At 44.1% G+C, this 51,257-nt stretch overlaps 1 protein-coding gene across 3 annotated transcripts; it reads right to left on the bottom strand.

Annotated features, from left to right (window-relative positions):
- Positions 1–2,148: 2,148 nt before the first annotated feature.
- On the bottom strand, positions 2,149–42,441 carry ABHD6 (abhydrolase domain containing 6, acylglycerol lipase). 3 transcript variants are annotated; one of them, XM_056524454.1, is made up of 9 exons: positions 42,310–42,441; positions 26,570–26,710; positions 16,253–16,409; positions 15,843–15,956; positions 12,349–12,481; positions 10,296–10,453; positions 6,898–6,952; positions 4,172–4,272; positions 2,149–3,436 (listed from the first exon to the last, which is right to left on the bottom strand). In XM_056524454.1, the coding sequence occupies exons 2-9, from the start codon at positions 26,686–26,688 to the stop codon at positions 3,260–3,262; spliced, it is 1,014 nt and encodes a 337-aa protein (XP_056380429.1). In that variant the 5' UTR covers positions 26,689–26,710; positions 42,310–42,441; the 3' UTR covers positions 2,149–3,259. The 3 variants fall into 3 exon arrangements, with proteins under 3 accessions (XP_056380429.1, XP_056380431.1, XP_056380430.1); XM_056524456.1 differs by having other exon boundaries at positions 42,306–42,436; XM_056524455.1 differs by having other exon boundaries at positions 42,235–42,373.
- Positions 42,442–51,257: the final 8,816 nt, after the last annotated feature.

Here is a 51,257-nt window from a genome sequence, read left to right as displayed (position 1 = left end):
AAACCATCGCATGTTGAGGGATCCGTGCAATGTAAAGTATAGGACAGTGGTCTACAACCTGCGGACCTCCAGATGTTGCATAACTACACCACCCAGCATGCTCGGACAGCCAACGGCTGTCCGGCCAAGCTGGGTGTTGTAGTTTTGCAACATCTGGAGGTCCGCAGGTTGCAAACCACTGTTAGAGGAAGTTGTACTCACCTGTCCCCACCGCTCCGGACCGTCACCGCTGCCCGGGATGTCGCTGTCCATCGCTGTCACCGCGTCCCCGACGCTCCGGCAAGGCCTCTGCTTCCCCGGCATCCGCGCTCTCCGTCGCCGCCATCACGTTGCTACGCACGCCGCTCCTATTGGATGAGGGGACGACGTGTGCAGCGACATGATGACGTCGATGGAGAGCGCTGATGATGCAATGGATCCCGAAGAGGACGCGCCGGAACCCCTAGGACAGGTAAGTGATCGTCAGCGGACCACACGGGGCATCGTAAACGGCTATCAGTCAAAAGCTGAAGCAGTCTGTGCTGCCGGATAGCCGTTTATGCGATGGCCCCGACAAACAAAAACATTGTATGTTGATGCTGCCTTCAACATACGATGGCCTCTGAGAGGCCATCGTATGTTGAAATTATCGTATGTCGGGGCCATCGTAGGTCGGGGGGGGGGGTCACTGTATATGGGAATAAGAGTGGATACTTCCAGGCACTGACTGAGAACTCGCTATTCAAAACAACCATCACTGACATAATAAATAATATATAAATATATAAATAATAAAATATTTCTTTAAAACATATAGGATGACACATTTTAAGAAGCATATTTCCTGACTGGGATAGAACCTGGAGAAGAGGAGATATGCTGCTTGAAACGTGACGTCCTATTTTTTTCTTGATCAGTGCCTGAAATGATCCACTCTTGTCCTGATGCGTCCCACACGTGATTCCCATATACTGGATTCACTCAAATCCTCCACCTACTGTTACACTGCAGCAGTAAAGTGACCATAGTTTCCCTTAGTACTGAACCCTGACTGCTGATAGAACTGAAATATTTTAAATGAATTGCACGGAGTCCCGAACTCTATTACTTCAAGAAGTCACGTGACTTATGTCCATATCTTTACAATTAAAGGAGTAGTCCAGTGGTGACCCAGTGGTGAACAACTTATCCCCTATCCTAAGGATAGGGGATAAGTTTGAGATCGCGGGGGGTCCGACCGCTGGGGCCCCCTGTGATCTCCTGTATGGAGCCCCGACAGCCCGCGGGAAGAGGGCGTGTCGACCTCCGCACGAAGCGGCGTCCGACACGCCCCCTCAATACAACTCTATGGCAGATCCGAAGCGCTGCCTTCAGCAATCTCCGGCTCTGCCATACAGATGTATTGAGGGGGCGTGTCGGACGCCGCTTCGTGCGGAGGTCGACACCCGCTATCTGGCCGGAGAACCGGGGCCCCGTACAGAGAGATCGCAGGGGGCCCCAGCGGTCGGACCCCCCGCGATCTTAAACTTATCCCCTATCCTTAGGATAGGGGATAAGTTTTTCACCACTGGACTACCCCTTTAATCTTAAAGTCAGGACCTCTAACCTGACACACGATACTGCCAAAATATAAAACAGCAAAAAATTCTGAAAAAAAAAATAACCCCATTTTTGATGAAATTATGCCTTTATAAAGCAATGCTATTTATAATAACCAGGATCAAAATTCTACAAATCTAGTGTAAAAAAAAATGAATAAATGGAAAAGTGATAGGGTCTGAATTCTCTTCATTTTTGTCTTTTCTTAAAGTTACTGCAAAGCAATAGACTGAGCAAAAAAATACAAAACGGTAACAATGTATACATTTATTAACACAAATAAGAACTGCATACTGATTTATGGGTACAGCAATACACAAGTATAAGCCATAAACCTCAGAAATACTGCCCCCTGCGGCCAAATTACCATGGAAAATACTATATCAGCATAGTACGGTAGTGTAGATTAAAAGTACTGCAATCATTGTGATTAACATTATTAGTGCAGATGTGCTGTAACCCAAAGCAACATATAGGCCCTCATTTACTAAGAGTGGAGTGTAGGTTTCTTTGTGGCTTTTAATTCCCTACAATTTATTTTCCACGGTATTTACTAAGGTTTCCCTACACTTTGCTTTTTTTTTTTTTTTTTTACACATGCTCTGATCTGTAGGGTTTTCCTCAGCTCAAATCCACCACATTTTATGTGGAAACCTTAGTAAATATGTTGTTTTTTTTGTGAAAATGTTGGAAACACGCCCCTTTTCAGAGACTGCGCCCCCTTTTCCCAGCGGCCATGCCCCTTTTTCGTGTTTTCTCAGCAAAATGGAGAGTTAGTCTGTTTTTTTTCAATTCTGGCGCAAAATCTGGCGCAGACAGAATTTCTGGCGTAATGCGACAGAATCTGGCGCACAACCCGCCAAAACATGTCGGGTTTGCAATAGTAAATGAGGGGCATAGATTCTGCAAGATCAGCACTGAAAAGAAAGGTCCGATCTGTGAAATTTAGCAGACTGATACTTTTATCCATTAACTCCCGAATGATAATCTCAGTCTCTCGGTTCTTTGGCATTGTGTACGACTGGTGTATTAGTAGTTCTACAGGACAATGACTCAATAAATGGTCTGGAGGGATATATCCAAATATACAGCCATGCAGTCCTCATTCTGTAGCAGCAGAATCATCCATCATGGGCACAGTGTCAAAGCTGATTTGTATATAATGCTATCTGCATATAACTGCTTGGAAGGCACAATACCCAGATATTAGTGTACTCACCGCAAGTGGTGCAATGTTTTGCATGTCCCAACCATATCAAATGGCTAATACCAGCACAATAAAATGATCTTACCACAACTAGTGGGATTCCTTTACTTTTTTACTATATTATATCTTATAATAAACAAGCTAAATTCATCTAGCTTCTATCATAACATGGTTTCGGGGCAGTGGGCTCAGTGCATTAGGATCAGTGTATCAGCTGGCTTTAACTATTACAATGCCATCGGGTACCATCTACAATAGTCTTTGGAAGAACCACAGTGTGCAATACCCATTGTGTGCAATGCATTGTACTAAAGACTCTGCTGCACTGGAAGTGATCTGTAATAAGACACAGTTCTGGTCTTCTGTTCACAAGGAACTAAGCTACTTTCCTAGAAGGTCTACAAGATCCCCTGAGAGGCTCAGAGAAATACAGTATAGAAAGGACCATAAGGAGTCCTGAGCATTCCTCAATGTTTAATCATGCTTCTTATTGTTCTCTGTGGTTGGCAAGGAAGATATAAAGTCTACTATGAGTTTTGCCGATTTTCGTGGTCGCTCCATCACAACTGAATGCCCGCAGTTCTCTAGGATCTCCACTTGGCTTCCAGGTATTGCTTTAGCCAAGACTTCTGCTCCAGAAACATCAAGCACCTAAGACAAGAGAAAAATAATTTATGCAAGAGTATACTGAGGCATAGAAATAAACCATAAAGAGTTACTGGAAATATGGAGGGTTTAAAGGGGGTCACCCACCAGGGACCTCCTTCTAGAGGCCAAAGCAGAGATGCTTACAAAGATTGGTTCTTGTTGACATATTCCATGCTTAGCCAAACACCCCTGCAACAAGACCCCCCGCGATTTCGGCTGCTGCACCCCAGACATCCGCTGCATGGAATTTCGATCCGTGCTGGATGACTGGTGATGCGGGGCAGAGGCTCGTGAAGTCATGGTCACGCCCCTTTAATGCAAGTCTATGGGAGGGGGCGTGGCAGCCGCCATGCCCCCTCCCATGGACTTACATTGAGGGGGCGTGGCTGTAAAATCACGAGAGGGGTGTTGCACCCGACACTCTAAACGCATCCTTTGCCTAGGGGATAAGATGTCTAGGAGCGGAGTACCCCTTTAACACAAATAAGAACTGCATTCTGGTGCAGAGGTAAAAAATACAGAAATAGGCATACAAATCCTCATAGAAAATAGTAGACTTGTACTGTATAGCTATAGAAGGCAGCTGACAAAGAGTAGAAGACATTTATAGCATTTCCTATTACTTCAGTACATTTTTTTGGCTGAATACTCCTTAAGTGGCTTGTATAACGCATTTTTAAAGCAGTTCTCGGTACATTTTCAACATATCTATCAGGAAAGTATAAGAGAGACACGTACCTGGTCCTGTCTGCCCCATATAATTTGAGTAGGAGCAGTGATTTTGTGCATGCTCTCATGTAGAGTGTGACGTGACTTCTCTTCTACCATATCTAAAAATACTGAAAAATAAGATGGTGCCCATTATAATCTTTAGGGTGGAGCACTACATGCTGTCATCTGTTATTCATAAAAACACATTTTAAAAAAAATCTTGTAAAACTTGTGCAAGGTTAAGGGTTTGTCTCATGACTGAAGCGGCTGATCAGATGATCTCTGGGGGTCTGGCTTCAGACACCTTCAGTAACAACAGTAGTATTACATGCCAGGCCTAAATAAATGGTTGGCCATTAAGTGGCATACATAGAAGATAGACACCCCCCAGCAAAGAATATAATGGACTCTCACATTGAGTTTGGTAATGCAACTCTTAGCAAATGACAGTGGTTGGGACCTTAAGCGTTTTAGAGTCTGTAGAATGATATGCGCTGTTCCGCTGGATTTAGGGGATTTAGTTGAGGTCCAGTAGTCACGCTAGCTTTAGCGGGTATATAGTTTAGAACTCACGGTTTAGTTTAGGCTGAGGCCGGCAGGTTTTCTCGCCTAGCTTGACTTTGAAAGTTGCGCAGATCCGTCCTGCTAGTCCAGCATCCACGAGAGCAGCAACCCAAGAGAGCGATCATTGGCTACAGCTCCCTTATATGGGCAGGGGCTGGACTAAAGCTAATTGGTCCAATACTTCTGTCAATCATCTTTACATAGAGTTATGGGTAATCAGGTGACTCAAGGACCTCCAAAGGTCCTCCAACATACCATAGAGGAACCAACATAGTCACATGACCGAAGGTCCTGCAACGCTACCAAGGTAAGTACTAATATGCACTATATTAAATATATACATTATTAAATATGTACACTTAAACATCATAAAATTAGAGAAGGAAGAGGAGACTAGGGGCTGTCCCACCTGGGGGACCCTACCTGAACGTAGTAACTCTGACTTTGGGTACCACCATACAAGGTACGGTATGCAATACGGTACCGGGACGCCACACCTGCAATCTAAAGTACAAAGTCCATAGCAGCCATCATTTAGTCAAGTGAAAGTTACTACAAGTCCCAGCAAGGTGAAATGCTCCACAGGGTTACTCTGCTCTGCTCTATACTGTAGAGGACATTACCATCATTACTGCCTCAGTAAAAGATAGTTTTTCGTAACCCTGCATTGTGATCATTATTGTCCCCAGTGCTTGGCCCAGGAGAACTGTCTAAAGCTTCTGAACCATGCATCAGCCCAGCACCACACCACATAAACAGACACCTAGCACCTATACAGTGAACATGGGATAAGTCTAAATGGTGGGACAACCCTTTAAACCAAATGACAACACTTTTCTTTGCATTTTTACTGGAGAGCAAAGTCCTACACATATTCATTAACCCATAACAAAGGTTATGACCTAACTAGTGCTGGGCCCACTCTGCAAAAAGGGCCCCATAGCATCCACATTGTATGTTCCCCATTGTGAACACCTAACCCATTCTTTGTTAGTGGCTCTCTACCCTTGGCTAGTACAGTGGGTCTCAAATGAGAGAAAAACCCTTCTTTATGACATCTACCGTATTTTTCGCCCTATAGGACGCACCGGTGTATAAATAAAGATTTTGAACCTGTTGCAGCCAACAAAGCAGTTTCTACAGAACCCAATAGTGGTCTTCAACCTGCGGACCTCCAGATGTTGCAAAACTACAACTCCCAGCATGCCCGGGCATGCTGGGAGTTGTAGTTTTGCAACATCTGGAGGTCCGCAGATTGAAGACCACTGCATTGGAGGTAATACTCACATGTCCCCACCGATCCGGACCCGTCACCGCTGCCCTGGATGTCGCTCCATCGCTGTCGCCGTGTCCCTGTCGTTCCGGAACGTCTCTGCTGCCGGCCGGGTATCCTCACTCTCCGTCGCCGCCATCACGTCGTTACGCACGCCGACGCACGTACGCGACGTCGAGGAAGGTGAGCGCCGGCCATACTGGGGATCCCTGAACGGAGAAGACACTGAGGAGGCAGGTAAGGTCCCTCCCGGTGTCCTGTAAGTACTAACCCGGCTATTCAGTCGGGCTGTTCGGGACCGCCGCGGTGAAATCGCGGCGGTCCCGAACAGCCCGACTGGACAGCCGGGTTAGTGTCACTTTCCCTTCAGACGCGGCGGTCAGCTTTGGTCGCCGTGTCTGAAGGGTTAATACAGGGCATCACCGCGATCGGTGATGTCCTGTATTAGCCGTGGGTCCCGGCCGTTGATGGCCGCAGGGACCGCCGCGATAGGGGTGTATTCGCCGTATAAGACGCACCGACTTTTTCCCACCAGTTTTGGAGAAGTCTTATACGGCGAAAAATACGGTATATATCCTAGAAAAGCATATGGATAGGCTTATCTTGTAGAAACAACCCTGATAAAAAAGAAACTATTAAGATAGAGAAGCTTCTCCTAATATAGAGATCTTTCAATAATCTTTTGATGCAACATACACAAAAAAACATACTTAATATTCATGAAAAAATTGTAGAAGATATGAGATTATTTCCCTACCCTGCCAAACAGCCATGTATTATTAATAATGCTATGATCCTTATTATAGACTGTAATGAAATGCCTATTCATTGCTAGCCATGGTTATACATAAGTAATAAGCAGGTCTGTCCCCAGCAAAATGTTATATTATAATAATTTACATCTATTATAACTTACATTTTCTATAAAAGTCATTGTGAGGAATGCGAACATCCACAAGTCCTTGTAAGACCTGAAAAAAAAAAGATAGAAACTATTGGGATTAGATATAATGCATACAATGTTACTATTATATTGCAGTCTTCCCCCAACCTGTGGTCCTCCAGCTGTCGCAAAACTACCACTCCCAGCATGCGGCTTCGATATTCTGGTGGGGTTAAAGGGATACTCCTCCCCTAAACATCTTATCCCCTGCCCAAAGGAAAAGGGATAAGATGTCTGATCTGGGAGCACCGCGATCTCCCTGCTACACTTGGCCTTCGTTTAGAATGTCGGGAGCAGCTTCAGAGGCTTGTGAAATCACGGCCACGCCCCCTCAATACAAGTCTATGGGAGGGAGTGTGACGGCCCTCACACCCCCTTCCATAGACTTACATTGAGGGGACATGGCCGTGACGAACAGGGCGTGACTGTGATGTCACGAGTCAGATGTCTGGGGTTCTGCAGCAGATATCGTGGGGGTCCCCAGCGGCGGGACCCCTGCGATCAGATATTTTATCCCTATCCATTGGATAGGGGATAAGATGTCTAGGGGCAGAGTACCCCTTTAAGGATCAACTCACATGCATTCCACATGTTAAAGGGTACCTCTCATCAAATAAGCTTTTGATATATTTTAGATTAATGAATGTTGAATAACTTTCCAATAGCATGTTAATGAAAAATATGCTTCTTTCTATTGTATTTTTCCCGATCAGTCCTGTCAGCAAGCATTTCTGACTCATGCTGGAGTCCTAAACACTCAGAGCTGCCAGCCTGCTTTGTTCACAGCCAACAGGCTGTGAACAAAGCAGGCTGGCAGCTCTGAGTGTTCTCCTTTGTGAACAAAGCAGACTGGCAGCTCGTAGTGTTTAGGACTCCAGCATGAGTCTGAAATGCTTGCTGCCAGGACTGGTAGGGAGACCCCTAGTGGTCATTTCTTCAAAGTGGAAAATTAAATAGAAAGAAGCATATTTTTTAATAACATGCAATTGTAAAGTTATTCTGCATACATTAATCTATAATATATCAAAAGTTTTTTTGATGAGAGGTACCCTTTAAGGACAATTGATTTATAATTTTTCTGCATACGGGGCTATATGAGGGCTCATTTTTTGCGCTGTGGTCAGTAGTTTTAATTGGTACCATTTTTGTTTTGATGGGACTTTATATTGTTTATTATAAAAAAAAAAATGTTATGGTATACGAAGTGACCAAAAATTAGCAATTTTGAACTTTGGTATTTATTTTTTACATGTACGCCATTGACCGCACGGTTTAAATAACCTTAAATTTTAATAGATCGGACATTTACGCATGACGCAAAACCACATGTTTATGTTTATTTTTGGCGCTGGCGGCACATACAGCTGGACTGCAAACTCATAACTCTGACACGTTGGTGCTAATTTGAAGAGAGTCTATAATATACATTTCGACATATAAAGATAAGTAGTTCTCTCATAACAAGTAAAAGTAAAACTTCTTATTCAAGCCTTGTAATAAATCAAGAAAATGCAATAGGGTTAAATGCAATCCTATATAAAGAGCAAAGATCCACAATGAGATATCATGATGAGCGGAGTAAAAAAATAAATAAAAAAAAAAAACTTGTTTACAACAATGTCTATTGTTGCCCATGGGCAGAAAAATGCATTGGCAGACAGATATGGCGTTCTGTACCTAATATACGTAATTACTGGTGTGATTTTAGGTATATATGTTTGTAGTATGTGTAGAATATTTCCTTATGCACCGAAGATATGTATTACTTCACATTATTTGGACCCACTAGTCATGCTTCATATCCAAATACACAGGGGAACTGGTTAGTAGGGCAGAGAACTAACAGCCACATAGAATTCTGTGCCAAACCTACTACGAAGAGCCATCTGTGCCCAGATCTGTACCCAGCCAATTCTGCACAGTGACATATACTGTACATATGGAGCTGTAACATATAATGTAACGTGGAGACCATGCTCCGTTTTCTGACATAGAAGTAGCAATGGGACATATGTTCAAAACAATTAAACTATATTTTACTATAAATAAATATTTTTTTATAGTTACATTCAATACAAAAGGTTTCAGCTCTGACAGGATTTGACAAGTAGCTTTACTAAACTCCTGGCTGACAAATTCATAGTGTTATGCATTAATACAAGACCTCTTTAACCCTACAGGAGTTGTAATGGCAGCCATATTGGCTGTAACCAATGTAACCTTAACGGGGTGCGGCGTGGAAGATCACGGGGGTCCCCAGCGGCGGAGTACCCCATTAATGACCCCAGCGCCGGAGTACCCCATTAATGACCTCAATGTTTCTCTATGAAGGGGAAATAGCCCCATATTTCACATTTAAGCTAAAGGAAGACATGATGGATTTTTGGGAAGGTTTCATTCCAAAGATCCCCAACAAATTAACAATATTGTAGACATGAATGATGTTTTAAAGACAGGAAATGGTGTAGATTTTTTTCTTTTAATTGTATTATTTTTCGGAGGGCTTATCCAGGATTAGAAAAAAAAACATGGCTTCATTCTTCCAAAGACTGCACCACTTTCATGGTTTGTGGTACTGTGGCTCAGATCAACCCAAGTAATATCATACACATCCTAAGGACAGGCCAGGCTGTAAAGTTAGTGTAGTTCATATTATAGTGCCTGTACCTGTGTTTGATGGCTGGTCCCGCAATTGTTATGTGATCTTTCCCCTGATGTTCATTTTTATCATCATACATCACTAGTTAAGGGTTGAAAGGTAGCATGGTAGTGCTTCCATGGGTGTTGCGACCGCTGGGTGGGAGGGAGATAATTTTCCACAGGGCTGCAGCTGTACTGCAATGGGTGGGGTGACCTCAGACTTACAAACAAGGGATCCTGGGACTTGTAATTGGAGGGAAGGAACGCCGACAAAAAATAGCCAGTACACAAAAAGAAAGCAGCAGCGTTATGGTGGACTCACAACATAGTTGTTTAGCACCACGACAAGCACGGATCTTCCCAAGCATGTCCATTACTGTCTGGCAGGTAAGACTTAAATAACAGTGAATACAGTGAATACCCCATATAATGTGCTGCAAAATCTGTAATAGAAAATATCCACTATGTATTGCCATTCTCTATAAAATGAGGTTGCAAAATTAAAGATGGTCATGATGGGCTGCCATGGCCAACAAGGCCCCTTTTCTCTCAGTTTTAAAACCATGGGCTTCACCGATAAGGGATTATCAAAAGTTCCCATAGCAACCAAAGATCAGTTTGAATTTTCTTAACTGCTTGAAAAATGAAAGTTGTCCTGGACTGGTTGCTATGGGCAGAACCACTAGTTTGACCAGTAGAAAAAATAAAACTATAAATGTCTCAATACTCACCTGTGGTGGAATCTTGAAGCGGACGTATGAACAAAGCTTCAGCATTTGCTCCATTTCTTCTGTGGTGGATGGAATTAGGGGAATCTTTTCATCATTTCCAGATTCCTTTATGTCTTTCAGCTGTTTCAGGAATGTGCTGTCATTGGGATATTGCAAACCTTCATATGGAGAAATAGGGAAAAACAACTGAACAAATTCATACAATAAACGGATTCCAAAAGGATCAACCCTTACCATCCCCCCCTTATGTAAAAACGGAAGCATATCAATTAAAGATAATGTTTGTCTCAATAAACTCTTGCTTTATTCTTGCTGTTCTGTTCTCCATCTTGGTGGAAGTCCTTAATTTTTTTTATTTACTGATGTATTATTAATAAAAGTATATTTTGTATTTTCTCTTAATGGCTCCAACTGTTTTAGTGTAGTACCATATGTCTATGGGAGCTTATTATACAAGCATTTTTTACCACTTCATAGACAGGTGTAATCATATTTTAGGGGGTTATAGAGCCCCTTATAATTAGTTTATATTGTCCCACACCTGTTTTATTGAATTCTAATTAAATAAACTACAGTCATTGAACTTGGACTCCCATATTGTTGAGTGGATTAGGCAGTGGCTGAGGGACAGACAACAGAGGGTTGTAGTCAATGGAGAATATTCAGAGCAAGGTCTTCTTACCAGTGGGGACCTCAGGGATCTGTACTGGGACCAATATTGTTTAATATCTTTATCAGTGATAAGGTCTCAATGTTAAGGTGTGTATTTTTGTCGATGACACAAATATATGTAACAAGGTTGATGTTCCTGAAGGGATACCAAATGGAAAAGGATTTGGGTAAACTTGAGGAATAGTCAGAACTCTGGCAACTAAAGTTTAATGTAGTAAAGTGCAAGATCATGCACCTGAGATGTAAAAAAAAAAACCCTCGGGCACAATATAGAATATGTGATACAGTCCTAATCTCAGTATCTGAGGAAAGGGATGTAGGTGTAATTATTGGGGGTCCTAGTATGTGAGATGTCACCGTTTGAGGGTCCACAAGAACCTGCTACTTGTCTGACATAGGCATAGCCCTGAGCTTGTCCACAACGGGTGCAATGGTGGTTTGGAAGGTGGAAACAATGACAGTGTACCTGAGTGAAAACTGCATAGTGGGTCTTTGGACCTCTGGATTTGTGTCCTATCTTTAGAAGTACCGTGCAGCAAAACTAGAGTATTATGGAGATGCTGTCAGCGATTTGGTCTAAGAGAGTGGGTAGGCTGTGGGAGACATCTGCTTTGTGAGAAGCTAGTTCTCAGAAATTGTGGGGGCCATGTAGAATGTTAGGCAATGGGAGCCTAATCCAGACCTGTGTGGGCTGTGTGAGACCTCAGCTCTGTGGGGAATAACAGCTGTTTCTACATGGACCATGTGAGACTCCAGCCCTGAATAAGAGATATAGGGACCAAGAAAGGGAACTGAATGGCTGCCCAGAGGCCTGTATCATAGCATGTGTGTTCCAGTGCAGGAATATAAAAATAAGAGCGTATATAAATGATTTTTGGGTGCCAAATTAATTAAGTAATTAACCAACATGTACTACAACATTTGTTCAAGGTGAATGACCTGCCTTAAAGGGGTACTCCGCTGCCCTGCTTCCGGAGCTCCTCTCCGGAAGCAGGGCAGCGGAGTACCCCTTTAAAGCCACAAAAGTCCCAAATAGTACTTCTCATAACAGACTGTTCCCTCAGCATACAATACAATTACTAAAGCAGATTTATCACCTTTACTGCACCCAGGAAGAAATTTGAGCAAAATATTAGTGGCAGTGCCATAATGTCATCAACATAGATTTGTCTATTTACCATTGTGCCCACTGCACAGAATGACCCATAATATTGTGTTGGCAAAACAGCAGGGTTCATATCAGTTTCAGTCACATATGACGAATACATTGTTAAATTGTTTCCTAACTGTTGTGGCTTTGTGGAGGTTTTGGAAACAGTGTGAACAGAACCTAAAATGGACCTGCCAGTATAGATTTACCACATAGAATCAGTGCATTTACCTGCAGGGCAAATTAAAGTCACACTTGAGATGTCAGACGGATATTGGGAAGCATAAACCCCGGCAACACATCCACCCATGGATGTACCAACAAGATGGAAAGGCTTCTTATTCAGATTTATGCTTTCAACAAACTGGAACAAAAAAAAGGCACATGGCATGAAATCTCATATTTACTTCTTGGCTAAAAAGATTCCTGCTTAAAATAATAAATAAAATGCAAATACTTGATTAACAATACCTGACTATTTTGTGCATACTACTCCCATGTAGACCAATGTGTCTCTATAGTTACAGGCTACAAACAGACGCTGTGTAGTCTATAGTCGGGTATATTCACAGGTACTGTACTGAACTCAATGATGAAATCTGTGGCATGAAATCCACAGCATAAATCTGCAGTATATATATATATATATATAGTTAGTATGTCTGAACATATCCTAATACTAGCCCTAACAAAAGAGCAGCTGGTTAGCCTACCAGGGAAAGTGGATGCATGGCCAATAAACTTTGGCGCTTACATTCCATGTTACCTGATACTGCCAGACAGGGGTCAAGTCCTGGGGAAAAAAAGAGTGTGGGACCTCACCCAAGATTTCCACTCAAGAGCTGGTCCTGCAGGACTCCCGCTAATGGGAATGGTTATCCTGCTGTGGAAAAAGTGCAGGAACTCAGTTCCTACACGTTTCTGCAGGACCTGAGCCCTGCTGCCAGATTTAAACAAGCAGCTGCTGGCCACAGTTGCCTGTGGTTGCTGCTATGGTTCTTTACTGGCATTTTACCCTGCATAGCGTTTCTATGGTGTTCTGACCCCTGGCTTGTTTACCACATTCTACACTCACATTCTACCCCTACTATTCTACCCTTTCCTTTGTATTTAGTTAGGAAGAGACAGTCATCCAGTTGGGGGCATCACCTAGGCTTAACCATATGGAGGGGGCACGTCGGCTGTTGCTTCGTGCGGGGATTGAAACGCCCCGTTCCTGAAGAGAGCCAGGGCCCCGTACAGGAGATCGCGGGGAGTCCCAGCAGTCGGGGATATGTTTTTGGGCATGATAGATCCCCTTTAATTGTGTTTATTTATTAGATAACAGATTGTTAACAGTGTAGGCCACCAAAACATTGGTTTATTCCCCATTCATTTTACTACTGCTTTTTTTAAATTTGCTTATTGTTTTTTCTGCCTGTACGTTCTGCGGAAACGTGTTTTATAGAAATGAGGACTCTATAGTGGACAGTCCAAAGGGATTATTATATTTTTAAGTCGTCACGATTTTGTCTTAGCATTTTGATTCCTTCTATTAGGTGAAAAGATGAAGCAGATGGAATGTAATCATCTTACACGCAGCATGACAGGGGAGATTGTAATCTCTAAAGAATTACAAAGCAGCGACATATCTCCGAAAGAGAGTGTGACATGTGTTTATCCGCAAATGCAATCTATCAAAGTGCTATTAATGTGATTGTATTCAGGCTTCTCCTTTCACATTTACATTTGTAAAATAAGTTACGCAACAATTTGCATGGATGTCTGGTATCCGTCAAGGTTGAACAGAGCTTAGGGGTTCAACTCTCCTCTGAAGACACATTCCTTGTGCATTATTATAGAAGCATATAAAGTTCTAGATAATAATAAAATGGATCAAAGAAAAGGTTGGCTTGTTTCAGATACAGCATTTTGCTTTTTTTATTTTTTGCAAGTGCTGCAGTTTTTGTTCCCGGAGTTGATTCAAAAGAAATAAGTAATATAAAGGAAGGACTTTTTCTTCTGTTTTATACTAAGAAGAACTCTCCCAGTATAAATTTACATTAGGATAAAAAAAGAAACCATTAAAGTTACTGGCACTATATAATTTCCTAATTGTAATGAAATTATTATTCTATTTTAGGGGTTGTCTCGCAAGCCCAAAATTTAAAGCATACCTCAAATATTTAAAGGGTAGCTCCCACCATCCTATTTTGTTTTTTTCTGTCCCTGTCTATTGCACATCTATCCCTAACCCCCTCCCTGCTTTAATTTTTATTTTTACTATATTAAAAATGCCTTTTGTCTGCCTGGCAGTGTGCTCACTACCAGGCAGACTTCCCCAGCAGGCACCATGTCACTGATGCCTGCTGGGGGGGACTTCCGCCCTTAGTTCATCTACACAGGGTGCCTCCAGCTGTTTCATCACTACAACTCCCAGTTTGCCCTGACATCTATTGGCTGTCAGGGCATGCTGGGAGTTGTAGTGTTGAAACAGCTGGAGGCACCCTGTGTAGATAAACTATTAGTTACATGCGGCGCTAGCCCGTCCCCTCCGTCTCCCTCCCTCACCCCCCCCCCGCGCCATACCCCGTTCCCTCCATCACAACACCCCCCCCCCCATTACACTTACTGCAGAGTCCGGCAGCGGGCGTGCAGGGACAGCGGCGGCGACGAGGCGGAGGTGGCGGAGGCGATGTGCGGGACGAGTGGCCTCCCAGCCAGTGGCCGGGGAGCCAATGCGCTCGCTCCCTGCCTGTCTGATTGACAGGCAGGGAGCGAGCGCAGGCTGAATGAAAAAATACCAATGCCCGGCCGCATCGGTCCTTTTTCAGGCGTGACGTCACGCCAGGCTGCAGCCGGCCACCAGGAGGGAGACCCCTAGTAGCCGTTTTTCAAATGTAAATTAAACAATTTTAATTTAAAAAAAAATTATAAAAGTATATTAGAGATATGTTGTAGTACATAAGTACTACAACATATCAAAAAATAAAGTTGGTGACAGTGCCCATTTAATCACATTACTACCGAGCAGCACTTGTCATTTCTCTTAATCCTTTTATTTCAATTCTGAGAAAACTGCGTTTAAAATTTTTAAAATCTTTTTTTTTTTAAACGTATCTCACTGATCCCCCCACTGCTGCTGTTCCATTAGCTTCCAGGTTCCTGATGATCTTTATTTCCTCGTCCTGTTTTGGCACAAGGAAATGACTGTTCAGCCAATCAGCCTTCACTACTGCAACCAGTGATTGGCTGAGCAGCCTTTTTTGTATTTTTGTGACAAGAAAGTAAGGATCAGTGGGGATCTAAGCACTGATAGAACTGCAGCAATGTGGGCCCAATGCTTTTGTGATTTTTTTTTTATCCCAGGACACTATCTTGTCCCTGCAAATATTGCCTGTGTGTCTCAGCTGGGACAAAATACAGGAAGTGTGGGGGTACAAGTAGGGCTTTGTGCAGGCTTCTGGCTTGTCAATCAGCCTGCTGTATGAGCCTCACAGAGCCTCAGTGCACAGAGTCAAATTGTCAGCTCTGACGAGTAAGAGAGGACGCTTCCACATTAGATCTTAGTGGAAGCAAGTGAACATCCCCTCCTCCTCAGTGAACTGTATGCAGAGTGAGAAACATTAATAATGAATTAGGAATCATAAAAGGATTAAAGCCAGAATTTTACCACATGGACAGAATCAGCAACAGTTAGAATTGACAGGCAGACTTTAATACTCTGTTTTCTCTACAGTACATACCTGGTGTATTCTTTTGACCTGACCACTGAATGAGTAGTCATCTATAGCAGAGCGTGTGGTTCCCTCATGCCCGGGCATATCCACACAAATCAGGTGTAGGTTTTTAGGAAGGAACTGTAAGACAACATAATATCAAAGATAACATAAAGACGATTCAGACAAATTCAGAATTTGGAAATCTTGATTTACTGTGTCTGATGCATCAATCCTGCCACCCTGGCACCATACAATGAAGAAAAATGGCCATACACAAAACTAACTAAGCAGAATCTATTAATATCAATGACGTTGGCCAATAAGCTCTTGTGTATGGCCTGCTGAATAACCTTGGATTGGAAGTGTCAGGGGGAAGAGGAATCAACTCGTCAAAGCCTTTGTTACCAGAGGAGATCAAGTGAAGATACACTCACCTTGGCTATGGCCAGCCACATGTCTTTATGAGCAGAGAATCCATGTAACATGAGGATGGATGGCTTTGGTCCTGGTCGTCCTCGGCATGTATAACAGAATTTGTAGTTCCCATTGGTGGCGTATTTAACCTGCATTCCTAAGGCCCTTCGCCAGTACCTGTAGCATAACCACAAGGATTTTACCATCAGTTTTTATAACAAGATCCTTGTTCAGAGTTGGACGAAGGACTGAAAAGTCTATTCTTAAGGAAGAAGAAGGGAAGTGGAGTGCAAAGTCTGCTGAGATGTTAACCAAAAAAATTGGCATACGAAGCCTAAATAATAATACTGCAGAGTTCTTAAAGGGGTACTCCCGTGGATTTTTTTTTTTTTTAAATCAACTGGTGCCAGAAAATTAAACAGATTTGTAAATTACTTCCATTTAAAAATGTTTCTTTCTGAAATTCTTTTCAGTCTGACCACAGACAAACCTCTGTCCGTACCAGGAACTGTCCAGAGCAGGAGAGGTTTGCTATGGAGATTTGCTTATACTCTGGACAGTTCCTGAGACAGAGGTGTCAGCAGAGAGCACTGTGGTCAGACAGAAATTAATTCCACAAAGAAACACAACTTCCTGTGGAGCAACCAGCAGATGATCAGTACTGGAAGGATTACGATTTTTAAATAAAAGTAATTTAACTTAATGGCATCAGTTGATAAAGAGTACCCCTCTAAATAACATTGCCTTATGATATTGCCACATGATAGAGCCACACTAGGGTATGTTCACCCATACATAATCTGCTGCCGATTTTCTACATCAAAAATTCCACTGACGGATTAGCTGCAGACCCATTAATGGAAATGGGTAGCAACATAGTCTGCAGCGGATTATGAACGTGGTTGTAAAAAACTGATGTAGACCCTTCGTGTTGGTACTGGATGGTGGAACATACCTGTAGGTCACCTGTATAACTAAATAGTGACTCTGCTAGACATTACAGGATAAGGCAGTGGTAATAGCAGGGAGGTCATTGTACTATTCAGTAGAAGAGTAATTCAATCTTCTCCAAGAGCACCAAATCCCCTGCATATACAGCAATGAACAGAGACAGGCGCCCTCATAACAAAAGGCTATGATTTACCTTATTCTATATAAATTATAGTTTAAAGATAAGCTTAAAACAGTCATTAAGTTAAGGAGGCAGCTCCCTGCATGTTTCTCCCCTACCTGCTTGATTTCATCAACAGATTTTTTTACTTTTAAGAGTACCCCTCATGATCTTGTTAAATGTTAAAATTCTCCCAGTTCACTGCCCCATCATGATAAATCACTCCCTGCCTTTATTTTTATTATTTGTTAGTTTTCTACCTTGAAATTGCTCTGTATTTTCTGCTCAGTCTCAGATTAATAGACTGGCAAGGGGAATAACCCAACAGGCATGACATCACCTGAAGCCATTCAGGGGAGAACTTCCTCCCTAGCTCTGCTACACACAGCCCAGAAAAGTTCAGTGTGAACAGCGCAAGTGTGGGTCTCCTTAAGCTCTACAGACTTCCAGCCAGTGAAGAGAAGCAGGTGTTCCATCAGCCTTTCCCAGGAGTGTGGTAGCCTCCTGGGAAGGGTTTTCCTGCATGGAGCCCCGGGAGCCTTGGGGTTCTACATCTCATTCCCAGCTGGCGAGGGGGGGGGGGGGAAGAGAGAGATAGTGTCTACAGCCAAGGTCAGGGAGAGATGTTCCAGAAGGCGCCTGGGTTGGCAAACACTGCCTTAGGACCCAGAGTATTGTATTATACTCCAGAGCTGTACTCACTATTCTGGTGGTGAGATCACTGTGAAACAGAACCACTTTTTTTAGATTTATTATTTTATTATTATATAGATGTATAGAGGGTGGGGTGTAGCTCTGTATAGGTATATGCAGAGCTACACCCCCCCCCTCTTTCCCATATGTATATGCAGAGCTACACCCCCCCCCCTTCCCCATAGGTATATAGTGTAACTCTGCATATACCTATGGAAAAGAGGGGGGGGGGGGGTAGCTCTGCATATACCTATGGGAAAGAGGGGGGGGGGGGTAGCTCTGCATATACCTATGGGAAAGAGGGGGGGGGGAAGTGTAACTCTGCATATACCTATGCATATACCTATGGGAAAGAGGGGGGGTGTAACTCTGCATTTACCTATGGGAAAGAGGGGGTTTCCTGGCTACCTACCTGCCCTTTTACTTTGCAGGACACCAAGGAGGGCATTATTACAGTTTGTGGGCCTATAGATGGGAAGATTGTAGAGGAGGGGAGGGCACTGAATATATGCAGAGTCTGACATGTTTTTCCTGCAGATGTCTTATCCGGACAGAGAAGAAAAGGAAAGAGGATGCCGCTGATCAGAAAAGACGTAGTTGTGAGTCCCAAATTGTAACTGTAATCGCTTATATGGTATACACATCCTGTGTACAGCTGATATCTACCGCCATATGGTCCTGTATATAATCACTTATATGGTATACAGATCCTGTGTACAGCTGATATCTACCGCCATATGGTCCTGTATATAATCACTTATATGGTATACAGATTCCTTATAGTATACTGGTCTGTATATAGTGGTTTTATTCAGTACAGTATGGCGGTATTATCTAGTTATTGTGTGGTGGTATATATTTACTCCTTGTATACCAGTATTATTGGTCATGGAAATTTACTTACGTTAAAGTGTTTCTTACATATATAAATTTTTATGTGTGTGGGATTTGGGTGGAATAGGAGCGTGGCAGAAGATTGACGAGCTGCAGAGCCTATCAGGAGCCCTTGCCTTTTTTTTTGGTCCGGGGGCCCCGAGTGTTGTCAGTCCACCCCTGGGGGGAGGGGAGGGAGGGGGTGTAATTAAGGGGGGTGCGTGTGTGTGGTGGGCGGGGGACGGGGTGCTAAACAAAGGGTCCGCCCCAGGTGCCAAATGCTCTAGGTACGCCCCTGGGGTGTCACCTCTAGTGCATGTAACCCCTAGCCCCCCGCCCAAGAAAGCTACCCTGAGCCATATCAGGTGGTGCTACCTTCTAGTGATGATGAGGATAGCGGTGAAGAGGACCCAGCCAGTGGGGGTTTGTTGAGAGCCATAATACAGCAGGAGTCACCTACCCGCTTGGAGAATTTCATCTTTGGTGAGGAACTGGGCAAAGATGATTTGGTGAAGAAAAGGAAGAAAAAGAAGCAGAAAGTTCACGAAACTATGTCCTTTGTGTTTCGTCCTTTCTATAGTGGAAAGGGGCCAGCATGGGGGGTATAGCAAAGCTTCAAAGATGGCTGCATATGCAATAGGTGTGAAACCCACCCATCCTGTTGGTAGGGAAGGGCAGGATGAGCTTATGGTGGCCAGCTCTTGCGCTGCAGGACCGCCCCAGGGTGGCGGGGGGAGTGTCCAAGTGCCAGAGGCAAGAAATGCTGTCATGTGCCCGGGGGGCGGTTTCCCAAGTGCTGTGGGCATTACCGATGCTACAGGGCACTACCCTGTGATGGGGGGGGGGTTGGGCAACTGTGGAGGAGAGCGGTGGGTCCATCTAGTCAGGGGGCAGTTCCCCAAGTACTGTGTGTTCTGCGGGCTCTGTGGGGCACTCCTTTGTGAGGGGGGTGGGGGGAGGGAAGTGTCCGGGTGCCGGGATCAGCCACAGAACCCGTGCGGTCGGGCAATGCAAGCACTGGCATTGTGGGAGGAGCCAAGGTGTACTCAGAGGGGCAGCCCTAGACTCGAGAAAAACCATCGCCCATAGGGAGAAAGTCATCAGCATCGACCCCAGCAGCAGTTAAGCCGACACAGAAGATCATACTAAAACCGGCAGTACTACAAGTCCCAGCCAGCTCAGAATGTGTTAGGCAGGATACTAAGGGTGCAAGATGTGTGAATGATGGGTGTAATGTTGTGGATGAGGGGAGTGTATGTGGGAGTGTCAGTGGAGTGAATGTTGGTGGGAGTAGTGGTGGTATGAATGGGAAGTCTGGTATGGATGGAGAAAAAGATGATGGGAGTAGTGGTGTGAATAGTGGTTCTGGGTGTGGTCCGGCAGACCCCCCCCCCCCCCCCCGGTAGTGATTGCTCCTAGGAGCTATGCCAATGTTGCTGCCGGGATCCGGGGGGGGGGGGGGAAGGTCCCTGTCTCCATCCGGCTCTGGAGGCCATTTGCAACAGCGCCTCCTGGAAGCTTTGCGTAGGGGCAACAGGTCGATACAGGTAGAGGGGAGGGGTGAGGTCGACCTGTCTTTCTGAATAGAGAGGCATGGTTTGGGGGCTTTCCGAGAGCGGAATGGGGAGGTGGTCTGGTCCTTCCCGACAACCGGGCAGGACAATATTCGTAGGAATGTGGTCTGTCTGATTTGGAGGGGCGAGGATGTGTGCCCACCTCGCGCTAAAGTGGTTAAGCTCCTCCTTCAGATGGAATTCAGGGCGAGTGACATCTTTGTCCTGATTCACCCCTACGGTTTGTCCAAGTTTGATGTCAGTTTCTTTCGGCCACAATGTCTTGAACTCTTCTGGTCAAACTACGAAGTGGCGAAGAATGAGCCCATCTGGCGGGATTTTGCCGTAAAGGCGATTTCCCGTCAGAATTTGGTCATGAAAGTGACCATTTTGACCCGTAACAAGTCACTTTCTTGTTATGACATCATGATCATGGGGCCCGGAAGTTTTCCGTCAAACTCAAGCGTTCAGGGAGTACGGTTGACCACATTCCGTCAGGTGCATTCCTTGGACGTGATAAGATCCAGGTCTTCTACCAGGGGCAGCCTAAGGTCTGTTACAGGTGTGGCAACCCCACCCATTTTAGCGCAGCCTGTACTGTGCAGGTCTGCGCTTTGTGTGGTGGGTCATCTGGCAGCATCCTGTAGGCAGATCCGGTGCCACCTGTGTGGTGTCCTCGGGCACCCTTTTAGCCGTTGTCATAGTGCCCTTGCTTGTGCAACGGCCACCCGGGTGAGGAGAGATGTGAAGCTGCCTTGGCTGGGGAGGGTACGGGCAGGGATGGGGACGCAACAGGGCTAGTGAGGAAAAAGGGCCCGCCAAACTAAGGCAGGAGGAAAATCGTAGGAGGAGTAGGGAGGTGGAGAGTGCCCATGTGACGGGGGTAGCTCCGGCCCTTGCTCCTGAAGCTGGTCCTGTAACCGCTGAAGCCCTGGAGGAGAACGTGCTGGATGAGGAGATCAGGAGGCTTCACAGAGAGGAAGGCATTATGGCCAACCCTTCCGATTCCTCCCACTATGAAAGTGTGGAATAGGAGAGTGGGGAGATGCCCAAAAAGAAAGACAAGGGCAAAAGAAAAGGGTGAAAGAAGAGGTCTGAGTGCTCTGTTCCTTGTACTACAGGCCAGGTCCCAAACGGAAGCCTGACTGCCCCCCCCCTCTGATTGACCTGTCAAACCGGTACCTCGTCCTCGATACCATCTCCTCTCCCTCCTTGGAGGGGGAAGGTGAGGGCGGGTGCCTAGGGAGAAGGAGCCTCTGGGGGGAACTGGGCCCTGTCCTGTCAAGGCACCTTCCTCGGAGGGCAGGGCTAGACTAGGGCCAGACGGAGACTAGGATCAAATGGATCAATCTGAGTCCTGCCTTGCCAAAAAGAAAGGGAAACAAAAAAGGTAAAATGGTGTGGCCATCTAATTTAATCACCCTGTATGGCGACACTCACCCCATTAACGCTGGCATCTATTAGTTGTGCCAGTATAAAGTCAGATACGGCTAAATTTGCAGCCTTTGATTTTCTCGGCCGTGTTGAAGCAGACATTATACTTTTACAGGAGACCAGGTTGTCAGATCTGGTTAAAGCTAGAAGAGAGTGGAGCCGCGGGCCCTCCCACTGGTCTCTTGCAGCTGAGCCGTATAATGGGGGAGCGGTCCTTTTTACCGCTCCTGTTGAATGCAGACGGGTTATTGAATTAGAAATGGGGAGGTGCCTGATCTTAGATGTCTTCATGAAGGGAAAAGAGCTCCGGCTCATTAACATCTATGCCCAACAAACCAGGTGGGGCCATAAGGATCTCTTTATGAAGATTAAGCCCTTTCTTTTTATGAGTCGGCAATTGATTTTTGGATGGGACTTCAATAATGTCACAAAGTCCCAAGATAGGAGAGGTTCCAATAATCCGCTGACTTATGACTGTGTGGCCATTAATAATATAGATAGAGAAGCTCGCCTAGAGGACATCCACATCCGGAGCACCTCAGACCATGCGGGTTTCCCCTTTCACTGAGGTAGCTGCAGGTCTAGGTTAGACAGGTTTTATTTGTAGGAGGAAGCTGTCTCTTCCGCAATTTTGTTTTCCCTGAATGTTTCAGAGACCCCCCCGGATGGGTAAAGGTTATTGGAAGCTGAATTCGTCCCTCCTGGAGGAAGTGGAGGTAAGACAGTCCTTTGAGGATTTTCTTCAGAGTCAGGTACCTTTACTGGGCCTATGTAGTAGTAAGTCAGAGTGGTGGGAGATATTCAAGAAGCGGGTTGCGGGGTTCTTCCGCCAGCCCTCGAGCCTCAGATCCCTGAACAGGTATCGCCTGTATCAGGGTCTGACGAGGAAACTCGAACATCTCGACTCGACTGGAGGTAGCCGAGAGGATATCTCCAGAATGAAGTCCTTGCTGATGAGGTGTCAGTACAATAGACACGCATCTTTGGTTTTTGAGAGGGATTACGGGAGGTACCGCTTGCCTGACCCTTACAGAAACTGCAAGATGTCAGTGAGTAGTAAAGTCATTTCAGGACTGATTGATAGTACGGGATCTCTGAATCGGTCCAGATCAGGGATCTTGGAGGTCGTCAGATCCTTCTACTCACACCTCTTGGGAAGCAAGGATCTGGATCGGGATGCGATGTTGGGTTTCCTGGCTGAAACCGTTCCTGAGCCAGGGGTAGACCGCTCTCTTGGCAGAATAGATCAGGGAAGAGGAAGTGAGACTGGTGATCGAGGGGCTTGCCCCTAAGAAGTCGCCAGGTCCGTATGGCTTAACATCCGAGTGTTACCGGACCTTTAGGAAGTCTTTGGCTCCCCTCTTGACTGAGGTATTCAATGAGTGTCTCTCCTTGGGCAAAGTCAATGAGGAGATCAGCCCTGATTCTTCTCTCAAAAGGTAAAGATCCCAGCCGTATTCAGAATTGGAGACCTATGGCTCTTCTTAATACGGACAGGAAGCTTCAGGCTAAGATACTGTTTTATCGGTTGGTGAAGTTTGCACCCTGGCTCCTTTTGGGGGCCCAGTACTGCACTGTTCCAGGCCGAAGCACCTTAAGTGCTGTCCTTAGTGTCAGGGAGGCAGTGGACCGGAGTAGTGCTGGTCTCTGGAAGGGGTACTTGCTGTCTATGTATCAGGCCAAAGCATTTCATCGGGTGAACAACGAGTACCTCTGGTCCGTCCTCCTGAAATATGGCTTACCAAGTACTTTTGTTAATTGGTTTAAGAGAGTTTCCCTTGTGTGAACGGTTGGTCTGGCCGCTCTTTTGAGGTGGGGTCCAGAATCAGTCAGGGTTGTCCTTTGAGCTTGCTCTTATATGTGTTCGCGATCCATCCCTTCCTCAGGAGGGTGAGTCGCGGACCATTGGTGGGAGTCAGGATGAGTCTGATGGAGCCGGCTGTCACCCAGAGAGGGGTGGCATACGATGTCACTATTTTTGTTTCGAGAGAGAGGAGGTCGATGTGGTGATGTCGGAGGTGGACCGCTACTCGGAAACATCCGGGTCTAAGATCAACCGGGATAAGTGTGAGAGTCTCTGGCTGGGAGGGGGGATCCCATGTTTGATCTCCCGGACACCCTTCCAGGGCCCCAAGAATCAGCAAAAGTCTTAGGCATCACATTCGGCCAGGATAATTCTCCCACTTAAAACTGGGATGGTAAGCTCCAGAATGCCACTCAAAGGGTGAACCAGTGGAAGGGTTGGGCTTTGACCCTCAGGGAAAGGGAACACCTGATGATCAAATCGTACCTGTTGCCTTTGTTTATCTATCTGGGCAGCGTATGTATCTTGCCAGAGGCTTACTACACTAGGATCTACAGCCTGTTTTTCCAACTGTTATGGGGGAACAGGTTGAACCTAGTCAAGAGGAAGATTACGTACCGCACGAGGAGACTAATGGGTTTATCTATAGTAAACGCGGTGGTGTTCTTAATGAACACCTCCTTGAAAGCTAACATCGCAAACCTCTGGAAAGAGAGGGCTCCTCCATGGGTAATTTCCTGCAGGGAATGGTTTCAGCCTTTCTTCCAGGAATGGGAGAGAGGAGGGCGAGTGAAGGACCTACGTACACCCCATGGATATACTCCGGCTTACGCTACCCGAACTCTGAAGGCGATACGTCGGTGGGGTCTGGGAGTGTGGGAGATCAGGACCCAGTCAAGGCAGTTCCTTGATAAACGGGTTCTGTTGACCCACTTCCAGAAGCCTCTGGCGCTCAGGGACTGCCCAGGTCGGGATCTGAGGGTGAAGTTGTACCTTTTGAACATGAAAAGGATCCCCCTGAAGTTTGGGGACTTGGCCTGGTGCTGCTTTCAGGGGAAGCTATATGTAAGGGACAACATGAAGTACAGAAACTCTGATGACCTGGGATGTCCCCGAGAAGAGAGAAGAGTGCAGGGACACAATGGAATGCATGGACCACTTCCTGCTTAATTGCCCCTTTAATATAGGGGTTTACAGCAGGGTGGGTGCTTCCATCGTCTGGAATCAACTTGCCGGCCTTTCCTATCTGGAGTGAGCTTATGGGGCATTTAGGACCCTGGGTGGCTGAGACCGGGGCACTTTATTCTTAGTTAGTTTAGTGGTTAGGTACTACACATGGAATGCATGGTGTTTAGTGTTGACCCAACAGATAATCCTCTCTGAAATCTGTAGGAATTTCACTGGTGACCTCGAAGATCAGGTCTTTGGAGTATGGCAGTCTTGGTACCAGTAGGGCCTCTCTCCTATGGAGAGGTTTTTCTTTTGATGTGCCCTAGAGAGTTAGGGTAGAGTTAGGGAGAGAGTTCATATTTATTTATATCAGGATTGCCATCCTTTGATCCTGGTGGTGGGCTTATGCTTGGACACCCTAGCTTTTTGTTTTGTTTTTTCGAATATGAATGTTGATAAGGGGCTTACAGGCACTGAACTTGGGCCTATAAAGGGTTTATAATGTTTGTACAATTTTTATGTAATTTGTTATGTTGTTCTGTATAGGAAGGTGGAGGTTTTTAGTTAGGTTGGGTGGGGGATTTTGGGTGGAGCAAGAAAGGACTCATGTGCAGACTTCATGTTCTTTTTGGGTGGCCTGGAGTGGGTCAATTATAGGACAAGATGGTACTGTTTGGACTCTGACCCCCACGTCCAGGTGGGGTGGTGTGGGTGATGGGTATAGTTAGACTTAATTTAGTGTTTTAGGTTTGTCATTAATTATTTTTTTTGCTTATAATTTATGAATGTGTACATTGTATATATTTTATGTATAATTTTAGAGGTGTATATATTATGTTGGTAAATTATTTCATTATGGCAATCGGCATGTGCATATGTGTGTTGAAAAAAAAAGTCGGAGTTAATTTATGTTGTAGCTAGTAAGCTATATTTATTTATTTTGTTTATTCCCCAAAAAAATTCTAGTGTATATATTATTTTGTTTAGGAAAAGCTGGGCTGGCGGTTTAGGTAGGATTTTGGTGATCACCGGGGGTCCGACCGCCAGGGCCCCCCCGCGATCTCCTGTACGGGGCCCCAGCTCACTGGCCAGATAGCGGGTGTCGACCAACGCATGAAGCGGCGGCCGACGCGCCGCCTCAATACAGCACTATGGCAGAGCCGGAGATTGCAGAAGGCAGCGCTCTGGCTTTGCCATAGAGTTGTATTGAGGGGGCATGCCGGCTGCTGCTTTGTGCAGTGGTCAACACGCCCCCTTCCCGTAGGCTGCCGGGGCCCCAGCAGTTGGATCCCCCCGCGATCTGAAACATATCCCCTATCCTTAGGATAAGGGATAAGTTTTTCAGCACTGGATATCTCCTTTAAAGTATATAGGAAGAGACCTGTATGTCTAGCCCAGTGAGTCCGGGTGAAACAAGCAGAGAGCTGCCTTCTTAATTTTATGCCCCATTCCTGGCTCATCTGTAAATTACAATTTTGCATTTCAAAGTAAATGACAACACATTACCTTGATGGGGCTCATGTCCATTTCATGCTGTCCGTGGTAGGTGCAGCATCAAACAACTGAAAACTGTACTCCAACTACTCTAAAGATTTATTAGCAATGAATAAAGACAGAATACTGGACCTAAAAACAACGCGATTGTCAAATGTTCACCTTAATGAGGACGGCTGCATAGAGGATATGGTGGGACTCTTACCAGTAATAAATTTTGATCAGTGCAGCCGGCCAAAGGAAGAAAGAGGTCACGAAAGCCAATATCGGGATCAGCAAAGTACCCCCAGCAATGAGGAACATGTTCAGTACATCCAGGTCCATGTTCCTTGTGATCAGACCCTGTCTGCAAGAACAAGAGGAAAGAATTTTACGTTGTGGTCAGATACTGCAGAACGTTTTTGCAAAGAATTGGGGATAAGATGTCTGATCCCGGGGGTCCCGCTGCTGGGGACCCCCAGGATCTCTGCTGCAGCAGCCCTCTGTCATTACTGCACAGTGCAAACTCGCTCTGTGCGTAATAACGGGCGATACAGGGGCCGGAGCATCGTGACGGTCACCACGCCCTCTCCCATAGACTTGTATTGAGGGGGCGGCAGTTATGTCACGAGGGGTGGAGACGTGACGTCACAATGCTCTGGCCCATATTGCCCGTTATTACGCACAGAGCGAGTTTGCCCTGTGCAGTAATGACAAAGGGTGCTGCAGCATAGATCCTGGGGTTATCCCCTATCCTTTGCATAGGGGATAAGATGTCTAAGGGCGGAGTACCCCTTTAAGGCTTTTCTTCAGCTGAAGAGAAAATGCACATTATATATGTGTGTAAAACTCAATGTGTGTGTGTATGTTCCAGCATCACATCCAAACGGCTAAAGATATTCACATGAAACTTGGCACATGTTACTTATATGTCAACAACTATCAAATAAATGCACCAGACGTGAAAATATAAATAAAATAACAAGCTTTATTAAACATATATAATAATTGAATAAAAAACATAAATAATGAGAATCAGCAATAGCCAGAAAAATGTGCTATGATCCCTGACGAAGCGGGTAGCGAAACGGCGTAGGGGTTGTGTGTGATCTCTTCTGTGAGTATAACGTGGTGACTCCGGATGCACTGTGGCAGCTTGTTTACCTTCTCTTCCCTTCCGTGGGCTGGTGTACCTTTCTAGTGCAGTGATGTTGCTATGGATGCACCTGTTGATTCCTTCAGGTCTCATACCAATACACTTTTGTCTCTAGTTCCTTCAGGCTCCCACAGTGCACCAATAGATCACCTGTACACGTTGTCTCCCTTCTCTTATTATTATCATTCATTTTGTGTTTGCCTTTTCCATGTGTGCTCAATGTGGCAGGGTTTCTCTGCTGTATGTGTTTAACTGGTAATGGCAAACTTTTAAGAGAATAGTCTTCATTAGATCATTGCACATTTTTCTGGCTATTGCTGATTCTCATTATTTATGTTTTTTATTCAATTATTATATATGTTTAATAAAGCTTGTTATTTTATTTATATTTTCACGTCTGGTGCATTTATTTGATAGGAGGTGTACTAAAGTGTTTGGCACCAAACTAAATTTACTTTTCGAGTTGAAAAGCAACTTTGGTCACATATCTTTGGTCACTTATATGTCAACAACAAACATAGGATAGGTGATTTAACCCTTACTCACCCCCATTTGCCAGGGTCTGGGTTTTTGTTTAAAGTTCCATACAAGTCTATGGGAAATATATGTTACTGCATAACTTCCAAACAGGTGGAGATATTTCGATAATACTTGGTCACATGTTACTTATGTAACAATATAGTAAAGTAAAAATATAGGATAGTTAATTTAACCCTTTATTTGTGAAGGTCTGGGTTTTTCAATAATATTTCAATAATATCTGGTACACATTACTTATATGTCAAATAAAAATATGTAATAGTTAAATTAACCCTTCCCTACACCCTTACATAAAAGAGGAGTTTTGGTTTCAAGTCCCATGCAAGTATATGGGACTTCCAGTACCTTACTCCACTAGCTCCGCTTTGCATCTTCTGGTGAATGCATCAGAATGGCTTGCAAGCCCCAACCCATCTCACAAAGACACACCCACTGTTTAAGCCCCATCCCTTTTATTCTCTAGCCTTTTTGTGCATCGGTCTGGCTTGCAGACACGAGGACGGGCTATGGGGTCGGGAACAACTCACACGGTGGGGTCTGCAATGACAGTATTCACATAGGCAGCTGGTTTCAAATGTCCAAGAGGATGTTTATTGAACTGATTTTAGGCACAGAGCATAGTGCAAACAAAACAACAAAAACCTAAGCCTGTCCGGCTCTAACTAAACATCAGGATACCTCACTATCCTACTGTGGCCCCAAGCAAACTCACAAAAATGTCCATAGAGGAAAGTTCAGACCAGGTAGGTTGGAGCTGCAGTTCTGGCTGTGGCTGCTTCTCATCTCAGTCTCTCCAGCACTCAAACCCAAACAGCCGTCTTACTACATTGCTTTCTCTCTCGCAATCAGCACACGAAACCTCACCTGAGAAGACCTTGTTTCGGGAAACCCATAGTGGACTATGGGTGTGGACTTGAGCATGCCCACTTCCAACCTGTCCTCCAGTCCAGGAAATCCAGCCCATGTAACAAATAGCCCCAGCAGACTATGCCATGCTAAAGCAACATAACCTTCTGGATTTCCTTTATCGTGCCTGGCTGAGGAAACCAGGTGAAACATACACCCCCCATCCACCACTTTCCCGTACACTTTGCCACAATGTGTGTGTGTGTGTATATATAAGATTTTTGTAAACCACACACATTGACGGCCTAGGGTTACCCATCTACAGTCTTACGCTTATAACATGCTGTAGGGCTTTGTCTGTCATAAAAAAAATAACCCAAGCGGGAATTTGTTAACCCCTTGTAGCCCTGTATCTTAAAAAGACACTTCTGCAGAGATTCCAATTTTAAAGGGGTACTCCGCTGGAAAAAAAAATCTTAAATCAACTGGTGCCAGAAAGTGAAACGGATTTGTAAATTACTTCTATTCAAACATCTTAATCCTTCCAGTACTTAGCTGCTGTATACTACAAAGGAAGTTCTCTTCTTTTTTAATTTCCTTTCTGTCTGACCACAGTGCTCTCTGCCGACACCTCTGTTCATTTTAGGAACTGTCCAGAGTAGAAGCAAATCCCCATAGCAAACCTATCCTGCTCTCGACAGTTCCTGACATGGACAGAGGTAACAGCAGAGAGCACTGTGGTCAGACAGAAGGGAAATTGAAAAAGAAAATAACTTCCTTTGTAGAATACAGCAGCTGATAAGTCCTGGAAGGAGGAAGATTTTTAAATAGAAGTAATTTACAAATCTGTTTAACTTTCTGGCACCAGTTGATTTAAAATAAAATGTTTTCCAGTGGAGTACCCTTTAAAAGGAACTGATCTCTATGCAGTGCTCTAGTTCAGTGGCCTCCAAACTCTGCCCCTCCAGATGTTGCAAAACTACAACTCCCAGCATGCCCGGACAGCCAACGGCTGTCCTGGCATGCTGGAAGTTGTAGTTTTGCAACCGCAGTTTGGATACCACTGCTCTAGTTTTTCATGGTCACAAACCTCATGTAATCTATACGTATCAGCTGACAGCCAGGCTATAACTAACATCATTATAATCATTATCAAGTTTAATACACAATATATTAGGTGCAGCAATAGGTGTTGTAGTACTATATGCAGTTAGATAACAACAGTATAGATATCAATACTTATTAAAGCCTTACACCTTAGAATAATTCTGTGCCATAAGCCTTAACGTAACATGATGCATAAAATCTAAAGACACTGTCCAGTATATATACACACATATATATATATATATATATATATATATATATATATATACACACATACACGGTATACATACACACACACACACACATATATATTTAAAAAAAATATATAATAATAAAAAAAAAAATATATATATATATATATATATATATATATATATATATATATATATATATATATATATAGATTGTAATGTGTCGCCCCAGCCTATATTACTGCACATAGACATCAGGCTGTGTATACAGCTCTTGCCGCAGTCGGTCTCTATCCGTCAGCAGTTTTCTCCTTGTAATCAGCATTATCCAAGTTATCCAAGCTGCAGATCTCACAGCCGTATGATGTAACTCAAGCCCACACCAATCATCTGCTCTTCTTCTAAAATTTCCCCTCGGGGGGCATCAAGATTGCCCTTCTCCGGATGCACTTACAATAAGGACCCTGCTGTGGAAGTGACTGCAGCGATGACACGTTACACTCCGACAAGTACATCAACCTCTGACCCGCCTCACCTTTGCCCATTTTATAAGTGATATTCTTTGATCGCAGATAGATAAAGCCAAACGCTTACAGAAATAACATTAACCCATTTATTCCAGGAATAAACTGTGAGGCATGTACGGAATTTCTGTTACAGCAGGACTGACAACCACTACAGAATCCTCAGTGCCAGGCAATATGGGTACATTGAAAGGAACCATTATAAAATAATCCAAGAATCCTGATAATCTGTAAATTGTTTCCAAAAATGCAATATAATATTGGAATATTTGCTGAATGTCTGCAAATAGAGGGGGCCGGTAGAACATGCTGGTGCTAGGGGCGTAACTATAGGGGGGTGAAGAGGTAGAGGTCGCATCGGAGCCCTTGTGCTTAAGGGGCCCCAAGGCACATCTTCCCCATAAGAGACCAGTATTATAAATGGCACATGGGGCCCTGTTGCAGATTTTTCTTCCTGGAATGGGCATAGATCATGGCAAAGCTCTAAATGCCTACTCATAGTAGACCCCACACAGGATGGATGCCAAAGAGTGACATGAGTAGGGCTGGTAAATGTCTGGATAGCATTTTATATTGTACTGTATTGGAAAAAAATAGACAAAAAGCAATATAATGTATACTGCTTAGCTTAGTTTAGGAGGGTTACAATGGAGAATACTCCCAATGCTGACAGAAGGCTCAAACACAATATGAGCCTTAGAATTTGCTGTACATATTTAATTTAAAACGAAATGTATAGAAGTACCTTATAAATTTAGATAATTATTCAATAAATCATTTTACAGCAACTTAATCTATTATTATGTAGACAAGTTAAGGGGGGATATGATAAACGTATATAAGTATATTAATGGCCCATACAAAAAATATGGAGAAAAACTGTTCCAGGTTAAACCCCCCCAAAGGACGAGGGGGCACTCCCTCCGTCTAGAGAAGAAAAAGTTTAGTCTCAAGGGGCGACACGCCTTCTTTACCGTGAGGACTGTGAATTTATGGAACGGTCTACCTCAGGAACTGGTCACAGCAGGAACAATTAACAGCTTTAAAACAGGATTAGATAAATTCATGGAACAAAATAACATTAATGCTTATGAAGAAATATAAAATCCCATCCCTTCCCCAATATCGCGCCACACCCCTACCCCTTAATTCCCTGGTTGAACTTGATGGACATATGTCTTTTTTCGACCGTACTAACTATGTAAGGTCAGTAGGTCCAGATATTCTTCTGGCCAAACACCAGAATTAGGATGACATGGACTCATGTGGAAAACTGTATTACGGCTCTATACAACCTCAACAAGATTACATGTGCCAATGGATGGCGCATTCCAGATAAAATGTATTAATACCCAAATAACTGTTTGCCAGAGACCGAGTGCCCACAATACAGTAAAATGAGCCGAGAGGAGGACGGCTCTGTACATTGTAGTGCAGTGATGTCCAAACTGTGGCCCTCCAGTTGGTGCAAAACTACAATTCCCAGCATGCCACAACATCTGGAGGGCCACAGTTTGGACACCACTGGTGTAATCTATGTACTGGGATATTGCAGATCAGATCAGGAGCTGAGCTGCAGTAACTCATTATGGCCACTACACTACGTACGGAGCTGTCGGCTCCCAATTCTGTTTCTTTGTGTAGGTCGTAACCGGGGGGGGGGGGGTTTTGGGGGGGGGGTCGCCATGTTGTCTCAGCACCCCAGAAATCTGACCCATTCTAAGGAAACTAATGTTACAGAGGGAGCAGGGTTGCCAAAACTAGACAGGCCTGTTAAAGGGGTATTCAAGGAATTTTTTTTATATCAACTGGCTCCAGAAAGTTAAACAGATTTGTAAATTATCCAAAAACGTAACAGTAAAGGGGAGAGCACTCTTGAGAACAATATCACCTTATATCAATAGAGAGGTCCTCGATGACCTATGTCAGGGTCTCCTGCGGGGTGCACATACAACAGTGTAAAGTATCCTAAGTAAATACAAAGAGGAGCACATACGTGCACTCACCGCAAAGCAGAGATAATCATAAGTGGAGGTCCGGTGACGGATCTTGGCATCGGCGCTGGTGTGTGGTGCTCGGAGGCCATGCTGGCAGTTTCGTACGTAAGTGCGTGCTTCTTCCTGCCTCTGAGGCCACAAAAATGCACTTACGTACGAAACTGCCGGTGTAGCCTCCGAGCGCCACACACCAGCGCCGATGCCGAGATCCGGCACCCCGTCACCGGACCTCCACATCTCATTATCTCTGCTTTGCGGTGAGTGCACGTATGTGCTCCTCTTTGTATTTAGATTTGTAAATTACTTCTTTTAAAACATATTAATCCTTTCAATAATTATCAGCTGCTGAAGTTAAGTTGTTCTTTTCTGTCTGGCAACAGTGCTCTCTGATTGTCTCGGGAACTTGCACAGAGTAGAAGAGGTTTGCTATGGGGAGTTGCTTCCAAACTGGGTGGTTCCCGAGACATGTGTCATCAGAGAGCACTTAGACAGAAAAGAACAACTCAACTTCAACAGCTCACAAGTACTGAAAGGATTAAGATTTTTTAATAGAAGTAATTTACAAATCTGTTTAAACAGATATATATATATATATATATATATATATATATATATATATAAGCAAAAAGAGAAATAGCCAGCACAACAACCCTGGGTGCACACTGCTGTGGCAGATACAGAGTATACAAAAAAGAAGATTGCAGCAGCACACATTGGTCAAAAAATTGAGACTCTTAGCGCACTTTTTTGATCAAAAACATGTCCCCCATCCACCACGGGTAGGTGGCCTCATTTAGGATGGGACCCTAACACAAATTCTGAGCCTAACACTCAGATACCAACTCACCTCTGCTGGGCATATAGCCTCTGACTGGGTGACCTGCTGGATCCGCTGTGCGCTAAGAGCCTCAATTTTTTGACCAAGAGTGCTGCTGCAATCTTCCTTTTTGTATACTTTGTATTTGCCACAGCAGTGTGCACCCGTGTATTAGGTTGTTGTGCTGGCTATTTCTTTTTGCTTGTATTTACTACACAGGGGGAATGGCACCCTCTTTAGCTGTGCACCCCTCCCCCTTTCTCCCAGGTGGTGTTTTAAATTGTATATGGATCCAGCATGTCACCCAGTCAGAGGCTATATGCCCAGCAGAGGTGAGTTGGTATCTGAGTGTTAGGCTCAGAATGTGTGTTAGGGTCCCATCCTAAATGAGGCCACCTACCCGTGGTGGATGGGGGACACGTTTTTGATCAAAAAAGTGCGCTAAGAGACTCAATTTTTTGACCAATGTGTGCTGCTGCAATCTTTTTTGTATAAATAAATAAAGTTTTTTTCCTGGATAACCCCTTTAAATCTGAATTTCTGGTGTTCCATACAGATGGTAGGGTATGAAACTGGAGGGCTCTTCATCTGCGTAACAAGTCACAGTACAATAAAAGACCTTCTGTGAAAATTCCCAGTGTAAATTGATAAATTACCAGAGCATGCTGGAACAATGGTACTGCTGTACCAGGGTCCCTAGAGCAGGGCAGCTATAGTCACTGAGGACATACCATATATCCACTTTATTCTGGGCTAATAAATCAGAAGCTTTCTAACCAAGTGCAGTCACATACAGTAAAACCTCTTTAGGGTCTATTCACACATACAGTATTCTGCGCCTGATTTCACTTCATTCAGTTTACATTGAAATCTGCAGCAGAAAATCCTGCGCATCAAATCTGCGCATAATACTGTACGTGTGAATAGACCCTATTAAGACAATTTCTTTGAGAAGGGCCCTTCTTTATCCAGACCAGGTTTTGCAAGAGGATTTAGTGGCCCACCATTTATGAAGCATAACGGTCAATTTCTTTAAGAAGATCACCTCTTATAGTGTAATTTTAGGTGGTCTTCTCAACGAGATTTCACTGTATTTTTGGGTTATTCGGATATCATATTAAACCCAAATCTCACAATATTTGTGCTGACACATCCTTCTCTGCTTCTTCAGGGACTGAATTCCATTCAGTCCCTGAAGAAGCAGAGAAGGATGTGTCAGGACAAAAGATGAGGAGTCGGTGTGTGACTGCGGCGGAGGATGGGGACTGTGATCCCGCAGGGTACTATGTGCAGCATCCTGAGGTTGACCAGGCCTGATGTGGTCTGGAGTCCTATGGGCCCACTGGACTGTGAAGCGCAGTTGCAACTGTGACCAGTGAAAGTTCACCACTGATGTAGAGAATGCATTCTTGAAACAGCTGAAGCCTGTGCCACCAATCTTTGGATGCCCTACTATATGACCTGGCACAAGGAGAGTCCTCCAATAGATCTCAATCTAGTAGAGCACCATTGGAATGTGGTGAAACAGGACACAGCAAAGATGTCCAAAAGACTAATCTGCTGAAACTGTTATATTATCATGGACCAGAATCTTAGGAATGGTTATTCCTGACACCTACTTTGTACTAAAAAGGCATACCTCATAAATGCTTGACAGGTTTCCCAGGGTTAAAAAAAAATGTGTCTGATTTCTTCGGAAAGATAGCAGCCATGTTTTCCTAATCCAGTCTAACCTATTTAGAGGCAATCAGTTAGATCTGTACCAGGTATGGAGCTGCAGATCCTGGGGATAGCATTAATTATACCTTTAGTTTTGCTGATTGATGCTTTTAAAGTCTTAAAAGTGTCTTTATTGTTAGCAGCTGAAGTGTCACAGAGGCAGTGCTGAGCTGCAGTAGTGCCTTCTCCCTCCCCCACCCTGTACTGCATAATTGATATACAGGACTCGGCCTCCATCATGCAGTCCTGTAATCAATCAGTGAAAGCAGTCCCGGAGGTAAAAGGTGTGCATACTACACGAAAATAGGGAAAAAAAACAGCTCACCACCCTGTAGATATCTTTAGAGGAGAACTTTCAAATGTCCCATGGGAGGCACGGAAATGGTCCAAGCCGCATGCTTGGTATGAATAGATCCAAAGAAAAAGAGTTGCAAATTCCAGCTCCCAAAAAATGAAGAAATGAAAAATCCCCAAAAAAATTTCACATAATTAAAATGAAAAATTTGAAAACCACTAAAGGTGAATAATAAAAGCATAGCGGAAACTCCAACGCGTTTCGAACCATATGGCTCTTAGTCATGTTGTGCATGCTGCAACACTGTTAGATAGATGTTAGGAGAAGGAGACATGACTCCTTTAATATATTTGTCTGAGCTTCCATAACATATAAAAATGTTTTCATTCTCTGTTGCGAAGAGTCAAAGAGTGTTGCCAAGCCCCTGACATGGTGAGGGTTGTAATTCCTCCTCAATCCCCCTCCCATCCCTGTCCCTGCGTGTTTGGCAGCTGAAATCTCATTCCTGTGCTGTTCATACAAATTGTACACAGGTGTGAGGTTTAGAGACCGGGCTCAGATTCCAGTAAACTGTCAATCAAGCAGGGAGAGGGATGGGAGGGGGAGCAAGGAGGGGTTCAAGCCCTCAGCACTTTATGGTGTTGGGAACACCTCTTTTACTCTTTGCACCAGAGAATAAAAGCATTTTTCTATGTTATGAAAATACTGATATATAGATATATGAAAATGTACCAGGTATCTCCTTGCCCTAACAGCAATCTAGAGCAGTGTAAGCAGTTTGGAATGTGAATTGCAGCTAAGAGAGTCCTCTCCATACTGCACACAGAAATGGACCTGCTTCAAGGGAATTGCAGTCCATAATATATAGACAAATACATAAGAATAAACCAAAATAAAATGCACTAATGTACTAGAAAACACTAATGTACTAATATACCAAAAATAAACAGAAAAGAACCACATAAATTACTCTGCAACAATGAGAATAACGATGAACTGAGAAGGAAAGATGCCAACAGCTCTCCACTGCTAAATGGAATTACCTGCGCATGGACTGTCCGGCAGCGCTTCCAGGCCCAATAGAGTAGCACGACAAGAAGAGATGACCAGCGCAGTATGTAGGATGAAACAGGAACTCTTTATTATGGATAAAATGGATATATACAGGAACAATAGCCAACGCGTTTCGGATCAATCTGGACCCTTAATCAAACTGGACCCTTAATCTATACCATGATTAAGGGTCCAGTTTGATTCGAAACCCATTGGCTATTGTTCCTATATATATCCATGTGATCCGTAATAAAGAGTTCCTGTTTCATCCTACATACTGTGCTGGACAATTCTTAATGAGAATAATGATAGTTATCCCAAACAGTCTCAAACTCACAGCTATTAATAGGCTTACAGTAGGGGAATGCAAGAGAGTATGAAACAAAAATGACAGGTTCTGAATCAATAATGGTAACCGAAGGCGCTCCAATGTGAAGAGAAACACCGTAGAATGGTAAGAAGAGGGGCGATTAAAACCGCTTACCGTACGGGGTTGTGTAGCCACATACTCAACAATGGATCACGTATGTATGAAGAGATCTGCTCTGCAGCCTTCCTGCATGTAAACGGAGGGATCAAGGAAACTTAAAAGCAAGGAAGCAAAACAGGAATTCAAATGGCGCCGACCAGGAACAGGACATCAGCGGTGATAGAGGTAAGTACTTTTATTATCCAACATGCAACGCGTTTTGCTGCGCATGCGCAGCGAAACGTGTTGCATGTCGTATAATAAAAGTATTTACTTCTATCACCACTGATGTCCTGTTTGGCGCCATTTGAATTCCTGTTTTCCTTCTTTGCTTTGATGTTTCCTAGGTTCTGAATCAGAGACTTTTAAGCAATTTACTGCTTATTGTGATCTAGGGCAGGTTTTGGAGTCTTACAAAGTTGCCCACATACATTAGAAAACTGCCATGAGTGGTCTTTACTACGTCGACGCCAGAGGCGTAGCGTGGGGGGGGGGGTGCAGGGAGGGGCCGGCCGCAGCGGGCGCAACATTTGGGGGGGGGGGGCGCGCTCGCACTCGCAGCTCTCTGCCCCTGCCTGGCTCACTCACTCTCTCTGCAGTGCTGGCTGTGCGAATCCGATCCGAGCCGCCGGGTCACCGCCCTCTGTGGAGGCAGTGGCGGATCCAGGGGGGGGGGGGGGGGGGGAGGGGGGGCAACGGGGCAATTGCCCCCCCCCTCCCCCCGAGATTGTTGCCCCTCTTCCTGAACTATCGCATGGTGGAGCAGGAGCTGTCGGCTGTCCCGCTCCACCACCCCTTTCTCACGCCCGTCACCTTGCTATCACACGCCGCGGCTGCTCCATTCCTGTCAGTGAGAGCCAATCACTGCAGGCCGCCGCGATGACATCACATCATCGCGCCCGGAGATCACGTCCCAGCAGCTCTCACTGACTGCAGGAATGGAGCAGCCGCAGCGTGGGAGAAAGGTGACGGGCGTGAGAAAGGGGAGGGGGAGCAAATTATAAGTGAGAGGAGCAAATGATGAGTAAGGGGCACATGTCAGGGGGGCATTATATGTGGGGGCACATGACAGGACCCCCCCTGTCATGTGCCCCTCATATATAATATCCCATGTCCTGTGCCCCTCACATATAATGCCCCCCCTGACATGTGCCCTTCACATATAATGCCCCCTGTCCTGCCCCCTCAGGAGGCATTATATGTGAGGGGCACATGTCAGGGGGGCATTATATGTGAGGGGCATAGGACATGGGGCATTATATGTGAGGGGCACAGGACAGGGGACATTATAAGTCAGGGTCACATGTCAGGGGGGCATTATTTGTGGGGGCACATGACAGGGGGGCATTATATGTGAGGGGCACATGTCAGGGGGCAATATATGTGGGGGCCCATGACAGGGGCCCCCTGTCATGTGCCCCTATAATGCACATATAATGCCCCCCTGATATTTGCCGCTTACTTATAATACCCAAAGTCATGTGCCTTGGATCATCTCCAGGGTTTGATTCCATTTTGATGTTTAGTTTTTGTTCTTGATATTTTTTGTCGTTTGCGATGGTTGTGAGACGACATATAATAGCGCGGCCCATGCAAGGTTACTACATTTGTAGATTTGTATTCATAGACCTGCTGAAAATGTGGAGAATGTGTAATGTTCGCACTCAATAAAGTGTTTGAAAATAAATTTGTATTTAGATGCATTTTACTTTAATGACATCAGTATTTTCATAACAAACAATACATGTGCTTATGGGGTAAGGGTTTCTTTACCTAATCTAGTGGAAGAGACTCGAGTGCTAAAATCCACGGGTTAGGGGGCGCAAATTACTTGCCTTGCCCTGGGTGCTGCCAACCCACGCTACGCCACTGGTCCACGCCATGCTTGTGGTTTACCTCGACCATACAACACCTTTATGTTGGGACATGATGGGAACTGTGGTTTTGGAACAACCTGAGAGTCACAAGTTGGGGAACACAGGAATAAGGGCTTTTGTAAACTATAGTGCACTACAGTATACTACAGCGCCATACAATCTCCAGAAGGTCCTACTGTACCTCCACATGCCTCTGCATTAATACAGAAACATGTGAATTGTCACGAACTTCTCGGCTCGGCAGTTGATGACTTTTCCTGCGTAAATGAGTTCAGCTTTCCGGTGCTCCGGTGGGCTGGAAAAGGTGGATACATTCCTAGGAAAGAGTCTCCTAGTACTGTATCCACCTTTTCCAGCCCACCGGAGCACCTGAAGGCTGAACTAATTTATGCAGGAAAAGTCATCAACTGCCGATCCGAGAAGTTTGTGACGAATCGAATTTACTGTAAGTTCGCTCATCTCTAAATCTAACAGGAAAAGATAGAGCATTTTTTCATCAGACGCTGTGCCAGTGACGTATTCTTCACTAGAACCATCGTTCTGCCGCCTATATAAGGCGTAGCTACATCTGACATAAGGAAAAGAAGTTAGTGAAACCATTGAGACCACAAGCAAAATGACTATTCTATTCCTCCAATCCGTATTACATTATTGTGGCACCAAGGCCTTTATTATACAGCCCAGCAAAAGCCAAAATATTTACAATGCGTTTACCAAACACACAAGTAAAATATAAATAACCATAACCACATTCATCACAATGTATTCTGAACTATGAGAGGAAAAGTGAACACTGGTTACAGAGCAGCTATGTGATCCGAGTGACAGGGAGCATCACAGGGAGAAAATAACCAGATACATTACATAATAATCTGTATAAGGCTGGGATCACACTAAGTTTGTAGTGTACGGGAACCGGATACGGCTGGGAGGAACGAAAACTGGGCGCCCCCGTATCCCAGCCGGATCCAGCCCAAACACCATTCATTTCAAAGAGCCGACCGGAGTCAAACGCTGACTTCGGTCGGCTCATTTTTGCCCCATATACGGTTTTCTGACCGGACCTAAAACCATGGTATACTACGGTTTTAAGTCAGCATTTGACTCCGGTCGGCTCATTGAAATGCAGTACATACAGGCCGGGTCCAGCTGGCATACAGGAGCACCTGGTTTTCGATCCCCCCAGCCGTATTCGGTTCCAGTACACTAAAAATGTAGTGTGAACCGGCCCTAATACTGTATATTTAGCAATAATACTACAGCATAACATTTAGAACACAGTTAAACTTCTCCATAAGACCAGCACCAGATTTCTTAGGCTACATTCACACTACCGCTGCGCCCCGTCAATTACGCCCGTCAAACTCTCTCTTTTCTTTCTGAGTTTGACAGCCATCATTTTGACGGGCACAATGGGCAATAACGGGTCTCGATGGACCCCGTGATAGTCAAGGGGGTCCGTTGGGCACAGCTATTTTCAGAGGGAATAGCGGGAGAAAAAGACGGCGCAAGCACTATTTTTTCTCCCACTATTCTCCCCGGCAGTCCTGAGGCCCATCACACTACCGGGTCATAACGGTGAAAGGGGCCTAGGTGGATTTTCAGTCCACCATACATTATGCATTTCTTTCTCAAAGAGGTTTCACTGTACAATGTACTGTACAATAATAATAATAATAATAATAATAATAATACGATATACAATATAATACTACTACTTCAAATATATAATACAATATACTGTATAATAATACTACATCAAATATATACTACTACTTCCTAAAATATAACACAATATACTACATCAAATATATACTACTACTACCTAAAACATATAAGACAATATACTACACAATAATACTACATAAAATATATACTACTACTACCTAAAACATAAGACAATATACTACATAATAATACTACATAAAATATACTACTACCTAAAACATAACACAATATACTACATAAAAGATACTACTACTACTACTATTACAACTACCTTAAATAAAAGACAATATACTACTACTACCTAAAACATATAAGACAATATACTACATAAAATATACTACTACCTAAAATAAAAGAAAATATACTAGATAATAATACTACTACTACTACCTAAAACATATAAGACAATGTAGCGCACAATAATACTACATGAAATATATACTACTACCTAAAATAAAAGACAATATACTACATAATAATACTACATGAAATATATACTACTACCTAAAATAAAAGACAATATACTAGATAATAATACTACATGAAATATATACTACTACCTAAAATAAAAGACAATATACTAGATAATAATACTACATAAAATATATACTACTACCTAAAATAAAATATACTAGATAATAATACTACATAAAATATATACTACTACTACTACCTAAAACATATAAGACAATGTAGCGCACAATAATACTACATGAAATATATACTACTACCTAAAACATATAAAAGACAATATACTACACAATAATACTACATAAAATATACTACTACTACCTAAAACATATAAGACAATGTAGCGCATAATAATACTACATGAAATATATAATAATCTATACTATGTAGTAAATACAGGGGAGCTCTTTGCAACTTTATAGATTCCCCCTAGGGGTCTTACATCCTGTAAATGCGCCATTAATCACCATTTTAGACAATGAAGAGGTAACTACAAAACTAGGAGCAAAAAATAAATAAATAAATAAAAATAAAAACAAACAACAACATTGGAGCAGGTAACATGCTAAATATTTTTACGCCATTTTTATCAGATATTTTCCTAGTGTTGTAATGCAATGGCTGGGGTTATATTTGGGAAAAGTGATAATTCCTTAAACGGAAATAAAAAGGTGAAGGACAGGCTAGATAAGTCTTTCCCAACCAGTGTGCCTCCAGCTGTTGCAAAAGTACAATTCCCAGCATGCCCGGACAGCCGAAGGCTGTCCGGGCATGCTGGGAGTTGTAGTTTTGCAACAGCTGGAGGCACACTGGTTGGGAAAGACTGGGCTAGATCCAGGGTAGTGACCTCACAAGGTGCACACTGGGTTTTGGAAAAAGCAGCTGCACATTACAGGGTTAAAAAAAAATCCAAACCTGCTACAATGTGACATCTATAACAGTGACAACTTGTCACACATGGCACAGATAGAAAATAATAAATACAAATGGGAACCAATGAGAGGCTGAGCAGATCGGATGATGATGATCAGTGATACAATGTAACACACTATGGCAGTGACATGATACAAAGTGACACACACAACAATGAGATTGTCCTACACGGTGGAGCCGATGGTAACACACAACCGCCTGGGGCTGGATGGCGGCAGACATGGGCCGGAACCGCTCACCTACCCCCTGCCCGGCCCCTGGCTCCAGAGGATCCTCCGGTCAGTCCCGGGATCTCACTGCAGGATCAGACCCGGAACTGCCGCACTCTCCTTAAAGGCGATGGATCAAAGAGAAGAAGCAGAGAGTGCGCCGACCGAAATTACCACCCACCGCCACTAGATGGCGCTGACACTGCGGGGAGCGCCACTGGAGCTCAGAGCGCTCTATCACATACAGAGAGAATATACATTGTACATATATATATATATTAGAAATGTTTCCTTATCAGTGGTAGCTCTTGCAAAACTATAGCTCCAATGTTGCCCTTCCATGATTAAAGTTGTAGTTTTGCAACAGCTGGAGACCCACAGGTTGGGGAACACAGCCTTATACTATTGTTTATACCATTGTAAACCTATGGTTCTCCACTTGTTGCACAACTACAACTCACATCATGCCCTGACAGCCAAATGCTTGGAGTTGTAGAGCCACAGGTGAGACAGCAGAACTGAAGATTGCAATGTCCATTTTGGGATTACATGTGTTGTGCATGGAAATAACTCAGTTAGGCTAGGACAGTGTTTCCCAACCAGGGTGCCTCCAGCTGTTGCAAAACTACAACTCCCAGCAAGCCCGGACAGCCTTTGGCTGTCCGGGCTTGCTGGGAGTTGTAGTTTTGCAACAGCTGGAGGCACCCTGGTTGGGAAACACTGGGCTAGGGCTATATGGCTACTTTGGATGCAACATGGGCTGTGTGACCAAATATTGCTGCCTGAATTGTGCTGTATTGAAGGCAGTGGAAATAAATGGGGTTGCAATGTGACCCACAATTGGTGCAACCACCGCCTAACAGCTGTCTGAACATCATCCAATATGGAATTCTGATTATTGCTGCTTACAGGTTACAATGTGATCCATTCGCTTACATTAAAGGGTTATTGCAGTGAAAAACTATTTATTTTTTTATTTTTATATCAACTAGCTCTAGAAAGTCAAACAGATTTGTCAGCAGAGAGCATTGTGGTCAGACAGAAAAGAATAACTCAACTTCAGCAGCTGATAAGTACTGGTAGGATTAAAGTGGTTATCCATCATAAGAGGATTTTAGTACGTACCTGGCAGACAGTAATGGACATGCTTAGGAAGGATCTGCACTTGTCTTGGGGCTAAATGGCTATGTTGTGAGATTACCATAACACTGTGGCTAGCTTTCTGTGAACTGATATTTCCTGTTTGACTTTTCTTTTTTTGACTACAAACCCCACAATCCATCCTACACATCAGTCACCCCACCCATTGAAATATAAATGAGCTGCATCCATTCAAAAGACCTGTGGTTTTCAATCAGGGTGCCTACAGCTGTTGCATTCGTTGCAGATTGATCCCTCCACCCATTGAAGCAGACAGGATCCCTTTCATCAGCTGACTAGTGAGTCAGGTCTCGGCCGCATTGCAACCTGGGAAAAATCTGAGACAACAGTCATTTTGTATGCTGGTAAAAATAAATAGTGGGGTGAAAATCACAGAAGAATTGTGAGAAAACCGTCACACACAGGTACAGACACTATATTATGTACAACACTAACTTTACAGCCCCTGTACCTTTATGGCACAATAATAAAACAATGTTTTAACTAATCAATTATTCTATTTTTATATATATATATATATATATATATATATATATATATATATATACATATATACATATATATATTTTTGTATTATTAACCCCTTAAGGACAATGGACGTACTCCTACGCCCCCGTTTCCGAGTCCTTAAGGACCGAGGACGTAGGAGTACGTCCTGTCCTTTCCCGGCCCCCCGCCGCTAGCCGGAGGGGAGCCGGTGCCCGATGCCTGCTGAAATCGTTCAGCAGGCATCGCGGCATATCGCCCAGGGGGGTCATTATGCCCCTCCATGTCGGCGATGGCCGCAGATCGCTGGACAATTCAGTCCAGCGATCTGCGGCGATTCCGGGTCAATCGGGTCTCCGGTGACCCGGAATTACTGGCTGATCGGGGCCGTCAGAGACGGCCCCGAACAGCCAGAGCCTGCAGAGGTGAGGTGGCACTGGTGCCACCTCACGATCGCCCTGATTCGTCGGCCGGATTACCGGCCGACAAATCAGGGCGCCTGCTGCGGGTGTCACTCCCGCACCCGCTCCGCCCCTCTTCCGGAGGACGTGAGCGGGTGCGGGACGTGCACCCCTGGTGCTGGGGACCCCGATCCCCGGCGTTAATGTTGGGATCGGGGCCCCAGGAGCGACGACGGCGGCGGGACTGACCTGTGCGGCGATCAAGCAGCAGCAGGAGGTGAGTGACAGCCTCCTGCTGTTGCTTAGCAACAGCTCCCAGCATGCAAAAAGGGCATGCTGGGAGCTGTAGTTATGCAACAGGAGGAGGCACACCACCACAACTCCCAGCATGCACTTATGGGCATGCTGGGACTTATGGTTTTGCAACAGCTGGAGGCACATTCTTTCTATGGAAAAGTGTACCTTCAGCTGTTGTGTAACTACAACTCCCAGCTTGCACAAACAGCTTAAGTGCATGCTGGGAGTTGTAGTGGTGCATCTGCTGGTTGCATAACTACAACTCCCAGCATGCCCGTTGGCTGTCGGTGACTGCTGAGAGTTGTAGTTTTGCAACAGCTGAAGGCACACTGAGTTAAGTAGCAAACCAGTGTGTCTCCAGCTGTTGCATAACTACAATCCCCAGCATCCCCAGCCAAAGTACAATGCCTCCCGCTGTTGCATAACTACAACACCCAGCATGCCCTTCCGCTGTCCGTACATGCTGGGGGTTGTAGCTTTTGCAACAGCTGAAGGCACACTGGTTGCAAAACACTGAGTTTGTTGCCAAACTCGGTGTTTCACAACCTGTGTGTCTCCAGCTGTTGCAAAACTACAACTCCCAGCATGCACTGATAGACCGTACATGCTGGGAGTTGTAGTTTTGCAACAGCTGGATGTTTCCCCCCCCCCCCAATGTGAATGTACAGGGTACACTCACATGGGCAAAGGATTACAGTAAGTATCCGGCTGCAAGTTTGAGCTGCAGCAAATTTTCTGCTGCAGCTCAAGCTGCCAGCGAGAAACTACTGTGAACCCCCCGCCCATGTGACTGTACCCTAAAAACACTACACTACACTAACACACAATAAAATAAAAAGTAAAAAAACACTACATATACACATACCCCTACAATAAAAATGAAAAACGTCTGGTACGCCACCGTTTCCAAAACGGAGCCTCCAGCTGTTGCAAAACTACAACTCCCAGCATGCACTTATAGACCCTACATGCTGGAAGTTGTAGTTTTGCAACAGCTGGATGTTTCCCCCCCCCTCCCCCCCAATGTGAACGTACAGGGTACACTCACATAGGCGGAGGATTACAGTAAGTATCCGGCTGCAAGTTTGAGCTGAGGCAAATTTTCTGCCGCTGCTCAAACTGCCAGCGAGAAACTACTGTGAACCCCCGCCCGTGTGACTGTACCCTAAAAACACTACACTACACTAACACAAAATAAAATAAAAAGTAAAAAACACTACATATACACATACCCCTACACAGCCCCCCTCCTCAATAAAAATGAAAAACGTCTGGTAAACCACTGTTTCCAAAACGGAGCCTCCAGCTGTTGCAAAACAACTACTCCCAGTATTACCAGACAGCCACTGACTGTCCAGGCATGCTGGGACTTTTACAACAGCTGGAGGCACCCTATTTGGGAATCACTGGCGTAGAATACCCCTATGTCCACCCCTATGCTAGTCCCTAATTCAGGCCTCAAATGCGCATGGCGCTCTCACTTTGGAGCCCTGTCGTATTTCAAGGCAACAGTTTAGGGTCACATATGGGGTATCGCTGTACTCGGGAGAAATTGTGTTACAAATTTTGGGGGGTGTTTTCTGCTATTACCCTTTTTAAAAATCTAAAATTTTTGGGAAAACAAGCATTTTAGGTAAATTTTTTTTTTTTTTTTACATATGCAAAAGTTGTGAATCACCTGTGGGGTATTAAGGTTCACATTACCCCTTGTTACGTTCCCCGAGGGGTCTAGTTTCCAAAATGGTATGCCATGTGTTTTTTTTTTGCTGTCCTGGCACCATAGGGGCTTCCTAAATGCGGCATGCCCCCAGAGCAAAATTTGCTTTCAAAAAGCCAAATGTGACTCCTTCTCTTCTGAGACCTGTAGTGCGCCAGCAGAGCACTTCTCACCCCCATATGGGGTGTTTTCTGAATCGGGAGAAATTGGGCTTCAAATTTTGGGGGGTATTTTCTGCTATTACCCTTTTTTTAAATGTAAAAATTTTGGGAAACCAAGCATTTTAGGTAAAAAAAAAAATTTTTTTTAACATATGCAAAAGTCGTGAAACACCTGTAGGGTATTAAGGTTCACTTTACCCCTTTTTACATTCCCCGAGGGGTCTGGTTTCCAAAATGGTATGCCATGTGTTTTTTTTTTGCGGTTCTGGCACCATAGGGGCTTCCTAAATGCGGCATGCCCCCAGAGCAAAATTTGCTTTCAAAAAGCCAAATGTGACTCCTTCTCTTCTGAGACCTGTAGTGCGCCAGCAGAGCACTTTTCACCCCCATATGGGGTGTTTTCTGAATCGGGAGAAATTGGGCTTCAAATTTTGGGGGGTATTTTCTGCTATTATCCTTTTTAAAAATGTAACATTTTTGGGAAACCAAGCATTTTAGGTAAAACATTTTTTTTTTTTTTACATATGCAAAAGTCGTGAAACACCTGTAGGGTATTAAGGTTCACTTTACCCCTTTTTACGTTCCCCGAGGGGTCTGGTTTCCAAAATGGTATGCCATGTGTTTTTTTTTTGCGGTTCTGGCACCATAGGGGCTTCCTAAATGCGGCATGCCCCCAGAGCAAAATTTGCTTTCAAAAAGCCAAATGTGACTCCTTCTCTTCTGAGACCTGTAGTGCGCCAGCAGAGCACTTTTCACCCCCATATGGGGTGTTTTCTGAATCGGGAGAAATTGGGCTTCAAATTTTGGGGGGTATTTTCTGCTATTATCCTTTTTAAAAATGTAACATTTTTGGGAAACCAAGCATTTTAGGTAAAACATTTTTTTTTTTTTTACATATGCAAAAGTCGTGAATCACCTGTGGGGTATTAAGGTTCACTTTACCCCTTGTTACGTTCCCTGAGGGGTCTAGTTTCCAAAATGGTATGCCATGTGTTTTTTTTTTGCTGTCCTGGTACCATAGGGGCTTCCTAAAGGTGACATGCCCCCCAAAAACCATTTGACACTCCTTCCCTTCTGAGCCCTCTACTGCGCCCACTGAACAATTAACATAGACATATGAGGTATGTGCTTACTCGAGAGAAATTGGGTTTCAAATACAAGTAAAAATTTTCTCCTTTTTACCCCTTGAAAAAATTCAAAAATTGGGTCTACAAGAACATGCGAGTGTAAAAAATGAAGATTGTGAATTTTCTCCTTCACTTTTCCGCTATTCCTGTGAAACACCTAAAGGGTTAATACACTTATTGAATGTCATTTTGAATACTTTGGGGGGTGCAGTTTTTATAATGGGGTCATTTATTGGGTATTTCTAATATGAAGACCCTTCAAATCCACTTCAAACCTGAACTGGTCCATGAAAAATAGCGAGTTTGAAAATTTTGTGAAAAATTTCCAAATTGCTGCTGAACTTTGAAGCCCTCTGATGTCTTCCAAAAGTAAAAACTCATAAATTTTATGATGCAAACATAAAGTAGACATATTGTATATGTGAACCCAAAAATGTTTTATTTTGAATATCCATTTTCCTTACAAGCAGAGAGCTTCAAAGTTAGAAAAATGCAAAATTTTCATTTTTTTCATCAAATTTTGGGATTTTTCACCAAGAAAGGATGCAAGTTACCATAAAATTTTACCACTAAGTTACAGTAGAATATGTCACGAAAAAACAATCTCGGAATCAGAATGATAACTAAAAGTATTCCAGAGTTATTAATGTTTAAAGTGACAGTGGTCAGAATTGCAAAAAACGCTCTGGTCCTTAAGGTGTAAAATGGCCTGGTCCTTAAGGGGTTAATATACTTTCATTATTATTATTTTCATTTATGTATTGTTTATGTTTTAATATATTAACATATGAAATTTTATGAATTGACACCTGTTTTTGGTGTGTCCCTATATGAATTAATACAACTATATAGTATTCTTCCTCTTGTGGGTTTGTATGCAGACTAAGTCCACTGCCTCCTCTTGTGCGCGTGCGCCGAGTCCCGACGCCGGGTCCTTCCGAGTTCCGCGTCTATAGCCGATCATGTGACAGACCACGTGATCGCGGCGTCTGACGCGGCATCCGGAAGTGTCGCGGCGGTCCGGGGCTCTGGCGCTACGTGCCGACATAGTAGGGGCAGTTCACTTATTCCACAGGTGCAAAGGGTAATACAAAAGTTTCCTATTGGCTCTGTCTATGTATAAATAATGCACTGTTCTCAGAGGACGCCACCCCCAGGACGAAGGTTCGCCGAAACGATCGTAGGGGTGGCGTCGCTCCAGCTCTGCTGCTGGTATTATCAATCACCTCTTACGAGTGGTATGCATGTCTGTATTTTTAGCCATGTGCACCTTATAGAGGTCTTTTCCCGACCCTTTGATGTATATGCACTTTATCTAATGCACCATGCACCTTTATTGAACTATAGTGTTTATGCACATGAGCAGGTAGTGTCGCCCCTTTTTGTCTAACCTCCCGCAGTTAGTTTGTCCTCCCCCATTTCTATGTTTTTATGTAACTAATAAAAACAATCATGTTTTAATTCTATTTAAATGACTCCGTTCTCTTGGTGTTTTGCCCCTGTAGCATAGTCAAATAAAAAAAAATCCTATTTAATAGAAGTAATTTACAAATCTCTTTAACTTTCTGGAGCCAGTTGATATGAATGTACTCACCGGAGTACCCCTTTAACTGCACTGCTGAAGCAAGAGATGGCGATCTTTAGCCATGTGACCTGTAACGCAGCAAAAGCTGGTATGTAGACCAGAGTACTAGGGATAGATAACATCTGTAGTACTGCAACATTTCCCCACATTGAAATACATTCACTGACCCATATGCATGAAGATTGTTTTAAAAAAAAAACTGTGTCATTGCTACTCTGGGAAAAAAAAGGGAAGCTACATTCTTGTCGGATTGTTACAGGCAGCACTTTTTGTTAGTAGTCATTTGTAAATGCCCAAATGTACAGGTACCTTTGGCTAACAGAGAGGGTGCTAAATGAGCCACTATGAGTGTTTAAAGGGGTACTCAGGTGGAAACCTAATTTTTTTACATCAACTGGTGCCAGAAAGTTAGCAGATTTGAAAATTACTTCTATTTAAAAATCTTAATCCTACCAGTAATTATCAGCTGCTGAAGTTGAGTTGTTCTTTTCTGTCTGACAACAGTGCTCTCTGTTGACATCTCTGTCTCTGGAACTGTCCAGAGAGCACGGTTGTCAGACAGAAAAGAACAACTCAACTTCAGCAGCTGATAAGTACTGGTAGGATAAATAATTTTTTAATAGAAGAAACTTACAAATCTGTTTAACTTTCTGGAGCCAGTTGATATGAAAACAAAAAATGTTTTTTTTCATGGAATACCCTTTTAAATTTGATAGTGGATCCTGCATGTCACCCAGTCAGGGGCTAGAGGTGAGTAGATTGAGTGTGTTTAGGGTCCCATCCAAAGTGAGGCCACCACACTGACCAAGAGTGCTGCTGCAAACCTTCTTTTTGTATACTGCTTTATACTGGATGGTGAAAGTATTCTAAAGATACCCCGCTAAAAACTGCCCTATACTGCATAACATAGAAATGTTACTTCTATCCCAGTGCCAAGAAGTCATGCAGTACTATCCCTATACACATCCCCTTCTGGAAGATCCAGCAGGCCATATTATATAATTACAAGCCGGCTCTGGCATGGCCTGTCATGTAAGGTTGGTTGAGCCTAGATGGGAGTGTGAAGGAGCTGGACTACAGTGGGGATCAAAAGATTGGGCACTCCAAGTAAAAATTTACATTAATGTGCATAAAGTAGCCAAGGAAAGATGGAAAAATCTCCAAAAGGCATCAAATTACAGATTAGACATTCTTATAATATGTCAACAAAAGTTAGATTTTATTTCCATCATTTACACTTTCAAAATAACAGAAAACAAATAAATGGCGTCTGCAAAAGTTTGGGCAACCTGCAGAATTTATAGCATGCACTGCCCCCTTTGCAAAGCTGATACCTGCCAGTGTCATGGATTGTTCTCAATCATCATCTGGGAAGACCAGGTGGTGTCAATCTCAAAGGTTTTAAATGCCCAAACTCATCTGACCTTGCCCCAACAATCAGCACCATGGGTTCTTCTAAGCAGTTGTCTAGAAATCTGATACTGAAAATAGTTGACACTCACAAAGCTGGAGAAGGCTATAAGAAGATAGCAAAACATTTTCAGATGTCAATATCCTCTGTTCGGAATGTAATTAACCTCCCTGGCGGTACGATTCCGTCTGGAAATTTGTACCAAAAGCGGTACAATTTTTTGCATTGAAATTCCACATCTCCCCCCATCACATTCCCCCTCCCTTGTCACATTTCCCCCCCCATATCACATTCCCCCCCTGTCACATTCCCCCCCCCATATCACATTCCCCCCCTGTCACATTCCCCCCCCCTTGTTGCATTCTCCCCCCCCCTGTCACATTCTCCCCCCTTGTTACACTCTCCCCCCCCCGTCACATTCATCCCCCCCTGTCACATTCCCCCCTTGTTACATTCTCCCCCCCCCTTGTTACCTTCTCCTCCCTCCATGTTACATTCCACTCCCCCCCCCTGTCACATCCCCCCTTTGTCACATTCCTCCCCCCTGTCACATCCCCCCCCCCTTGTCACATTCTCCCCTCTGTCACATTCCCCCCTATGTCACATTCCCCCCCCTTGTCACATTCCCCCCCCCCC

Source organism: Hyla sarda, chromosome 6 (genome assembly GCF_029499605.1).
Source record: "Hyla sarda isolate aHylSar1 chromosome 6, aHylSar1.hap1, whole genome shotgun sequence".
In the NCBI taxonomy this organism is placed as follows: Eukaryota; Metazoa; Chordata; class Amphibia; order Anura; family Hylidae; genus Hyla; species Hyla sarda.
Note: the sequence above shows the minus strand (reverse complement) of the source record. Positions and strands in the feature narration are given on the sequence as shown.

Bases quoted from the DNA above. Each gene is read 5' to 3' on its own strand.
- ABHD6 (XM_056524454.1), bottom strand. From the start codon at position 26,688: ATGGACCTGGATGTACTGAACATGTTCCTCATTGCTGGGGGTACTTTG. The intron at 10,454-12,348 runs GTAAATGCACTG...CTCCATATGAAG, and splicing joins GACTTTAATTTGCCCTGCAG to GTTTGCAATATCCCAATGAC. The intron at 6,953-10,295 runs GTGAGTATTGAG...TTTTTTTTTCAG, and splicing joins GCTTCAAGATTCCACCACAG to GTCTTACAAGGACTTGTGGA.